Source organism: Gasterosteus aculeatus, chromosome 13, assembly GCF_964276395.1.
Source record: "Gasterosteus aculeatus chromosome 13, fGasAcu3.hap1.1, whole genome shotgun sequence".
Classification (NCBI taxonomy): domain Eukaryota; kingdom Metazoa; phylum Chordata; class Actinopteri; order Perciformes; family Gasterosteidae; genus Gasterosteus; species Gasterosteus aculeatus.
The window spans coordinates 22,775,330-22,844,852 of record NC_135701.1 but is presented as its reverse complement, the minus strand read 5'-3'; the positions used below and the strand labels follow the sequence as shown (position 1 = coordinate 22,844,852).

The 69,523-nt window shown below is 46.8% G+C and overlaps 5 protein-coding genes across 13 annotated transcripts in view; 4 read left to right on the top strand and 1 right to left on the bottom strand.

Moving 5' to 3' along the window:
* The window catches only part of ddr2l (discoidin domain receptor family, member 2, like), a 19,129-nt gene extending 13,068 nt beyond the window's left edge, over nt 1-6,061 (top strand). The window contains exons 14-20 of one of the 2 annotated variants that reach the window (XM_078086407.1): nt 1,628-1,699; nt 2,216-2,460; nt 2,559-2,686; nt 2,816-3,013; nt 3,141-3,375; nt 3,572-3,721; nt 4,078-6,061. In XM_078086407.1, coding sequence (XP_077942533.1) covers nt 1,628-1,699; nt 2,216-2,460; nt 2,559-2,686; nt 2,816-3,013; nt 3,141-3,375; nt 3,572-3,721; nt 4,078-4,212 — 1,163 coding nt within the window. In that variant the 3' untranslated portion in view covers nt 4,213-6,061. The remainder of the gene's footprint in view (nt 1-1,627; nt 1,700-2,215; nt 2,461-2,558; nt 2,687-2,815; nt 3,014-3,140; nt 3,376-3,571; nt 3,722-4,077) is intronic. The other variant, XM_078086408.1, reaches the window with a different exon arrangement.
* A 3,604-nt stretch (nt 6,062-9,665) lies between these two features.
* Nucleotides 9,666-16,175, top strand: lox (lysyl oxidase). Its single transcript, XM_078086420.1, has 7 exons — nt 9,666-10,278; nt 10,996-11,104; nt 11,997-12,128; nt 12,202-12,358; nt 14,183-14,278; nt 14,454-14,566; nt 15,980-16,175. Exons 1-7 carry the CDS (start codon nt 9,693-9,695, stop codon nt 15,984-15,986), a joined length of 1,200 nt encoding a protein of 399 aa, XP_077942546.1. The 5' UTR covers nt 9,666-9,692; the 3' UTR covers nt 15,987-16,175.
* A 1,040-nt stretch (nt 16,176-17,215) lies between these two features.
* Nucleotides 17,216-24,764, top strand: LOC120814812 (synphilin-1). 6 transcript variants are annotated; one of them, XM_078086414.1, is made up of 12 exons: nt 17,216-17,369; nt 19,368-19,456; nt 19,882-19,954; nt 20,706-21,238; nt 21,485-21,656; nt 21,731-22,002; nt 22,149-22,328; nt 22,508-22,621; nt 22,859-22,984; nt 23,065-23,234; nt 23,371-23,460; nt 23,552-24,764. In XM_078086414.1, the coding sequence occupies exons 2-12, from the start codon at nt 19,400-19,402 to the stop codon at nt 24,435-24,437; spliced, it is 2,673 nt and encodes an 890-aa protein (XP_077942540.1). In that variant the 5' UTR covers nt 17,216-17,369; nt 19,368-19,399; the 3' UTR covers nt 24,438-24,764. The 6 variants fall into 6 exon arrangements, with proteins under 6 accessions (XP_077942540.1, XP_077942537.1, XP_077942539.1 ...); XM_078086411.1 differs by having other exon boundaries at nt 23,525-24,582; XM_078086413.1 differs by having other exon boundaries at nt 17,258-17,369; nt 19,867-19,954.
* A 3,179-nt stretch (nt 24,765-27,943) lies between these two features.
* On the bottom strand, nt 27,944-33,203 carry rnf214 (ring finger protein 214). Its single transcript, XM_078086403.1, has 6 exons — nt 32,569-33,203; nt 31,291-31,520; nt 31,008-31,141; nt 30,013-30,241; nt 29,504-29,713; nt 27,944-28,836 (listed from the first exon to the last, which is right to left on the bottom strand). Exons 1-6 carry the CDS (start codon nt 32,675-32,677, stop codon nt 28,132-28,134), a joined length of 1,617 nt encoding a protein of 538 aa, XP_077942529.1. The 5' UTR covers nt 32,678-33,203; the 3' UTR covers nt 27,944-28,131.
* A 7-nt stretch (nt 33,204-33,210) lies between these two features.
* Nucleotides 33,211-46,835, top strand: snx2 (sorting nexin 2). 3 transcript variants are annotated; one of them, XM_078086404.1, is made up of 15 exons: nt 33,211-33,520; nt 35,656-35,755; nt 35,842-35,996; nt 37,928-37,994; nt 38,492-38,535; nt 38,674-38,815; nt 39,001-39,079; nt 39,614-39,689; nt 41,078-41,191; nt 41,715-41,808; nt 41,990-42,195; nt 42,289-42,432; nt 44,566-44,646; nt 44,727-44,798; nt 44,968-46,835. In XM_078086404.1, the coding sequence occupies exons 1-15, from the start codon at nt 33,422-33,424 to the stop codon at nt 45,016-45,018; spliced, it is 1,524 nt and encodes a 507-aa protein (XP_077942530.1). In that variant the 5' UTR covers nt 33,211-33,421; the 3' UTR covers nt 45,019-46,835. The 3 variants fall into 3 exon arrangements, with proteins under 3 accessions (XP_077942530.1, XP_077942532.1, XP_077942531.1); XM_078086406.1 differs by lacking the exon at nt 33,211-33,520 and adding an exon at nt 34,663-34,772; XM_078086405.1 differs by lacking the exon at nt 33,211-33,520 and adding an exon at nt 34,817-35,340.
* The last annotated feature ends 22,688 nt before the right edge of the window (nt 46,836-69,523 follow it).

Genomic DNA, 69,523 nt, shown 5'->3' with positions numbered 1-69,523 from the left:
GATATTATCGTATCGTGACTTAGGTACAGTGATATTATCGTATCGTGACTTAGGTACAGTGATATTATTGTATCGTGACTTAGGTATGGTGATATTATTATAGTGTGACTTAGGTACAGTGATATTATCGTATCGTGACTTAGGTACAGTGATATTATCGTATCGTGACTTAGGTACAGTGATATTATCGTATCGTGACTTAGGTACAGTGATATTATTATAGTGTGACTTAGGTACAGTGATATTATCGTATCGTGACTTAGGTACAGTGATATTATTGTATCGTGACTTAGGTATGGTGATATTATTATAGTGTGACTTAGGTACAGTGATATTATCGTATCGTGACTTAGGTACAGTGATATTATCGTATCGTGACTTAGGTACAGTGATATTATCGTATCGTGACTTAGGTACAGTGACATTATCGTATCGTGACTTAGGTACAGTGATATTATCGTATCGTGACTTAGGTACAGTGATATTATTGTATCGTGACTTAGGTATGGTGATATTATCGTATCATGACTTAGGTACAGTGATATTATCGTATCATGACTTAGGTACGGTGATATTATCGTATTGTGACTAAGGTATGGTGATATTATTATAGTGTGACTTAGGTACAGTGATATTATCGTATCGTGACTTAGGTACAGTGATATTATTGTATTGTGACTAAGGTATGGTGATATTATTATAGTGTGACTTAGGTACAGTGATATTATCGTATCGTGACTTAGGTACAGTGATATTATTGTATCGTGACTTAGGTATGGTGATATTATCGTATCATGACTTAGGTACGGTGATATTATCGTATTGTGACTAAGGTATGGTGATATTATTATAGTGTGACTTAGGTACAGTGATATTATCGTATCGTGACTTAGGTACAGTGATATTATTGTATCGTGACTTAGGTACAGTGATATTATTGTATCGTGACTTAGGTATGGTGATATTATTATAGTGTGACTTAGGTACAGTGATATTATCGTATCGTGACTTAGGTACAGTGATATTATCGTATCATGACTTAGGTACAGTGATATTATCGTATCGTGACTTAGGTACAGTGATATTATCGTATCGTGACTTAGGTACAGTGATATTATCGTATCGTGACTTAGGTACAGTGATATTATCGTATCATGACTTAGGTACAGTGATATTATCGTATCGTGACTTAGGTACAGTGATATTATCGTATCGTGACTTAGGTACAGTGATATTATCGTATCGTGACTTAGGTACAGTGATATTATCGTATCGTGACTTAGGTACAGTGATATTATTGTATCGTGACTTAGGTATGGTGATATTATCGTATCATGACTTAGGTACGGTAATATTATTGTATCATGACTTAGGTACAGTAATATTATCGTATCGTGACTTAGGTACGGTGATATTATCGTATCATGATAAGCCACCACGGTGCGTCAGTCTGCCCCCTGCTGGCCCTTCTTAGAACCCTCCGTCTCCTCACTTCTCGCCTCTCGCTCTTTGCTTCTCCTTTTTCTCCTCCGTGGACATCAGTACTTCCAAGATGAAGCATGCTCACTCACTCTGCAGCTCTCCTCTCTGTCCACCTTTCCTCCTTCTTCTCCTCCTCTTCCTCCAGCTCTCCTCCTCGGTAACCCTATCTACGACTACCTCCTACTGACGTGTCACATGACATCTGGCTGGCTGCGCGGTAAGAGCTGAAAGGTGTGGCTTTAGGGAAGAGGAAGTCGTCTATGGATGCATTTTTCATTCCAGTACATGAAGTATTTTATTCTCTATAAAACGACAAAGACACAACTGATGAAATTATGATTTGACCAATAGGTTTGCAGACAATTAGTTTTAAGGAAGGTATTATCTCAGGATAACAGAATTGGTTCATTTTTTGCCGTTTTTCCTGATATTACCAAATATGTTGATCGGAGCCACATTGATCACACATATTTATGATATATCTGTGCGTTGGTTAATAAGCAGGACATGTGTTTGAGAAAAAATTACAGACATTTGTCCACTCAATGCACATTTAACCATAGTTTTCATGGTAAATTGTATTCTCTGATCCAAAGTGAACTATTTTCTTTGTAATCACAAATGATCAATATTGGCATTGGCCTTAAATGAAGCAATGTCTAGTTCAGTATCACATCGGTCTAGAATGCATGATCTCCACCACCTGATGGAGCTGGTCTTCTCCCTCCACCAGCGTGTGGAGGAGGCTACGCCGAGCCCGACGTCACCCAGTGCACGCCCCACCAGTGTTTCCATAGCAACGCCCCGCACTATGCCGAGACCGACATCGTGCGCCTGCAGGGCGTGACCGGCAGCAACATGTACGCCGTGCCCGCTCTCACCGTCGACTCGCTCACTAGGAAGGACATCTCCGCCGCCGAGTTCCCGCGCCAGCAGCTGATCTTCCGGGAGAAGCTGGGGGAGGGTCAGTTCGGAGAGGTGAGGAGGAGGCGGGGCTAAGAAAACAACCTGGTGCATGTGATTTGTTCTCCCCGTAACAAAGCGCTGTGGCACTTACGCCTACCTGTCCCCTGCAGGTCCACCTGTGCGAGGCCGAGGGACTCCCAGAATTCCTCGGGGAGGGCTCTCCTCTCCCCGAGGGGGACGGGCACTCGGTGCTGGTGGCCGTCAAACAGCTGAGGGCCGATGCCACCAGCCAAGCCAGGTACGTAAATCCTGTAGATTTCCAGATAAGGGATATCTACTCCTGTAAATGAGGAGACGAGATGCATGAGGTAGTGCTTCCTCCACCTCTGGTGACCTCTAAAGCCTGTTTCCTCCCTGCGTCCTCCAGGAACGACTTCCTGAAGGAAATAAAGATCATGTCCCGTCTGAACGACCCCAACATCATCCGGCTGCTGTGCGTGTGCGTGTCGTCCGACCCGCTGTGCATGGTGACGGAGTACATGGAGAATGGAGACCTCAACATGTTCCTGTCGCAGCGCGAGATCGAGAGCACGTTGACGCACGCCAACAACATCCCCTCAGTCAGGTTGGAGTGGAAAACCCCATCCCGTTTATACACGCTAACATGCTAACATGCTAACGCCACCTGTTCAATTCATCCAAACAAGTGTGCTCACTACCTCCTCCACCCCCCCCCCCCCTTCCCCCGCCAGCCTGTCCGACCTCCTCCACATGTCGGTGCAGATATCATCAGGGATGAGGTACCTGGCGTCCCTCAACTTCGTGCACCGCGACCTGGCCACCAGGAACTGCCTCCTGGACCGCCGCCTCACCATCAAGATCGCCGACTTCGGGATGAGCCGGAACCTGTACAGCAGCGACTACTACCGCATCCAGGGCCGGGCGGTGCTCCCCATACGCTGGATGGCCTGGGAGAGCATCCTGCTGGTGAGGGTTGGCACAGGATAGGAATAAAGAAGATACCTCCACCTGCTCCTCACAGGGGATCTTTAATGCTGGAGTCTGCTCCATGACTTCATGCTTTACTCTTCACTCAGCTTTACTCTTCTACGTTACAAGTACAGCTGCTGATCGAGGCAGCGAGTTCCTTAAATCTCTATGTGGCCTCTCGCGTGCTCTGCAGGGTAAGTTCACCACGGCCAGCGACGTGTGGGCGTTCGGCGTCACGCTGTGGGAGATCTTCACTCTGTGCAAGGAGCAGCCCTACAGCCTGCTGTCTGACGAGCAGGTCATAGAGAACACTGGCGAGTTCTTCAGGAACCAGGGCCGACAGGTGAGGCGGACCAACGGCCCCTAAAAGCAGCTCCTGCTAATGCTTATGGCCTTTTGATTGATTACGCGTGTTTGTCATTCATGTGGACCGGATCTAGATCAGGACCCAGCCAGTAACTCACTGATGAGACTCTTAATGTGGAAATGTGTTTAGTGGTCCACATCTAGCAGGTTGGTGGTCAGGCATTCAAGGGCCGAACAGGGTGGGATACATTGGTGTGATCGTACTGTATTCAGGGTCTGTGAATGGTTGGAACTTACGTTGACACAGCATGTCCTCTGAGGACATCTGAGGAGTTCTTTGTTTGCAGTTCTTCACTAACAACCTCTTTTACCTCTCCTGTGGTCCTGGATCAGATCTTCCTCTACGGCCCTCCGCTCTGCCCGCCGTCCCTCTTCGAGCTGATGATGCGTTGTTGGAGTCGCGACATACCAGATCGACCCAGTTTCGAGGGACTCTACCAGGCCCTGAAGCCCCACGTCAACCAGTGAGCTCGGGCTGCTGGGATGAACTTGGACTTGTGTGGGACGAGAGACACGAGAGGACTGAGGCCTGGAATCACGTTAGGAAAAGATCGCGTTCAGAGGGAAAGAAGAAACTGGAAGAACTGTGGTCAGAAGGTGGGTTTGTTTGGTGGTAACAGCAGGAATCTGTCCTGAGGGACCACAAGGAGGAACTCCAAAGACCTCCGAGATTTCTATCGTTTCACAGTCTGCTCCGTGTCTTTAAATCCCCTTTGACCAAAACCTGTTGTCAGACATTTCTAAGATATGTTTTTATTATGTTGCCTTGGTGCTGAAGGTACCATAAGCTCTATATTCTTCTTCTCTTGGCTTTTAAAGATGCCAAAAACTGGACGGACTCTTCAGTCTTGTTAGCGTCCCCGTGTCCCTGTGGTGTTTTTGTTATTGTAAAGCACTGTCCTTGTATCTCAGTTATTCATGTTCATATATTAACCCACACTGGAGCTAGGGATAGGCCATAGTGTAGTTTTTGTGTCGCTTTGATTGGTTTTTATTTACATTGTTTTACAGTAATTTACTGTTGGTCTCTCTCTTGTGGATGTGAACGTTTTACCTGAATCTCAGTCAGAGGGAAATTAAGAGGAGCTGTCACTCAAACCAAATAACAAACAGTTGTGTTGTACCTATTTTGTTGGCAAAGAGAAATAAAGAGTGTTGAACGATGATATGATCATATAACATTAGTAAAACGCAATATAGCGTCAACGTTGGCCAGTTTGTGCCTTACATCTGTAGCTTGCCACATCTGTCCTGTACGCATCACGCCTCTTCTTTTTGCGTATTAGTGGCGTGTGTGGTGTAAATGGGGCGATTCCAGTGTCAAAGCAGTAAAATGTATGTAGTAGTGAGTACTGATGGCGCTCTCATTCCCTCCTTCCCTTTATTACATAATGATGCAGGTTGGACTCAAAGGAAACAAACATCTGTTGCTCCCAATACGACTGGCGGCATGAATCCTCGTGCCACTTTGAGAGAAAGTTGGGACCCTTTAGTGAACCTTCTTCTACCCGCCGAAGGTATAAAGTCAATGTTTAATTAACAGCATTAAATCATTAATATATTGATTCAAAAATGTTTTCCCTCGAACATAAACAAAATGAGATTGACTTTGAGAGCTTCTATTCAACAGGAACATGGCAAATATGTCAAATGATAATGCACATTACTTTATGTGCCATTCGTTTGATGTTTTAGTTGCGTATTAGTGGGTATTACGCGTGTGCCGTATTTGAAACAAATTGTTGTAAAATGGTGCAAATCAACGTGAGCTTCATGTGAAAGAGCAAATATGTTGAGTTAAGTGCATCCTCCAGTGTTTCCGTGGTGACCGTGTGCCTGTACGGTGTGAGTGTGTGTGTGTGTGTGTGTGTGTTTGAACACTGGGAGCGATGGGATCAAAGTGGTTAATTCTATTATTAAATGAGGAGGGACTTTGAAAGGGACTTTTTTTAAGCAATAAGACAGAAAGTAAGGAAACCACTAAACTCAATCACCCAGAGTCCTTTGCTACAGCGAGCCTACCTTTTTGTTCTGGTTCCATTAGAGAGAGAGACGTCTGTTAGTTCGATAGTGTAATGCATAAGTGATCAGAAAGCAGTGTGATGAGTATTGACAGTTGATCATCCATCATTTCTCGTTGTTTCTCTGATGACTTCTGGGACGATGGTCCAGGAGCCGTTCTAATGTGTCCTGCTTCAGACTGTACATGGGCTCGTAGCTGTGTATATTAATATATTGGGAGTTGGAACCTTGGTGTTTCTCACTCTGTAGCCTCTCATGTTGGTTTTCTCCTTAATAAACATTTTGTCAAACAGCAGAGCAGTTTGTCTTATTTTACACTTACACTCAAATAGTCGCTAAAGTTTACCAAATGCTGTCTTTCGTAAGGTTTAACCTGACTGAACTCCATGACGCTGTGATGAGCAGCCATATTTGAACCCTTCACAGTAGTAATAGTCTGGTGCATCTGGTAAACACCCAGTGTTTGAAGGGATTGATCAGATGTTAATCACTCCCCTACGGGAGGAATCGCCAACTTTACCTCTTTGATTTGACTGGTTTCCAAACAGCCAATAAAAAGTGGATTTTTCCGTGATTTCTTCCCTGTGAGTGAAACACGTGGCGAATAACCCGCCTTCTATTCCAGCTGTGTTTACTGCTGCCACTCCCTCGCTTTCAGTCGCCATCAAAGAACCGGTGTGCCGCACAACATGTGCATCTGGTGGGGGTCCGTGTGCTGGATATCAGCGGGGGGTTGGAGACAGAAACATTTTCCAGGACTGAACCCTGCAGAAAACTTCACAAAATATCACACCTTTAAGCAGCAGCACAACTGATGAAGTGGTCGATAGCAGATCCTGGAGCGGTTTACAGGAGATGTACTCAACGTACTCGTTGTCTTTACTGCAGCAACAACTTAGTTTTTGGGGGATTTAAGTGGTTCCAGTTAGTCAGCAGGTCTCTGCTTGTGAATGAAACTTCCAGGTGGATTTTCTTCCTGTTTTTCCAGGATAAACAATGGCGGCTGTGTTCCACTTTAACGACAGGCTCATGGTGGGCAGGAATGTTGCACATGACACCGGTAAAAAGTAACTTTACAGCTAATAAACAGGGACACAATTAATGGGCTACTTTCATTCAGCCATTCTTTAGCAGCCACCAGAGGGCAGACGAACTCAACACACTGACGAGTAGCAACCGGCTGCTACTCCCACAAACCACATGAAGATTCACCAGGAGCCTTTATGTTTGTCTCATGTTAGGAGATGGGGAAACGTCCCCGGCTCGTTTCTAACTGAGGGGGTTTTCTGCTGAGCAGGTGGTGTGAACTGGTCTCATCACACCCGGTTTTGATCAAGAAAACCAGAAGGGTAAAAACTGCAGTCCCTCAACTGGCCACTGGAGGGATGGCAAACAGTCCCTCGTGAAAATGACCAAATGTACAGCAAACTAAACTTGAAGCACTCCCAGGCTGGACTAGAGATAAAATCCCTCCAGCCTGTTCAGGGGCTCTGGCCCAAAACCCCCAAAGAGGCAACCAGGAAGATCAGATGTTGAACCGCCTCGGCTGGTCCCCTTCAACCTGAAGCATCCATGTGTCTCTACTCCTCTGGGGGTCTAAGCTCCTATTCCCTCGAAGGCCGAGTCCAGCTACTCTGCGAGTGAAGCTCTTGCAGTGACGACCCAAAGCTCGGCGCTGAGGGTCCGAACCTACAAGGATCCACTCAAACTCTGATCTGACTTTGATCCACCAACTTCCAGCAGAGAGTCACGGCCGCAGACTGACTGACTCTCGCCTCCTGGCGGCCTCACGCTCGGCTGCAAACCTCCCCGCTGTGAGGGCGATCTGAGGGACCGAAATGTCGCTGGCGGATCAGACCTTGAGGCGGGGCAGATAGTGGTTGAAGGTGACGTTCAATCTGCTGGTGCCGTCGGCGGCCGAAGCCCAATCTGCCGTTGGTTTGTGTGCAGGGACAAAGTCTTGTGGTGCGGTGTGGTCTATTGTTTCACGCGTGTTCACTGATACTCGTTGACTCCTCCACCTGTGTGTGACTCTTTGGCTGGAACCTTCTATTTGGATCAATTACTCCTGATATGAGAAATTGTATGAGCCCTCGCGTAAGCTGGTCTCCGTCACCACGGCAACATCTGGCCACAGCGACCAATGGGGTGAGTAAGTCTTGAACGTTAAAGGAGAAGTGAACTGGACGGCAAGCGCTGGTTGGACGAGACCACCACACGCTCCACAACGAGTGATTGACAGGCCATGTGACCCGCCTCCCTCTGATGTTGGAGGGGAGCCGTGTGAAGGTCAGAGGCTCGCTGACTGATGTGGATCCAGGTCCTGCTGGATGGTTTTAATGAGTCTGGCTTCTGTTACAGCTGCTAAGGATGAAGAGCCACGTAACTGATGCACGGGTCCGCCGACGTCCCAGAACCCCCCTTGAAAATAGCATGTTGTACATTTAATAGTGTGTTTTTCATGATTTATTTGAACCAGTGCAGCTTCATCACACAGCCTGTGATAGAGTATTCTGGTGCTGCAGGTGTTACTGGTATTACTGGTGCTGCTGGGGCTGCTGGTGCTGCTGGGCAGAGCTCAGCAGAGAGGCAGAGAGTTTCCGTAGCTCTTTATGTGTCCTGTGTGCAGGACCCCCCCCCCCCCCCCCCACTTGCAGACCACCAGGCCTCATTATGAAGCAGTTTAAAGGCTCGGGCGCACACCTGCTTCTCGTTGGAAACAGCAGCGACGGTCTTTTGTGTTCCTGAAGTGCAGAGAGACGCTTTGATCTCCACGCAAACGTCATAAAAAAGGCCGTTGTTTAGCTTGGAATCACTTTTTCCTCTCGGTTTAACTGCGCCCACGTGGCGCTGCTGCAGGCTAGCGTAGCGCGCTAAGCAGAACCACGGGCTAACGCGTGTCATCATGGACTATCATCTAACCTAATGGACTCAGTATCTACACGTATCCCCCTGGTTGCATGTTGCCCGTAGGTCTCACATAGATGAAGACATCCAGAACATTTTGTCAGCATCCCAAAAGCGAATGTCCCTTTCTCTGAATGTTCAAAGCTTAGAGAAAGAAATTAAAATGTCACAAATTTTGTTCTGCCCGAACCACGGAGCTGGAGTCAGCGGCGGTTACACGCGTGTCAACGGAACGCATCTCAAGGTTCTTCACATACCCGAGCAACGTGATCTCCAAAAGCTGTTCCTAAAAACGTATGCGAAATATTTGACATAGAAATTCGTAACAATACACAGGAACTGGCGGTGGTTAACCACGCCCCCCGAGTGGACGTCTCTCCGCCATGTTGGATTCTTGAGTGAACGTCTCTCCGCCATGTTGGATTCTTGAGTGAACGTCTCTCCGCCATGTTGGATTCTTGAGTAAACGTCTCTGCCATGTTGGATTCTTGAGTGAACGTCTCTCCGCCATGTTGGATTCTTGAGTGAACGTCTCTCCGCCATGTTGGATTCTTGAGTGAACGTCTCTCCGCCATGTTGGATTCTTGAGTAAACGTATCTGCCATGTTGGATTCTTGAGTGAACGTCTCTGCCATGTTGGATTCTTGAGTGAACGTCTCTCCGCCATGTTGGATTCTTGAGTGAAAGTCACTCCGCCATGTTGGATTCTTGAGTGAACGTCTCTCCGCCATGTTGGATTCTTGAGTGAACGTCTCTCCGCCATGTTGGATCGTTAAAAATACAATCATAACATGTTTATTTCACATGGTTAGACTTCAGGAAGTGTGTTTACGGGGCGCAGGTCCCCGTTCACATTGAATAGGGCGACGTCATCAGTTGCAGTCTGACCACTAAATATAGAACCACTTGTTTCATCTGTTTGTACAAATTCAAAGGTTCAAGGTCATCCACGAGAGGTCACATGAGAAAGACCCTCCCTCCCTCCCGCCCTCCCTGCCTCCCTCCCTCAGCAGTACTCCATGGCTGCTGAGCCTCCCCTCTTGAGAGGAGCTCCAGGCTGCGCGGAACAGGCTTCATTAGGAACTCGCGCGTGGATCCGGGACATGAAGGGCCTCTCTGCCGACTCCGTGCTGCCGTTTCTCTCACACGTGAGTTTGCTCCTCGGCTCTCTGGCGGGGGCCCTCGCTCAGGAGGCCGCGGGGGACGCCGGTGGCGGCGGAGATGCGCTCCGGCGGGGGTTGACATGGCAACACAACGGGCAGGTCTTCAGCATCCTCAGCCGCGGGTCCCAGTACCGGCCGTCCGGCAGCAGGCGGGCCGGGCTCCGCGGACTCAATAACCCGGTGGTGGTTCTCAGCAGCGCCAACGACACGGTCCCGGCGGCGTCCCGGGGATCCCCGCGCGTCCCCGCCGCCAGCGACGACGCGCAATTACGCGCGGCGACGCGCCAACCGCAGCCGGAGGACGCGATGGTCGGAGACGATCCGCACAACCCGTACAAGGCTTCCAACTACTACCCGTACTATAACTACTACCACTCGTACTACAGACCCAGACCCAGGGCCCAGGCGCGACGCGGGTACGGAACCAGATACCAGCAGCACGGTACGACCCGATCCCCAGAGGAGGAACCAAAACCAGCCTGGTTTCATGTTTGATGACCTGAATCTAAAGAATGTTTAATCATCACCTCTCATGCGTTACTTTGTGTCTCTTTATAATAGTTTTGTTCTTCTAGTTCTTTTTGAGGCTCTTGTTATTTTCCTTTTAGTTATATTTTAGATGGAAGGGGGGCTGAGGGGGGGGGGGGGGGGGCATTGGGCCTGTCCCCGTTACAAACCTATTACATTGTAGCTGCTCAGACCTTAGTTGATCTCCTCCATGCTGATGTTTGGCAGATGTTTTTTTGTCTGGTGCTAAAATGGTTGTTTCAGAAATCTTCTTTGGCATTTGTACCTAAATACTAATACAACTAAAAGTACTGCATTCAATTAAAGTAGTGAGAGTATATCTTTGAGATATTGTACTTTAATCTGCTGCCAAGCATCATATTAAAAAGTATTATACCTCTGAGCTGTAGTACTACATGTACCTCTGAGCTGTAGTACTAAATGTACCTCTGAGCTGAAGTACTATATGTTCCTCTGAGCTGTAGTAGATGTACGTCTGAGCTGGAGTACTACATGTACCTCTGAGCTGAAGTACTAAATGTTCCTCTGAGCTGTAGTACTACATATTCCTCTGAGCTGTAGAACTACATGTTCCTCTGAGCTGTAGTACTACATGCATCTGTGAGCTGTAGTACATGTGTTGCTGGTCTAGGTCTCCCTGATCTGGTTCCTGATCCGGACTACATCCAGACCGGCAGCTACGTGCAGAGGATGCCGATGTACAGCCTCCGCTGTGCTGCCGAGGAGAACTGCCTGGCCTCGTAAGACCACCTCATCAATATGATCAATATGATCAATATGATCAATATGGCCTCTCTGTATGTGACCCTATAGATCCATAACGTCCTGCTGATAATCAATCAGTAATCTACACTCTGATCTTTACATGAAGGCTGATGAAAACATTACAGAGTCAGTAAAAACCCTTTTTAATATACTTTGATACTTGAGTACTGTACTTTATTACTTGAGTACTGTACTTTAATACTTGGGTACTTTGATACTTGAGTACATTACTTTAATACTTGAGTACTGTACTTTAATACTTGGGTACTTTACTTTGATACTTGAGTACTGCACTTTAATACTTCAGTACTGTACTTTGATACTTGAGTACTTTACTTTAATACTTAAGTACTGTACTTTAATACTTGGGTACTTTACTTTGATACTCGAGTACTGTACTTTAATACTTGAGTACTGTACTTTAATACTTGGGTACTTTGATACTTGAGTACTTTACTTTAATACTTGAGTACTGTACTTTAATACTTGGGTACTTTACTTTGATACTCGAGTGCTGTACTTTAATACTTGAGTACTGTACTTTAATACTTGGGTACTTTGATACTTGAGTACATTACTTTAATACTTGAGTACTGTACTTTGATACTTGAGTACTGCACTTTAATACTTGAGTACTGTATTTTAATACTTGAGTACTGTACTTTAATACTTGGGTACTTTGATACTTGAGTACATTACTTTAATACATTTTATTGTGTCTCCTTTCCTGTCTCCTCCCTCCTGTATCTCCTCCTCCCTTTCTCCCCTCTCCTCCTGTCTCGTCCTGATCCCTCTGTCATATCTCCTCCTCCCCTCCTTCCTCCTCCTTGTCTCCTCCACTCCTTGCCTTCTCTCCTCCTCCTCCAGCTCCTCCTCCTCCTCTCATCACTATGACACCCGGGTGTTGCTGCGGTTCCCTCAGCGGGTGAAGAATCAGGGAACAGCTGACTTCCTGCCCAGTAGACCTCGATACGAGTGGGAGTGGCACAGCTGCCATAAGTAAGCTGCTCCTCCTCTTCCACGTCTTTGAGCGACCTGACTGGTGACCTCCTCCTTGTTGTTGTTGTCACAGCCACTTCCACAGCATGGACGACTTCAGCCTGTACGAGCTGCTGGAGGTCGGCTCCGAGAGACGAGTGGCCGAGGGACACAAGGCCAGCTTCTGTCTGGAGGACACGTCATGTGACCCGGGGTACTACCGCCGCTACGCCTGCACCTCCCACACACAGGTACACAGCTGTTACACACGCACACACAGGTACACACCTGTTACACACGCACCCTCAGGTACACACCTGTTACACACGCACACACACAGGTACACAGCTGTTACACACGCACCCTCAGGTACACACCTGTTACACACACACACTCAGGTACACACACAGGTACACACCTGTTACACACGCACACACAGGTACACAGCTGTTACACACACACACTCAGGTACACACACAGGTACACACCTGTTACACACGCACCCTCAGGTACAAACCTGTTACACACGCACCCTCAGGTACACACCTGTTACACACGCACCCTCAGGTACACACCTGTTACACACACACACTCAGGTACACACCTGTTACAAACTTACACACACAAGAACCGTTATAAGTCCAATGTAAGTGCTGCAGTTAGTTAGTGTGTTAGTGGAGGTAGAGTCTGAAGAGGTGTGTCTTTAGTCTGAAGATGTGAAGGCTCTCTGTGGTCCTGATGTCTTCAGAGACCTCCTTCCACCATTTAGGAGCAGGACAGCAAAGAGTGGAGATCTAGTTGAGTGTTTTGCTCTCAGTGAGGAGGAACAAGCAGTTTATCACATGCAGAGCGGAGAGTGCGGGTCGGGATGTCGGGTTGGACCAGGTCCTGGATGGAAGCTGGACCCGATCCATTCACAGCACGGTACGTGAGCACCATGTTTAGAACTGGATGAGCCACCGGTACCAGTGGAGAGAGCGGAGGAGTGGAGGAGTGAGGGAGAACTTAGGAAGGTTAAAGACCAGTGGAGCTGCTGCATTCTGGATGAGCTGCAGAGGCTGAATGGTGGTAGCAGGAGACCTGCAGGAGAGAGTTACAGTAGTCCAGGAGGGAGATGACATGAGCCTGAATCAGTACCTTCTGAGTGAGAAGAGGACGTGTTCTCCTGATGTTGTAGAGCGAGTATCTACAGGATGGTGGTGTCAGTGATGTTGGAGTCAGGGAGAGTCGGCTGTCGACGTCACGCCGAGGTTTCTGCAGTCAAAGTGGACGTTAACACGGAGTCTCAAAGTTAACAGTCAGGTCCTGTGAAGGAGAATCTTTCCCCAGAAAGAGAAGTAGTTCCGTCTGTCAGGGTTGATTTTCAGATGGTGGGCGGATCCACTGAGAGACGTCAGTCAGACAGGCAGAGATCAGAGGGAGGGAACGAGAGAATTAGTTGGGTGTCATCAGCATCGCTGTGGTAGGAGAAGCAATGCGAGCGAATGACAGCGCAGAGAGAGTTGGTGTAGAGCGAGAAGAGAAGGGGACCCAGCACGGAACCCTGAGGAACTCCAGTAGTAAGAGGACAAGGTTCCGACACAGATCCTCACCAGGTTACCCGGTAGGTGCGTCCGTCGAGGTAGGACGAGAGAAGGGAGAGAGCAGAGCCTGTGACACCAAGTTCCTAAAGGGAGGAGACGAGGATCTGCTGGTTGACTGTGTCAAATGCAGCAGAGAGGTCCAGAAGGACAAGGACAGAGGAGAGAAAGGACCTCTAGCAGTGTGGAGTTGCTCTGAGACAGCAAGGAGAGCAGTCTCTGTGGAACGGCATTGAAGCCTGACTGGTGGGGGTCAAGGAGGTTGTTACGGTGGAGATAAGAAGAGAGTTGGTTAAAGATCACACGTTCAAGGGTTTTGGACATAAAGGGAAGAAGAGAGACCGTCTGTAGTTGTTTTCTTCAGAAGGGTTGAGGGTGGGTTTCTTCAGGAGAGGGTTGACTCTTCTCCTTCAGAGAAAACAGCCAGATAACAGAGCGTTGTTGATGAGACATCCTCTCCTCCTTTTATAATGTTAAAGGTGTGTGTGTCTTCAGGGCCTGTCCCCCGGGTGCTATGACACCTACAACGCCGACATCGACTGTCAGTGGATCGACATCAGCGACGTCTCTCCGGGGAAATACGTCCTCAAGGTCCGTCTTCATTTTATTTTATTTCACAACCTCACTGAGCTTCCTGTGACACTGGACGTTTATTTTGAAAAAAATGTATTACATATATATATATATATATATATATATATATATATATGTATTACATATATATGTATATATATATATATGTATGTATGTACATGTATGTGTTCAGGTGACGGTGAACCCCAAGCAGAACGTCCCAGAGTCCGACTTCAACAACAACGTGGTCCGCTGTGACGTCCAGTACACCGGCACCGCCGCACACGTGACCGACTGCACCACCACGTGAGTTCATCCGTTTATAAGTTCACTCATTGATATGAACAACAATGAGTTCATCCGTTCATAAGTTCACTCATTGATATGAACAACAATGAGTTCATCCGTTCATAACTTCACTCATTGATATGAACAACAATGAGTTCATCCGTTCATAAGTTCACTAATTGATATGAACAACAATGAGTTCATCCATTCATAACTTCACTCATTGATATGAACAACAATGAGTTCATCCGTTCATAACTTCACTCATTGATATGAACAACAATGAGTTCATCCGTTCATAAGTTCACTCATTGATATGAACAACAATGAGTTCATCCGTTCATAACTTCACTCAATGATATGAACAACAATGAGTTCATCCATTCATAAGTTCACTCATTGATATGAACAACAATGAGTTCATCCGTTCATAAGTTCACTCATTGAAATGAACAACATTGAGTTCATCCATTCATAAGTTCACTCATTGATATGAACAACAATGAGTTCATCCGTTCATAAGTTCACTCATTGATATGAACAACAATGAGTTCATCCGTTCATAAGTTCACTCATTGATATGAACAACAATGAGTTCATCCGTTCATAACTTCACTCATTGATATGAAAAACAATGAGTTCATCCGTTCATAACTTCACTCATTGATATGAAAAACAATGAGTTCATCCGTTCATAAGTTCACTCATTGATATGAACAACAATGACTTCATCCGTTCATAAGTTCACTCATTCATATGAACAACAATGACTTCATCCGTTCATAAGTTCACTCATTGATATGAACAACAATGACTTCATCCATTCATAAGTTCACTCATTGATATGAACAACAATGAGTTCATCCATTCATAAGTTCACTCATTGATATGAACAACAATGAGTTCATCCGTTCATAACTTCACTCATTGATATGAACAACAATGAGTTCATCCGTTCATAACTTCACTCATTGATATGAAAAACAATGAGTTCATCCGTTCATAAGTTCACTCATTGATATGAACAACAATGACTTCATCCGTTCATAAGTTCACTCATTCATATGAACAACAATGACTTCATCCGTTCATAAGTTCACTCATTGATATGAACAACAATGACTTCATCCATTCATAAGTTCACTCATTCATATGAACAACAATGAGTTCATCCGTTCATAAGTTCACTCATTGATATGAACAACAATGACTTCATCCGTTCATAAGTTCACTCATTCATATGAACAACAATGACTTCATCCGTTCATAAGTTCACTCATTGATATGAACAACAATGACTTCATCCATTCATAAGTTCACTCATTCATATGAACAACAATGAGTTCATCCGTTCATAAGTTCACTCATTCATGTGAACAACAATGCGTGTTTCATGGAGCGGTCTCGCTCTCTGTTCTTTGTCTCCTGCAGCCGCTGAGACGCATTCTGAGGTTTGATCTGGAGATTTGATGGAAGAAATAAAGACTCAGCAAAGCCACAGGATGAAGATATATAAGGAGTCCATAAACACGCGTGTGTGTTCCATGTATAAACACGTGTGTGTGTGATCTGAAGCGGCCTTCTTGTGTGTTCTGTCTGACTAAAATATAAATAAGTGCAAAATAAATACGTAGTGACTAAAATCAATGAATAATCCAGACATAACTGGGATCTCAGTCTACGTTGTAGACACATGAATATAAAATGGATACAAAAGTAGGGTTTGCTTTAAAATATGCCCCCCCCCATAATAATAATAATAATAATAGCGGCAGGAACCTTGCTGATGTTTCACTTGAGGAAAATGTTGAATCAACACAAAGTGAAGATACTAAAGATGAGTGACATACAGACCAACAGAAGTCCGCGCTGCGTAATTACGGACGACACGGAGGACGTTTACAGACGGTGACGTCACAGACTGGGTGGCGCTGACGGTGTGACTGGAGGAGGAACGGAGACAGTTATGCTCAGATGTCAATAATAAAAGAAATGATGAAGCCCAGAGTTCGAGTCATACGATCAAATAGGCGTTATTTTAATTCAGAGTGACGTTTAAATACGTAAATCACCATCAACAGTCAACAGATGATAACAAACTAAAACCTGTCAGCAGTGCTTCTAACCTAAAGACGTCATTAATGACTTTATATTTGTATGGAACGAGACGGTATGGTGGCACGACTTGTTTTGTATCACGATACATGTTTTATTGTTGCCTAAATTCTCTCAAAAAGTTCACTTGTACTTTTATTTTAAGAATAACGCACCGATGTACCGCTGCAAAGATCGTCTATTAGAAGGATGCTCAGCTGGAACAAACATGATACAAACGTCAGACAAAGGGGGTCGCACGATCATAACACAACTTATTATTGAGAAAATAGAATGTAGTATAATTCACATTAAAATAAGTAACTACAATCTACAACTGGGAACGGTTTCAGTATATTTCCTTTATATGTCTAAACATGTATGACGAGTTGCTTGATCTGCTGCGTGATGAATTCCTTGTCACAAAATCTCCAGTCATTTTCTTCCACCTTTTTTCTTTGTATTCTCGTCATATATCTTGCTTATACATGTGTGGATAAAAAACACACACTCTTATCTTTATGTGTAAAACAAAATGTGTAATTTCCCTGCACAGAAATGTCTGTGGTTGAACGTTGGAGTGAGCCCTCGTGTCGCCACGCCGCCTCTCTGCCGCCCGTGTGAAAGTCTTTGTGCTTTTGCAGCCAGCGAGAGAAGAAGAAAACGCGCACAGCTGGATCCGTTAGCGGCTCCGCTAGCTGCGCATCCCCGAGCAGACTTCCGTGAGGTACCGTAAGCCCGGGGCCTCCCCGGTAACCGGGAGGACGCGCCTCCTCGCCGCGGGAACCGGGGGGAGCAGCTTTCACTCGTTTATTTCTATACAAGCGTCTTCGGTCGTGACCCAGTTCTCACAAGCGGGCTAGCGGGCTAGCTTCCACGCTAGCTTCTGTGGAGGCTGATTAGCGAGCTAACGACGCTAAGCTAATTAGCCTCCCGCTGCCTCACGCGCAGGTATCGTGGATGAGGTGGTCCGCGCGAGGACAACGCGCCATGTTTACGGCTGTTCAATCGCTTTTCTTTTATTTACCACAAGGAGTCAGTTTTCTCCTCGTAATGGTAAAGTTAACTTCAGTAAGCTTTAGTTACTAATATAACAAAGCGAAATCGCATCGTTTTCAATTATTTTACTAAATGTTATTGAAGAAGTTACAAGTAAAATAGCTTTGAATAATTTATTTATTATTAAATATACCTTGAGTTAATTCACGTGTGTATATAGATGTTTTATTGCTGTCACATAGAGGGTAAAATCCAAATATGTCATGGCTTCAGTGATTATTTAATCATCTGTTGACTGATTCTCTTTGAGGTCAGAAACTTTGTTTTGATTTTGGAAATCACTGAATAGGAAGTGACCATATTTGGACTGAGGAAGATGGAGAGACCCTCTCCGGTAGACCTGTCAATTAGCGTGTAGCCCCGCCCTAAGCATCCCCTGCTTTATGGTCTATAAGAGACCTGTCAGTCAGCGTGTAGCCCCGCCCTAAAGCATCTCCTGCTTTATGGTCTATTGAGACCTGTCAATCAGCGTGTAGCCCCGCCCTAAAGTGCCCCCTATTTTATGGTCTATGAGACCTGTCAATCAGCGTGTAGCCCCGCCCTAAAGCATCCCCTGCTTTATGGTCTATAAGAGACCTGTCAATCAGCGTGTAGCTCCGCCCTAAAGCGTCCCCTGCTTTATGGTCTATAAGAGACCTGTCAATCAGCGTGTAGCCCCGCCCTGAAGCGTCCCCTGCTCTATGGTCTATAAGAGACCTGTCAATCAACGTTTAGCCCCGCCCTAAAGCATCCCCTAATAAGTTATAGACAAGATGGCGCCGTTGATGGCCGCCTCGGTGCTTCGGTTACTAACCCATTGCATTAGCATTTCATTCCACTTTATTTTATTACCTGTGCACTGCTGTCTTGTCTGTCTACTGTCGCGCACTAACCGCCAAGACAAATTCCTTGTATGTTTAGCATATTTTGGCCAATAAATGTTTCCTGATTCCTGATTCCTGATCCCCTGCTTTATGGTCTATTAGAGACCTGTCAATCAGCATGTAGCCCCGCCCTAAAGCGTCCCCTGCTTTATGGTCTGTTTTACTCTAAATGGACGATAATTGACTAAATAAACCATCATTCTGTGTTGAAGGAACTAGAAACTAGAGACTGAGACCATAAACTCATGTTTATCAAGAGAGAAATAGTAATTTTCTCATAGACCCTTTTTTGCCTCACGGACCGTTTTTCGGTGTCAGACAATATTTGGCGGACCGGTCGTGAAGATCCAAAACATTTTTCATAAAAAAGGTAAACGAAAAAAACCTCATCTTTCTGTGGTGCAGCCCGTTACCAAAAGGCCCAAATGGTTGGGGACCCGTGTTGTAGAGCAGTGGTCCCCTTTTTTACCTCACGGACCGTTTTCATGTCAGACAGTATTTCGCAGGAGGTCCGACGGGAGGGGGGTGGGGGGGGTTAGTAGTAGCTCTCTGTGTTCGCTGGTGGGCGAAACTGCCGTGCGCGGTAAGAGGACAATTGTAAACGTGAAGAGAAACGCCTGGTGACGCGTGAGGAATCTGTCAGAGGGACGAGCGCACATTGCGGGCCGGTGGTTGGGGACCACTGGAGTCGGCCCCCCGGTGGTCACTGCAGAGAATGCAGCTGAAAAGAACCCTGCACGTACCAGTTATTTATAACTATTTACCGTCCTACATACGTGACACACGCGTGTTGCTGTCTGCAGCTGGTGGCGGGGCCGAGGATGTCGCTGTGAAGATGGAGGCTCCTGAGTACCTGGACCTGGACGAGATCGACTTCTCTGACGACTCAGCGGTCAGTCGACAATTTGACTGTTTAAACATTCCTGGAATACTTAAGGAATTCCATTAAAAAAGGAAGAACTGTTCTCTACGTGTCGGTGTATCTTTTAAGGTCCCGGTGCTGTCGTGGGAAATGCTTTTCGCATTAAAAAAAGAATATAGAAGACTATATTTAAGTGATTTGGATTCATTTCATACCACAACTCTTATTGCTCCATTTTAATTATGTATCAAGAGAATAGATTAATAAAATAATCCACATACTGGATTGCTATACCATTTTAAAGATGTATATAAATATGTTAAACCCTAACCAGCACGAGGAGGAAGTAGCGTTTTATTTTGGTGTGTAACTGATGGAACATATATATATATATAATATATATATATATATATATATGTGTGTTCCATTCCAAATACCAGCCTGTCGTCCTGCAGTACTCTGTGACGTCTCTGAAGAGCATCCCGGAGTTGTCCAGGAGGAGCGATGGCTCGGCCGAGGAAAGGCCAGGTAACAAGTCCTCCTATTTGACCTTTGACCTTGTATGTAAATAGAAGAGAAATGATGTGAACATGAGACTTTTCTTCATCATTCAGGACAGTGTGTTCCCTTGGTTTACAACTTCAGGGGGGTAGCAGTCGGGCAAACGGTTTGGCTGGCCGGGGGGGCGACGGGGGGGTAACAGTCGCTCTGGTGCCGGGGGGGCGACGGGGGGGTAACAGTCGCTCTGGTGCCGGGGGGGCGACGGGGGGGTAACAGTCGCTCTGGTGCGCTCTGCTTCGCTGCTGCGAGCGACATATTCATGTCATGCGTGGAGAAATAACACAAACATTCTTTATTATTATTATTTTTATTTTGTTTTAAATTGCACACTATTTCGGGGGGTTATAAAGGTGGAAACACTGCAGAAGACAGATGTGCATCTACAGGCTGAAGCCTGAAGACTACAGTGGGACGAGATAGAAGGAACTTAAACACATAAAACTAATTTGATTATGAAATCCGTTTCAGCTGCAAAAGCTGGACCCTGTTAAGTCAGTTCAGCTTGTAAAAGGTATTTTATTGATTTCAGTAAACATTAGTCCCCTCTGGTTAACAGGGAATCTGGTGCTTTTATTGTGAAAGGTAAGGACCGTCCTTGTCGAGGTCTGAAGGACTAATAAAGTTTTGGTTCAGAACGCGGAGCCTTTGTGTTGTTCATCTAATTGTTCTTTTCATTGTGTTCATTCAGTCATTTCTTTAATGGGTTCATTTCCTGCAGCTCCGGCCATCAACTGGAGTCGCAGCCCCCCCGCCCACGGGGGAGGAGGCGGCGGGGGGGGCATCAAACCCACGGGGCTGGCCGAGGCCCCCGGTAAGTTCCGTCCGGTGAAGCGCGTCTCCCCCCTCAAACACCAGCCGGAGACCGCCGACGCCGACGCCAAGGGCCAGGAGCCGGCAGGGGGGGAGGAGGCGAGGGAGGAGGTGGGGGGCAAAGACAAGCCCACCGCCGACAAACCCGCCCACGCCGCCGCCTCCTCCTCCTCCTCCTTGGGGCCGGGGGGGAAGTCCCGGGGCCCGGGCGGCGTCAACCCCCCGGCTCCGTTCGGGGAGCTGGAGCACTACGACCTGGACATGGACGAGATCCTGGACGTCCCGTACATCAAGTCCAGCCAGCAGATGTCCACGCTGCCCCGCGCCCCCTACGACAAGCGCACCGGGACGGGGAGCAACCTGGGGGGGGGGACCCTGGAGAGGAGAGGAGGAGGGGGGATGAAGATGCCCCACGGCGAGCCTCTGGGCAGCAGCGCTCAGGTTAATGTGGCCTTCAGAATAAAAGCATGACGGTTGTTTACTTTCATATTTCAGTAATTAACCACATTTATTCTTTAGTTTTTATGGTGAGAATAGTGAGAATAGTATTTGAGTAATTTGTCAATTCTGTCCATAGTGAAGTAATTAACATACTTTATTTAGATGGAAAATGAAAATAAAATGTGAAATACAGATAAAACGGAGGAATAGAACTTGGTTAAAATGTAAGATGTGTGTCTCCTGCAGTACTGCGTGCCGTCTCCGGTGAAGTGGTCCGACCTGAGGAAGTCCAAGTCCATGGACCCGGACCTCCACCTCCTCCACCGCTCCCCGGCTGGAGGAGGAGGCTTCCAGTCGGGGGTGCTCCCGTCGGGGCTCCTGGGCTGCTCCTCCTCCCTCTCCTCTTTCTCCGACGCAGGTAGGGACCCGTCCACCTTTCTCCTGCTGTGTCTCCTCCTCTGTCCATTGACTCCACTCACTCTGAACCTCCAGACAAGCTGCTCTCTGCTCGCGTCTACCTGGAGAGCCAGAGGCCGGGGGCGGAGCCTCAGAGGCCGGGGGCGGAGCCTCAGGGAGGCTCAGCGATGATGTTCCCCCAGCCGGGGAGCGGCGCGGGCAGGCAGGACGCCACCAAGCCCTGGTCTTCTGGACCGGGAGGGGGGCCGAGGGGGTCCGGAGGAGAAGCAGGAGGGGAGGTGGACGAGGAGACCAAGAAGAACCAGAACATCATCAACATCGTTCGAGAGGGACAGATCTCTCTGCTGGTGAGCAGCAGGTCCTCCTGCTCTTCCCCCAAGGGAGAGACTCTGAACTCCATCAGAAGTTTGTCCCACTTATTCTCCTCCCCCTCCTCCCCCTCCTCCTCCTCCTCCTCCTCCTCCTCCTCCTCCTCCTCCTCTTCCTCCTGCAGCCTCACCTGGCGGCCGACAACCTGGAGCTAATCCGAGATCAGGAGGGGAACAACCTGCTGCACCTCTCTGCCTGTCAGGGTCACGCCGAGTGTCTGCAGCACCTCACCTCCCTGATGGGGGAGGACGGCCTCAACGAGCGCAACAACCAGCAGCTCACCCCCGCCGGCCTGGGGGTCAAGGTCAGCCGGCCCTGCTGTCCTCCGTGTCCGTCCTCTCGCCCTCTCTGTGTCTCTACACTTTGTGTTTGATCCTTTGATCAACGGATCTCATCACGGAAAATTATACTTTAGTTTTACTAATACGACAAGTGTGTGTGTGTGTGTGTGTGTGTGTGTGTGTGTGTGTGTGCGTGTTGCAGAACGGTCACCTGGAGTGTGTGAGGTGGATGGTGAGTGAGACGGAGGCCATCGCTGAGCTGAGCTGCACCAGAGAGCATCCCAGTCTGATCCACTACGCCGGGCGCTATGGACAGGTAACGCACACACACACACACACATCGTGTGTTGGTTTCTGTGATACAACCACCTTTTGTTTCACTTTGTTTAAAGCTAAACATTAAAGCGAAGACAAGACGGTGAAACAAACTTTACTCTTATTTCCTCCATCGTCTTATTTAATTTAATCAATAAAGTATAAAAGGCGTCAACTAGAAGCCGTCAGCAGTCGGACAGACGGAAGCGCTGTGATTGGTTGACGTCTGTGCCTGCAGGAGAAGGTGCTGCTGTGGTTGCTTCAGTTCATGCAGGAACAGGCCATCTCTCTGGACGAGGTCGACCAGAACGGGAACACTGCCGTCCACGTGGCGGCGCAGTGTGGACACCTCACCTGCCTGCAGGTGTGTGACCCCCCCCCCCGACCCCCCCGTTAGTGTTTCATAAAGAAGCGCTTTTCTCAGCGCTTTCCTCTCGTGTCCAGACTCTGGTGGAGTACGGCTCCAACGTGACGGTGCAGAACCAGCAGGGGGAGCGTCCGTCCCAGAGTGCCGAGCGGCAGGGCCACTCCACGTGCGCCCGCTACCTGGTCGTCGTGGAGACCTGCATGTCGTTGGCCTCGCAGGTGGTCAAGCTCACCAAGCAGCTTAACGAGTGAGTGGAGGACAGTTACCGTTCTTCATATTTCCGTCGCCAAACGCTCTTTGAAAACTCCCCGACGACCCGGAGGAGGATCTCTGCACCGATTGGCTGTCGCACAGCGAGATAACGCTGTGGTTTTGTGGCGCAGACAGGCGGCAGACAGGATCGCTCTGCAGAAACAGCTGCAGAGACTGACGGACCCCAACAAGGGGGAGGGGACGCCTTCCAGATCGCCCAGGTAACGCACACACGCACAGACACACACACACGTGCTGCTGTTCCACGTGTAAAGTGAAGTGAAGGATCCCGTCTGTCTCTCTGGACTCCAGCTCCCATCAGCCCCCGCTGGAGGCGTGGCCTGAGATGACGCTGACGGCGGAGGGCACTCCGGGCGACGGCTGGTCGGTTCGTCAAGGCGGGGGGGGCCCAGACCCGGTGCCGCGGCAGCTGCTGGGGAAGGACGCGCCGGCGGGCGGCCCGGTGGCCCCGGGCGGGTCGGGGGGGCCGGGGGCCCGCCGGGCGGGGCTGGTGGAGCGGCGGGAGCTCAAGCTGGCGCGGCTCAAGCAGATCATGCAGCGCTCGCTGAGCGAGTCGGACTCGGACGGTTACCCGCCGGAGGAAGGCAAGGGCCAGGCAGCGCCCGGCGCGCCGCGGCCCGAAGGGCCGTCCCGCCTGCTGGTCGCCGAGGAGGAGCCGGCCCCCAGCCAGCCGACGAAGAAGAGCCTCCTCTTCTCCACGGCCGAGAGGAAGCAGGCGTTCTCGCTCAGCGGGTCCAAGTCGGCAGACAGCGTTGGCTACAACCCCTCCCCCACCTCCAGCGACCCGGAGGCGGCGGACGCCGCCTGCGACCACAACGGGCAGAAAGCCGCCACCAGCCCCAAGAGCGCCCTGAAATCGCCCACGTCCCGCAGGAAGACGTCCCAGAACCTCAAGCTGAGGGTCACCTTCGACGAGCAGGTGCACAAGAGCGCCAATCAGGAGGGGGAGCAGCCCAAAGTGCATCATGGGAAGGAGAGGACTCCGACAGGCACCGAGAGCAAGCGTCCGTTCGGGGCGTTCCGCTCCATCATGGAGTCGCTGAGCGGAAACACAAACCACAACAACAACAACAACAACAGTCAGCTGGGCCCCAGCTGGCAGAACTCACCTGGCAGGAAGTCAGAGTGTAGAGGAGGGGGAGGAGCCAAGGTGAAGAGCAAAACCAGTAACGTTTAACCAAACCAGTGCCGGCTGACCAGCAACATACAGTTTCTGACAAGTATTTGACAAAGTTCTTCAAGGTGGAATCAAAGTGAGAGCAGCTTAAAGCGAGCGGCGTGTTCACACGATGAACAACTTACACGCGTGTTTTTATTAGTTTATATTGTCTCTGCCACTCTGTAACCAAACTACACTACGGATGAAGTATTTATGTTTATGCAGTTTTATCATTTAAGGTGGTTAAAGTCATGCATGTGGTTAATATGCACCGGCACTACAAACCCTTTTTTTAAACCACTGTCTGTGTATATATATATATATATTACGTTTATATACATACGTGTGTGTGTATGTATATAATATATATACACACTAATATATATATATATATATTAGTGTGTATGTATATAATATATATACACACTAATATATATATATATATATATTAGTGTGTATACATATATATATATATATATATATATACGTGTATATATATATATACGTGTATATATATATATACGTATATATATATGTGTATATATATATATATATATATATATATACGTGTATATATATATACGTGTATATATATATATATATATATATATATACGTGTATATATATATATATATATATATATATATATATATATATATATACGTGTATATATATATATATATATATATATGTATATGTATATATATATATATATATACGTGTATATATATATATATATATATGTATATGTATATATATATACGTATATGTATATATATATATATATGTATATGTATATATATATACGTATATGTATATATATACATATATATACATATACGTATATATACGTATATGTATATATATATATATGTATATATGTGTATATATATTTGCATCATATCCTGCACATTTAGATTCTATTTCACAGCTGTTATAATTATCTATGCAGTATTTAGCGGACGTGAGACGGGGATGTTTGAAGAAGCTCCTCCCACTTTTATTCAGGCTGCCACATGTTTACAGGTGAATTCAGGGGGCGTCAGAAACGAGAGGCTCTGCCTCTACAGCTGAAAGCGTCCAGGGCCTCATTTAGTTCTTATGTTAAATGATGGTGACAGTCACATGATCCTGTAGTTGTGGAGACTCACCAGCGCCGCCATGAGGCGGCGGTGTGCGTCACACACACGTTTACCAGAGACACCGTGACCGGAAACATCAGGGGCATCAAGTCTGCAGCTCCTTATTCCCCGTTGTGTTCAGGTCTTTAAGCCACTAAAGACATGCAGGCTTCCACTTCCTGTCTCCACCTTCCTGTCTCCACCTCCCGTCTCCACCTCCCCGTCTCCACCTCCCTGTCTCCACCTCCCGTCTCCGTCGGCTTTGTACTTTGTAGCTTTTTGAGAACTCGTTTGTTTCGTCTGACAGCAGAAGTGTTTCTGAATGTTTCTACGTCTCCAGTCAGAGGAACGAGGACGAGGAGACGACGAGCGGCTTGTTGAATCTGACGGGACAAAAGAAGAAAGCTTCTGTTTGTGGAAGAAAAATAAACTGTTTGATAAGAACAATTTTCTCTCTTCATGTATTAGTTATCTAGGTCTTGTTTGTTCATTGATTTAATATTTGCAATTTGTTGTATTTATTCATTTAATAGTGGTTAATAATTCAATGTTTTTCAATTGTTTTGCTTTCATTGTGCCACCTCACACGCGTGATTACTGCAGTATTTGATGTACTTGTACTTCAGTCTCATTTAGAGCCACAACACTGAAACAGTTCGTTCGCTTTAGACGGCGTCATAAAGCACCAACCCTCCTCCAGGTGAGGAACAAACAAATGGCTTTTTCTCACCGTCCCCTCCCACAGTGCCCCCTCCCCCCCCCCCCCCCCCCCAGTGCCCCCCCCATGGAGGTGGATGGTGGGTGAAGCGCCTCCATCTAACGTGTACTTTGTGTCCACATCAGAAACAGTCACTTAACGGGCTGCGATTGATGGTGTTTGGGAAGCAAATTGGCCTTTTGATGGTTTGCCCCCCCCCGTGCCCCCCCACCCCCCCCCACAGGAGACTAATGGGGGCTTTGCTGTAATAGCCACCCTCGATCATTCAGGCTCACAATTAGCAGGAGAAGAAGAGAGGAGGTGAAACGTGGAGGAGCAGCTCCTCCTGGGGCCGACTACAACAAACAGCAGCTATTCCTTTTCTTCTCCTCCCCCCCTTTCTTTCAGGGGGGGGCGGGGGGGCGGGGGACAGGGGGGGGGGTGTTAAACTGATAAATTAGACCTCATTTATTGGACAACAGTTTGAGTCGATACCCGAGGGCCTCCGCTCGGTGGACGAGAGGCTCCGCCGCCGCTAATTGGTTCTCTGTGTGGTTCTGTGTGTGAGGGGGGGGGTAAACGGGGGGTAAACAGAGGGGGGGTAAAGGAGGCGGGTGGCACGTTTGACACACACACACACGGCGAACGGCACACGCCGCGAAAACAGACAAGACGAGCGCTGAATTTGACAGGCGGGGGGGGGGTGAAGTGGGGGGGGGGGGTGTCACGTATAGATTTTTGTGTCCGTTGTTTTGGCGTATTTGTGTGCTTTCTTTTACTCAGTCAATCAAATATAATTGACACCGCTGGGCTGAGGGCCGGGGGCCCCACGGCATGCTGGGATGACAGGCCTTTAATGCCAGGGGAGGGGGGGGGCGAGGGGGGGTCTTCTGCCCGTGAAGGATGAATTCCGCCGCCCCGTCAACGCCATTAATTGATGTAACAACAGCGATGATGGATACTAATAAATACAACCTTTTAAGAACGAGAAAACAGAGACGGCAATTAGCTGATGAACCGTTCGTCCTCCGGCTGACGCTCGACCACGTGCACGCCGTCCACGTGCACGCTGTCCACGTGCACGCCGTCCTCTAGCGGAGCTCAGCTGTGAGTCCGGGTGGAGATCGTAAAGAGTCTCTCTGGGTCTGTGGAGCAAACGAGGAGAGTTGAACCTCGTGTGAATAAAAGCGCCACCTAATTGTTTTGGCGCTTTGTTGTCGCGTTTTCTAACTGACAAGTTTAATATCAACTTTTTCCAAATGTTCGTTTCCCAAAAACATGTTTTGCGTTTACAGGCTTTCGGTAATGATGCTGGTGTGTAAGTCACTGGGGACATTAGAGCCCCCCGGAGACGTCTTCTACAGGAACCTCGAGGCGTAGAACAGCAGATTGTTTAGGGTTCAAATGTGGGAGGGGCTCTACATGTGGGCGGAGTCATTGAAGAGCGTCTACAATATGGCATCATTCCATCGTAGATCTTCTCCTGAGGATGAACCGTCCTCTGGTCCTCTGGTCTGTGATGAAGAGCTCGACTCACAACGCTTCTGCTGCATCAGAGGCCCCGTTTATGTCAATATAATAATAATAAGTTTATAAATGATGTAACAGACTGACAAGCAGGCGCTTTAGGGCGGGGCTACATGCTGATTGACAGGTAGAACAAGTGAAATAAAATAAAAATACCTCCAACTTGAACTCAAGCAGCATTTAAAGTTAACTTCATAGTTTTATTTATTCTTTCATCCAAATCACAACACAAAAATAGATTTCTGTTAAACAAACAACGTGAGAAAGAAGCACGAATCGATCCTCACGGCGGGTTGTGTGATCTATGAAGAGCCGTGGACGTTTACCTCTGGGTCACTCCCCCCAGGGTCCCCCCGCCCCCCCAGGGTCACTTCCCCGGGCAGAAGGGGCACGAGTTGTTCTTGCTGGACTGCAGCCAGACCCGGATGCAGTCCCTGTGGATGGCGTGGGAGCAGCTCAGCGGGTGCCGGCTCTCGGGATCCACGTGGTTCTGGCACATCAGGCAGAGTTTACGGGATCCGACCGCCGGACCTCCGCCGGCCGCCGCCGCCGGCCTCTGGATGGGGCCGGGGGGCACGGGCCGGCTGGCCGGCCCCGGCGCCGACCTCTCGCTATGCGCCAGCTTGAAGCCCACCTGCTCGATCAACTCCTCCGTGGACATGCCGGCCAGCGTGCCGCGGGAGCTCTTCACCTGCTGCAGCAGCGACATCAGCTGGGCCCTGTTGCATTGTGGGAAACGAGCCCCCAGCCGCTCCAGGAGGCTATCGAGTTTTCCGGCGGCGGCCAGAGGCGGCGGGGAAGGAGCCGCTGGGTGCACGGGCGGAACGGGAGGCGACGGCGAGAGACCGGGAGGGGGCGTCGCCCTCATGTGGAGCTGGAACTGAGAGGGAGGGGGGGGCAGGTGGGGGGGCGGGAAGTGGTGACGGGGGGGCAGGTGGTGCAGGTAGCGGTGGCGGTGCTGGGGATGGTACGGGGGATGGAACAGAGGCGGGTGTCTCTGGGGAGCGAAGGGGCGGGTCATCGGGGGGGGCGTCAACTGCGATCGGATCACCTGGTTGAACCTCAGGTCGGCCTGACGGGGGGAAAGAGTCCGTGTTAAATATGTTCAGCACACGTTTAAAGATCACGTGAGAGTTTACACGAGACTCCATTGACAAAATCAGTGGTTTTACTGCGAGCTAACCAGCTAGCGCTGACGAATCGATGAAGTCGATAATATTAGATTATTAAAAGCGTTGGAAACGTTCAATCTGTTGTCTTGTATTTCGTGCTTTGTTCCATATCGGTTATTGTTGACAAATATATTTGTATGTGTTTAATGCGGTCATGTACAGTAGTCTAGTGCGCACATACGGTGTGTTATACGGTAGGCTAGTGCGCATATACGATGTGTTATACGGTAGTCTAGTGCGCACATACTGTGTGTTATACGGTAGTCCAGTGCGCATATACGATGTGTTATACGGTAGTTGACGTTGTGGCTGTAAAGGGAGACACACGGTGACCCATTAAACCAGCGCGGCGAACTAAGAAGCCTCTAATTTATTTATTTGAAAATAATTTGAATTCATCTCACAGCACTTGGTTGTTTTTTAGCTGTGTACTTTGACTTGACTTGAACTACAATGATGGTGATAATTTAATGAATAAGCTTCAAGTGAACATGAGGGTGTAGAGAAGAAGTTCTGACGTTAAAACGCGTAAAGACGCAGGAACATGCGGCGGCCTTCGGTCCTCACCGTGGGGACTTGTGGCAGAGACGGCACGTTGATCCTGGGGAGGGACTCCAACCCCCGGCCCTCCTGGAGCTGCCGCAGGACCTCCTGGAAGCGGCTCTGGAGCTCGGCCTGGTTCCTCCGGACCAGACCTTCCTTCTTCTCCCACTGCTGCCGCTCGTGATGGAACTCCTGCGGCGACTCCACCCGGAGGGCGTTCAGGTACTGGCCCACCTGGGACAGGTGACGTGTCATGTGATGATGACATCATTGGTGCGTTTCTAGTCTGTGATCATGTGACATTGTCAGCTAACGGCTAACAGCTAACCGACAGAGGTTCACTTCCGTTACATTATGATGAGTTCAGGTGTAATCTGTAAACTGTACCGTGGGACAAACATATAAATACATGAATATAAAATAGATTAGAGACTTAAATGAGTACATTTGTGTATCCGAGTCAACCAGCTGCTACAAATCACATCTGTATCTGGTTTTCTTATTGATCAGTGTCACATCGAGCCGTTCTGTACCTCTCTGAACCAGGCCTCGATGCGAGTCATGGCGACGTCTCTCTGCTTCTCCACGGCGAGGATCTCGTCCTTTAAGGCTCGCAGCTCCACCTCCTGCGCCTCCTTCTTCACCCGCTCCATCTCCAGCCGCAGCTCCCCCAACTCCGCCTGCCACCTCCGCTGCTCGTCGCTCTGCTCCTCCGTGAGCGCCGCCAGCTTCCGGTCGCTCTCCTCCAGCTCCTTGGTGAGCCTGGAGAGGAGGAGGAAGGGGGGGGGGGGGGGGGAGAGGAGGAGGAGAAGGAGAGGGTGGGGAGAGGAGAGGAGCAGAAGAAGGATGGAGAGGAGGAGGAGGGGAAGGAGAGGGTGGGGGGGGGGAGGGAGGAGAGGAGCAGAAGAAAGATGGAGAGAAGGGGGGGAAGGAGAGGGTTAGGGTTGGGGAGAGAGGAGGAGGAAGGGGGGGGGGGAGGAGGAGGAGAGAGGAGAAGGAGAGGGGGGGGAGAGGAGAGGAGCAGAAGAAGGATGGAGAGGAGGAGGAGGGGAAGGAGAGGGTGGGGGGGGAGGGGAGGAGAGGAGCAGAAGAAAGATGGAGAGAAGGGGGGGGGAAGGAGAGGAGCAGAAGAAGGATGGAGAGGAGGAGGAGGAGGAGGAGGGGAAGGAGAGGGTGGGGGGGGAGGGAGGAGAGGAGCAGAAGAAAGATGGAGAGAAGGGGGGGAAGGAGAGGGTGGGGGGGAGGGAGGAGAGGAGCAGAAGAAGGATGGAGAGGAGGAGGAGGGGGTTGGGGGGCCAGAGAGTTACAATAGTCTGGTTTTTGGGAGAACCCTGAGCCCCCCTCCCTCCCGAGGTGGTTCCTGGTCTTCAGGGCTTCATACGCATTATGACCAATAAATTTCCACGAATGTTGTGAAATGTGTGTTTACGTAAAAAAGTGAGAAAATATCCTAAGCATTCCAAAGCGTTTTCACATTTTAAAAGTCGGTGACTTTTGCAGTTTCTTCATGACGTACGAGACGTGTCACCTGTTCGTCTCCTCCTCCGCTCGGTTCTTCTCTGAGGTCATTTCCTGTTTCTTAGCAAGGAAGTTCTTCCTGGTGGCTTTAGAGTTGTTCAGCTGCAGTTTGACTCGCAGAGACTCAACTTTGTCCAGAAGAGCCTGAAGACACACACACACACACACACACACACACACACACACACACACACACACACACACACACACACACACACACAGTAAAAGAAGTGTACTCTACTTACTGTCTGTCTGTCTGTCTGTCTGTGTGTGTGTGTGTGTGTGGACCTCACCTGGTGCTGCCGCATGGCCTCCTCCTTCTTCTTCTGCATCTGCTGCGTGTGCTCCTCCTGCTCCTGCTCCTCCTCGTCCTGCTTCCTCATCAAGGTGTCGTACTGCACGGCGAGGCCCACGCCGGACGCCAACATGGCCGCCACCCGGCCCTCCCAGCCCCCCTCCGTGTTGACCCCCGCCTCCGAGGTCGAGCCCTCCGTCTGCACCGACTGAACCTGCTGCAGCAGCTCTGAGAGGGGAGACGAGGCCAAGGAGGTCAACAAGGGGAGAGAAACCAAGGAGAGAAACCAGTAAACAAGAGGGAAACTAGTAAACAAGGAGAAAAACTAGTCAACAAGAGAGAAACGAGTAAACAAGGGGAGAGAAACTAGTCAACAGGGAGATAAACTAGTAAACAAGGGGATAACTAGTCAACAACAAGTCTCCTCGTTTACTATTTCTCTCCTCTTCTTTACTAGTTCCAGCCTCTGCTTTACTGGTTATCTCCTCTTCTTTACTAGTTTCATCCTCTGCTTTACTAGTTATCTCCTCTTGTTTACTAGTTCCCTCCTCTTGTTGACTAGTTCCCTCCTCTTGTTGACTAGTTTTCTCCTCTTGTTTACTACTTCCCTCCTCTTGTTTACTACTTCCCTCCTCTTGTTTACTAATTATCTCCTCTTGTTGACAAGTTCCCTCCTCTTGTTGACAAGTTCCCTCCTCTTGTTGACTAGTTCTCTCCTCTTGTTGACTAGTTCTCTCCTCTTGTTGACAAGTTCCCTCTTGTTTACTAGTTCCCTCTTGTTTACTAGTTCCCTCTTGTTGACTAGTTCTCTCCTCTTGTTTACTAATTATCTCCTCTTGTTGACAAGTTCCCTCTTGTTGACTAGTCCCCCCTCTTGTTGACTAGTTCCCTCCTCTTGTTGACTAGTTATCTCCTCTTGTTGACTAGTTATCTCCTATTCTTTACTACTTCCCTCTTCTTGTTGACTAGTTCCCTCCTCTTGTTGACTAGTTCCCTCTTGTTTACTAGTTCCCTCTTGTTTACTAGTTCCCTCTTGTTTACTAGTTCCCTCCTCTTGTTGATTGGTTCTCTCCTCTTGTTTACTAATTATCTCCTCTTGTTGACTAGCCCCCCCTTGTTGACTAGTCCCCCCTCTTGTTGACTAGTTCCCTCCTCTTGTTGACTAGTTCCCCCTCTTGTTGACTAGTTCCCTCCTCTTGTTGACTAGTTCCCTCCTCTTGTTGACTAGTTCCCGCCTCTTGTTTAGTGTAGTGAGTAGCCGCTGGCCTGCGTTTACCTTCCACCGTCATGTCAGCTAACGCTAGCTCCAGCGGCTCCTCGTCTTCCTGCTTCAAATGTCGGACATCTTCCGAGAGCATGCTAGCCGTTTCCTCGCTAGCATGCATGCTAACATCGGTACAGAAATGAATCTGAAATTCAATTCACTTTCCTGAGGCGGTCAGAGCCGATGTAATCACCGATTATAGCTAAATAAAATCTAGCCGGCGACGACGGCGGTGACTCCGGGCGCCTTGTACGTATTTCAGACACAACTATTGACTCGATAAGCTCTCGGTTGACTCAGTTTACAGTTGCCGCCAGTGATTCGCTAACAACACGGAAGTAGGGCCGGATGTGACGCGGCAGCGACGTCTCTGATTGGTTGTCTTTGCTCAAAACAAAACTTCATTGAATGCGAGGAACGGACAGGATAGAGAGGAAGGAGGAAATATGATTTACTTCAGCAAAAGTAGTAATACCACACTGATAAGTAGTACAAGTACAAGTAGTAAAATTACTATTGCAAGTAAAACTAATGCATGGAAAATGTATTCAATGTATTAAAAGAAAAAAAAATACAATTTAATAAAACTATCTTCACGTTTGAAAGTACTGAGTTCTCCTGAAAACCACACAGAGTGAGACCTCCTCTTTTTGTCCTCCTCTCTGTCTCCCAACAGGACTCCTGGTCGTCACATGACAGAGCTGGAAAAACCTCCTGACACCCCCCCCCCCCCGATCTGTCAGCCAGTCGGGCTATCCGTCGGTGTGTGCGTGAGTGCGTGCGTGTGTCGTGCTGCGCGTGTGCTCGTCCGTTAGCCCACAGCTAGTTAGCCGCTCACGCTCACACCGCAGGACCGAGCGCGACCATGGCGGAAGCAGCCAGGGACCCCCCGCCGCAGCACACCGACTTCCAGGAGCTGGAGGACGGGGAGGACCTGTTCCCGGAGCACAGCGCCACCCTGGAGGTGAGAGGAGGCCGGACCGAGCCCCAGCAGCCGAGGCGTGATGCCTCCAGGCGACGTTGGACGTAAACTTGGAGGAGGGGGCGCAGGCGGGGAGGGGGGGGCACTTTAATCGGTTAATTTTTCAATGGGGTTTGGTGTGGTGGTTCGTGGGGGTGTGTTTGTTTCATTCACCGCCGCGTTCACATATCTCTGAAAACTGAAATTGTAGCGTGCAACAGCACGGACGGTGGCCTTCAGAGCCGCGGCGACGGCGGCTGACGAGGGTCACGTGAGCGCGGTCAGAAACGTAGCATAGGTGCGCTTGCGGTCAGGTGACACTCACGCAGGTGTCGGTGATGCGTTCAGGATAGGCTGGGAAAGAAACGTGGAGAAAAATGCACATATGTGGAGTTAATGATTCTTTTTTGTGTATGTAGTTTAAAAAACATTTAGATTAATAGTTATTCTTAAATACTACTCAAAACAAAAAGTGGCCAAATATCACAACTGAATGCTTTTCAGTAAAAATGGAATTCTTAATTATCTGTTAAAAGAGAAGATTCCTCTCTGACTGTGTGTGTGTGTGTGTGTGTGTGTGTGTGTGTGTGTGTGTCATCCTCGTCCTGTGTGCGTTTTATAACAGACACACTGCTTCACCAGGGCCGATAAACACTGAAGGATGTTGAACAGACACACACATTGTGAGTTGTTTAGGTGGACCGGGGTTAAGTTGAGTGTTTAATGACCTTTGCCCCCCCCCCCCCCTTTCTGACATGAACTATGCCTGCATTAACTAAAATAACCTATTTGTAATCTATTTGTTACAACAAATGTCCTTATTACCATTGTTGTTATATATAATAATGTGGTAGGATCACATTGTCATTTGTCTTCTAATATCTATTTTATATTCATGTGATCTGGATTTATTCAAGTTTGTCACTAAAACCACAGATTACGAGTGAACGCTCCGTGATAACGTTAGCTTCTCATTTTCACTGAGCAGAGCCTGAACGCATCATAATGTAACTGAAATGAACCTCCGGAATTAAAGACAACCTTTTTTTTGTTTTTTTATTGTGTATTTTTGTGTGTGTGTGTGTGTGTGTGTGTGTGTGTGTGTGTGTGTGTGTGTGTGTGTGTGTTTGCTGAGTCAGCAGTCAGGAAGCTCCTCTGTGTCGTCGCTGGTTTCCTCTCCTCCCTCTTTTCTCTCCACTCAGCTAAATCCTCTTCCTCTTCTCCGGCGTCAGGGTGGGGGAGTTTGTTCGTCCAGGTGTGTGTTGCAATATTTGCCGGATCTTTCCTGCTTGTTGCCGTAATGGTGACCGGGGCCTCTTGGTGTGAGGAGCGGGGGGTGGGGGGGGGACCTCACCAGACTCCATTGACAGAACCAGTGATTTTACAGGAGTCGCTGGTCTACTGCTGCTCCGGCTCTTCGTCCGTTTGTGTGACTTTGGTGTTTTCCACCAGAAGGAGGCCGAAGCAGAGCAGCTGCTCCTTTGTTCTGTCCGGTTAAGTCAGCGTTTTTATCAACAGAGTCTGGTGACTAGAATCTTTGAGGAGTCGAACAAACAGCAGAGTGTTGTTTTACTTTGAAATATTGAAACATTTAACATTAAGTACAGAAGACAGCGAACAAACGACCTGTGAATACAGGATTCGTCTCGACGATTTGTCTGTGTGCTGATCCGCACTCGTTTGTGCGATGCCGCTGTGGTCTGGGGTTCGCTGCCTTGCCGGAGGGCATTTCGCTGCTGCGATAGAGTTTCAGTAAGAGTTGAACTCTGACCTGGTCGAGCAAACACTCCTTTTATGTCAGCGAGTCCGGATCGTACTGGAGAGTGAGGCCGTTCTTTATTTCTTTTTTCATTAAATTTGTATTGTGCTTCATTTAAATAAATCATTTATTTTAGTTAATGTATATTTTTTTTCGCCTAACTACATTGTTTTTTCAATTTCCATTTTTCTTCAAACCTTTTCTATTACTTTTAACTTTAAAACTGTAATTTTCAATTGCTTTTTAAATATATAATTATTTATTTAATCATTTTTAATTTATTTGAAATCTATTTTACTTTGTGTGTGTGTGTGTGTGTGTGTGTGTGTGTGTGTGTGTGTGTGTGTGTGTGTGTGTGTGTGTGTGTGTGTGTGTGTAGTCAGAACCAGCCAGTCTCGCTGCTGAAGACATCAGCAGCAACTCAAATGGACCCAAACCAGATTTGCTGTGCGATGACGACCCGGAAGATCTGTTTGCAGGTACACACACACACACACACACACACGCACGCACGCACACGTGTACACACACGTGTGCAAACGCCATCCCCCCTCTCTGTGTCCAGAGGCCACGGAGGAGGTGTCCTTGGACAGCCCGGAGAGAGACGTCCTGCTTTCAGACGGCCCGTCGCCCGCCATCACCCCCGTGACCCCCCCCTGCTCCGCCATCACGCCGCGCCTCGGCCACGACGACATGTTCACACACTCCTCCTTCGACGAGGTGACGCCACACACACACACACACACACACACACACTTTATCCCCCGATCGCCATGGCAACCCTTTTATTTCATTCTTATTACTAGAAGATGAATCCAGTTATTTTACATTCTGCTTTTCTCAGTTTCTGTTTCATGTGCTTTTATTTTGGAAGCTTTTACTGCAGGTAAAGTACTAATACCACAATGTTTCAAAGTACTGTGTTCCAAATAAAAGTAACAGCTTATTGTACAAAATGTCGCTCATCTGAATAATACTTATAATACTACTAATTCTAACCTGGTAAATGTCTGTCATGTAGACACACTGTAAACGTGTCAATAGATCTAAAACTAGAAAATGCATTTCCTGCTGAAAATGCGTTGGAATGCAAAAAGCTGAAAGCTGAAATGAACTTCAGAAAATTGCTGAAAATACAGAAAGTTGAAGGAAATTTTAATACATTTGCTTAAATTACAGATATTAGAAAAGCTGAAATTTATTTGAAATAGCTAAAAATACAGAAATGGGAGAAGCTGAAAGGAATTTCAATAGATTTGCTGAAAACAGCTGAAAGAAATTTGAAAAATTGCAAAAAAATACAGAAATGAATATTAAAACATTGCTGTTATTACAGGCATAATAAAAGCTGAAATTATTTGAAACTGCTGAAAATACAGAAATGTGAGAAGCTAAATTTCAATAGAATTTCTAAAAAATGAAAAAAAGTTGCAGGAGCCTAAATTAATAAAAAAAATACAGAAATAACAAAAGCTGAGATGAATAAAAAGAGGTTTTAAATTGTTTAGTAATGTTAGTAGTAGTATTAGTTACAGTTTTAATTGTGGTATTCGTAGTACTAGCAGTAGAAGAAGTAATAGTAGGTTTAGTATCAATAGCAGTAGAACTAGCTGTAATACTATTAGCCATAGTAGTATTTTTAATAACATTAGTAGTATTATTATTGTAGTGTTACTAGTAGTATGGTAGTAGAAGTATCAGTTGTAGTAGCACTACTAGAAGTACTAGTAATATTCGTAGTGGTTGTAGTAGTATTTGAAATAGCAATACGTATTTCAACAAAACCGCTTCATTCTGAGGTTCATCATATTGGTCTGTTGACAGAAAGCATAGCTGCGTCATGTGACTCCACTAATCAGGTCATAGGAGCAGCTGTGAGTCACAGACAGAGATACTGCAGCGTGTGTGTGTGGGTAACCACGGCAACGGCGCACCTGGGCTCATTAACGAGCTGCTGAACAGGGCAGACACGGGACAGCGAGTTACACAGGATAGCATAGCGCCATGTTAGCGCCATGTGAAGGAGTTGAAAGGTGCGACGGAAGAAATAGAAGAAGATGGCGTAATAAAGAATAGAAGAACAATACTTGGAATGCTTAATGCATTCCAACTATTAGCTGATTAATCGCATATTTTGAAAGTCATTAATGGTAATTAATGAATGTTGTTGTTACAATGTTGTTTTTAATAAATGTTTGTTTTTCTTCTAAAGACTTAAAACTTAAAACTTTGGAAAGAAACTTTAGAAAGTGTGTATTTTAGACACTGTTTTTTTAATTATTACTGTTATTTCAAACACAAAACTACACATGTGATCATCTTGGAGGCAGAACTCCACCTGGTGGAATGTGTTGAATTAGCGACTCTTCCTGTCGTCCTCGTGCTCTTTGCTCTCAACTCCATCATTTAACGTGCTTGAAGTCCAACAATGTCCCACATTCAGCAGGACGTTTTCAAACCAGGTCCTTTAGGGACACGGTGGTCCTCTGCAGACTGTGTGCCGCGGAACGTTAGATGTAGAGATGGAAGTAGCATAGCAGCTAGCGTAGCCCAGCAAGTTTTACTTGCGGTCCTGGAAGTAAACAAACGTACGTTAACTACATTAAAGTATTTGGTTTCATTAATCTCGGCCACATTGTTCCTGCTTGCAGGTGGAAGAAGAGGAAGGAGGCGATTCCTTCGACATGCAGATATCAGTGTCCGACCCCGAGAAAGTGGGTGAGTACACACGGCCTCCACCTGTACCACCTCGCTGTAACACTGCAGTACTCTGGACACAAACTACATTACCCATCAGCCCCCTCTCCTCCTGGACCACTAACGCCGTGTTTGTGTTTATCTGAGCAGGAATGTATAAGTACTGAAAACACACTTTCCTGTTTCTTGTTCTTCTGAGTTTGTGTCCTTATGGTAGAATGAACTTATTGTAAGTTGCTTTGGATAAAAGCGTCAGATAAATGACATGTGATGTAATGTGATGTCATGTGATGTGATACTAGCGCTGTCAGCATTAACGCATTAGTCTATGTGATTGATGTGGGTTACCCTGCGCGTCTGCAGAGGACAACCACTGTGTCCCTAAAGGACTGAGAACGTTTTGTGGTGTTTCTGGTCTTTTTTTTGCCAATCGGCTGAAAACTGAAAAAACAACAACAACTAACCGTCGCACAAAATCTAACTGTTATTGTGCACAATCGTGTGTGTGTGTGTTCCAGGTGACGGGATGAACGCCTACATGGCCTACAAAGTGTCCATCAAGGTGAGAGCAGCTGAAACAGAAGGTTTGTCCCCATGGGGACATGTCCTCTCCATCCTTTTTACTAGTTGTGTGAGCTATGACTCGTCTCTATGTGATGTCTTCTAACCTCCTACTGTCCCCTTATGTCCTTTCTTACAGACTTCAATGTCTCTGTTTAAGAGTCATGAGTTCTCCGTAAAAAGACGTTTCAGTGACTTTCTGGGTCTGCACAGCAAACTGGCCTCCAAGTACCTGCACGTGGGCTACGTCGTCCCCCCCGCGCCGGAGAAAAGCATTGTGGGTAAGCGAAGCCAGCTGAGGCGGTTGTCCCACACGCGGGTCCATTTGTCCGAGGATCTTTGTCTCCTTAAGGAATGAAGTTAAGTTCAGAACGTCATCAGCAAAGACTACAAAAGAAAAGACGCTGTGTGTCCCCCGTGTCCCCTCTGTGGACGTGTCCCCTCTGTGGACGTGTCCCCTCTGCAGGGATGACCAAGGTGAAGGTGGGGAAGGAGGACCAGTCGTCCAATGACTTCGTGGAGAAGAGGCGGTCGTCTCTGGAGAGGTACGAGTACGCAAACAAACGACCAGGCCGTCCCCCGCGATGCATTCAGGGACAGTTGGGAACTTGTTTTCTTATCAAAATATGTAAAATCAACAAATAAAAAGGTGATTTCATATTTTTTCTGGCACATTTGCAGCGTGTGTGTGTGTGTGTGTGTGTGTGTGTGTGTGTGTGGTAAAGATCAACCTGGTCAGGACTTTACAGGCCGAAAGGTTGAACCACAAATATTAGATACGTCATTATTACAACACGTGTGTTTAAAAGCGAGGAGGTGGGCGGGGCTGGCATTCTGCTGGCCTTTTCCTGATGGCGTTTGATTGACAGGAAGGTCAGCCAGTGACAGCTGATGGAGCTCAGAGCCGTAGAACTCCACACTGATGGACACACACACACACACAACATCCACTATTTCTGATTGTTCAGCTTTTCTAAACACTCTCAGCTGTCACATTTGCTGTTATGCAAAGTATTATGAACAAAGTATTTGAGTACTACTGCGGTATAAGGAGGTGCGCTGCGTACTTCTCTCTGCAGGTACCTGATGAGGACGGTGAAGCACCCCGTCCTGCTGAAGGATCCCGACGTGCTGCAGTTCCTGGAGAGTTCGGAGGTAAAGAGACTGTTTTTTACCAGAAGAGCCTGAACGCGTCTGATCAGGTGACCCTGGTTCCTTCCTCCCGCTGGCCGTCTGTCACAAAGTGACTCGTTGTTCTCCGGAGGGTCAGCAGGTCACGGGCCGTTCACCCTCTGGGGACCGCGGATGTCCTCCGTGACGTCTTTTCGGGGGGGCGGATGTCTCACTCTGATCCAAAAACAGAAACCCAACAAAGAGAAAACAAACACGGCGGAAAACTGCCTCTGGGGTTAAGAGCTTCCTCGTTCCCCTCTAACATCTCGTCCTAAGCCCCCCAACACACACACACACACACACACACACACACACACTGGTGGGATTGTGCTCTTTGGCTCCACAACAAATGGCCCGATGTCACAGATTTAACAGACGAATCACTCGGACGCCTGACCGAGCGTGTCGGTCCGCTTAATGAAACACAACCCCCCCCCCCGGGGACCGGGCCGCCCGCTAAATGAGATTGGTAGAGGGGGGTGGGGGGGCCGGGGGGCCGGGGGGGGGGCATGTCCAGGGGAAAAGTAAACTTTTCCAAAATGAAGAAAAATGAGCCTATTTTCAGCTGTTTGTTTTTTCATGGCGTTTAAAGCCGTCGACCCGTAAACGTTAAATCTAAAACGGGGGAGACATCAGAATCGGGGGCCGGGGGGGCCGGGGGGGCCGGGGGGGCACAGCTGCGATAGAGTTAATGGGACGGAGGAAAGCGAAGGAAGCGAATCGTTTATAAGACGAGCCAGAAAAACCCAGTGAAGGAGGCGAAGAGGTGGAACGAGATTTAAAGTGTGAGACTCGACGTTAAAGGAGCCGAACGGCTTTATTTCCTCAAATGGAAACAACAAAGCAACCATGTCAAATTCACTACAACGAACATCCTGTTTCTTTTAATGTGCAACATCTGCACAGGAAGTCTTTATTTTTATTGATTTCTAAAAGCCAAATAATGAAGTAACGCTTCTATAGTTTCGTTTTAACGTTTCACAAAGTGCCCTAAAAACAATCTGATATATTAAAGTGTTTAAACTACGACTTGATGTAAACATACGGAACCCGTTCCGCCGTGAGGGCGCCGGAGCATCCGTCCCGTTGCCGTGGAAACGGGACGCTGCTTCCGAACGACACCGACTTCATTCTGAAAGTTTAACCCGAGTCGCTAAACGCACGTTAGCGGCGGCTAACGGAGCGCCGCTAACGTCCGACGTCGTCGTTTCACGGTAAAAGTCCCGCCGACGCCGTATCCGGCACCCCAATTCTGTCCTTTCACAATAAGACACCCGCTTCTGCGCCTCCAAATAGAAAAATAAAAGCTGCGTTGAATTGTGGCTCTGAGGTTGTTTGTTTGTTTGTTTGTTTGTTTGTTTGCTGTGTAGCTGCCGCGGGCCGTCAGCACTCAGGCTCTGAGCAGCGCCGGACTCCTCCGAATGGTCAACAAGGCCGCCGAGGCCGTCAACAAGATGACCATCAAGATGAACGAGTCGGACGCCGTGAGTGGAGGAGGAGGAGGAGGAGGAGGGAGGAGGAGGAGGAGGAGGGAGGAGGAGGAGGAGGGAGGAGGAGGGGGAGGAGGGAGGATGAGGGAGGGATGAGGGAGGAGGAGGGAGGGAGGAAGATGACAAGAGAATAAACAAGGAAAGTGCTGTTGTAGGAAACGGTGAACATTGAAAGAGGAGAAAATAATATAAGGACGAAGAGAAGATGGGAAGGAAAGGACAAAGGAAACGTGAATGAAGGAAGCAGGAAAGAAGGCAATAAGGATAACATTAAAGGAAGGAAGCAAGAAGGGAATTCTGACATGAGGAAGCAGGATGAAGTGATGAAGGTGGAAGGAGAGGAGAGGAGGAGAGAAGGATGTCACATTAAGGCAGAAGGGAATAAAGGAAGCAGGGAGGAAGGAAGGAAAGAAGGAAGAAGATAGTGAGGAGGAAACAAGGAAGCCGGAGGGGAGGAATCCAGAAAGGAAATGAGGAAGCAGGAAGTTAAAGCGGGATGTGTCCTGTCTCCTTCCAGTGGTTCGAGGAGAAGCAGCAGCACTTTGACAACCTGGACGTCCAGCTGAGGAAACTTCACGCCAGCGTGGAGTCTCTGGTGTGTCACAGGAAGGGTGAGACGCACACGTATGACGTCGCTGCACATACATACAGCTGCTTAGATCTAGATCTATCTATATCTACATCTATATCCATGTGTATCTATAATGTCACGGTGTGTAAATGTAACTCAGCAGCAGTAGAAGCACACAACAACATGAAGCATCCAATGACCCACAATGCATTGCATTTCAGAGCTCTCGGGGAACACGGCGCTCTTCGCCAAGTCGGCGGCCATGTTGGGGAACAGCGAGGACCACACGGCTCTGTCCCGGGCGCTGTCCCAGCTGGCCGAGGTGGAGGAGAAGATGGAGCAGCTGCACCAGGACCAAGCCACCGCCGACTTCTACTTCTTCTCCGAGCTGCTGGGCGACTACGTCCGCCTCATCGGCGCCGTCAAGGTCAGGGGGGGGGGGGTCCAAGGTGATGCTCCACTGGCTCCTGTGCCCTATGTGTGAGGAGCGAACTCAGAGCGTGTGCGTGTGCGTGTGCAGGGCGTGTTTGACCACCGGGTGAGGACTTGGCAGAAGCTGCAGGACTCTCAGATTCTCCTTCAGAAGAAACGAGAAGCTGAAACCAAACTTCAGTTCAACAACAAACCGGAGAAAGTGCAGCAGGCAAAGGACGAGATGAGAGAGGTGAGACGGGGGGGCAGGGGGGACACGGGGGGACAGAGGGGACAGAGGGGACGGGGGACAGAGCTCCAGCATCCCTGTCGTCGCTGTCGGATCCATCAAATTGAATCCAAAGTGTTTGACGGTGAATTTAAAAGTATCGTCGTAGTTCGTGTTCACAGAACGGCTCGTTATGCTCGCAGGAAGCAGCCCCCCCTCTTCCCTCCCCTCCCTCACCCCCCCCGTAGGCCGCTGGTGTGTCCAGTCGAGGGAAACAAGCGCACCAGCTCAGTCATGTGAAAACTTTTTTTTCGGATTGTATATAAATCTTTTTTCTTTCAACACAAACTCAGTCGGACGAACGAGAGAAGAAAAGTAGTTTATTAGAGCTTCAGTCAAAGCTGACAGACACACACACACACACACACACACACACAGAGTCACACACACACACACACGCACACACACACACAGAGACACACACAGAGTGGTGGGGGGTCTTTTAGCGGAGCAGCTGTCAGCCGTGTGGGTTTTGGTGGGAGCTGTGAGGGGGGTGGGGGAGGAGGTGATGGGGGAGGTAAGGGGGGGTGATGGGGGAGGTGATGGAGAGGGGGGGCGAGGGGGTGATGGGGGGGTGATGGGGGAGGTAAGGGGGGGTGATGGGGGAGGTGATGGAGAGGGGGGGCGAGGGGGGGGTGGGGGGGTGAGAGGGGATCTGGGCTGTCAGAGGCCTCAGATGAGGACGGATCGCAGTAGAGTTACAACCAGCGTTTATTTGGAGTCTGTCAGCAGTCGTTTGTCTCCTTTTACTGAACACAACAACAACAACAACAACAACAACAGCAGCAGCGCCCCCCGTACACACGTATGTGACGTGTAGCTGCAGCACCGTCTGAGGCTCCTTTAAGTCGTATTCATCATTAAATCAAATGATTCAATAAATATAAACAGGAGCTTCACGGACTCACAGCTGTATTTTGTTGTTGTTGTTGTTGTTGTTCTATTTTGCTTCACACAAGCAGCTTTAATGAAGCGACAATTCCACAGTTCAATCCATTAATTGAAAACTACAGTCAATTCTAATCATAACGTTTAAATTCTAATCATTAATCGCAGCGTATAAATGTTTACTAAATTATGCAAATGATGTCAGAGACGAGGCACAAATCAACATTCACATTAAACATCAATCCTTCATGTTTTATTCAGTCAGCTCAGCGGTGCGTTCAGGGTCTGTGGGAATATGGAGGCACGCCGCCCCCTGTGGGCCACAAACAGGAAGTGCAGACGCAGCAGATTGAATTCTGGGATCAGACATTTATCCTGCAACGTTTTAAGATAAATACAAACAATAATGTTTCCTTTAATTTGACAACTTGTAGAACCGATTAATGGAATAATCGTTATTACCCAGAATTCATCTCTGGTGGAAGAAAGATTATGAAGAGGAATTAAGTGGCAAAAATAGATATAAATAACACAAACTGTAGAGATGTTATACGAATAATAAATGTAACTATTAGAGGTTTAAATGACCAAAGAGACTCGTCTGAAACCGCTGAGAAAGAACTGGAAACAAAACAATAAATGTAGATCTTTAAACAGACGGTGACACATGTATCTCTACACGCATGTACATATTGTACATGTATGATGTAGAGATATGTGATACCACATGCTTTGTTTCCTCTTCTCTGAATCTTTCATTTTGCTGCCTCCTTTAAATTCTGTTGCATTTTTCCCACAATGCCTTCCTGCAGCAGGAGATCGAGGAGGTGAGACCTGCTCCGCCTGTCTGTCCGTCCGTCTCTCTGCTTTGTTGTACTTTCATATCTGTTGCTTCTGTTTATTTGATTTTTTACTTCTTTTCAGTCTCATGAATCATTTTGTTGCAGATTTTTTTAGATGACGCGACGGCGTTTCCGTGACAACCAGGGACTCCAACCTTAAACTCGTTGTGTCCGCCCAGCGAATGTCTTTAGTAACTTTATCATGATGAACTTCATCCTTTAATGGTCCACAAATGTTCAAACTAAATCTGCTCAATCAACCCTTTAATAATAACTCCATACTGACTCCTCTGGGATTTAGGACGTGAAGCGTCGTGACGATTCTAACATGAAGCTCTGTGTCTGTTCTTCTCCGTCTGTCCTCCAGCTGGAGACGAAGGTCCAGCTGGGCGAGAGAGACTTTGATCAAATCTCCAAGACAATCCGCAAAGAAGTCGGCCGGTTCGAGGTGAGGAGGACGCATCGCCATCGTCTTCATCGTCTTCATCGTCCTCATAGAATGTGTCTCATGCTTTGGTCTCTCAACAGAAAGAGCGAGTAAAGGACTTTAAAAGCATCGTCATCAAGTACCTGGAGTCACTGGTTCAGACACAACAGCAGGTAAAACATTCAGAACTATTAACACATAATAAAGTCAATGTTTTTTCTTCTAAAAGTTTGCCGTAATTCTGCATCTTTATTGACAAAAAGTGTGTTTTAAATGTAATCTTGTCGCAATATTAATAAGAGCTGTTTACCTGTGAGAATCATTTCCCTTCTTGCCCCCCAGCTGATAAAATACTGGGACGCCTTCTTACCCGAAGCCAAGGCCATCTCATAGAGTCCCCTGGGACGGTCCTCCTACTACACTACCCACAATGCACTGCTCCGCCTCCCCTTCAACGTCCAGAGTGAAGGCAGCGAATCAGCTCTTCGAGAGAGGGGAACTCTGGAATTTATAGTTTGTCGTCTTTTATTTGCTGCTTCTTCTCTCCGGCGGAACTTGGTGTTGTGTTCAAGTCCCGTCAGTGATCTTAGCTTCCGCGATAATGCTGTACAACGCCTATACTCCTCGTACTATTTCCTGCTTTTTAAAATCCAAATTCTACTAAATGGAAAACTGATGACGTCCCTGCGATTTTTTTTGTTTAACACAAAATCTTTTTACAAACCAAAAGCTCATATTCCCGTATAAATTGAACGCAGCACCAGGGCTGAAAGGTGAGGAATAATAAAAGACAAATACGGATGTTTATCAGATGAATTAATAGCCCAATCAAAATTGGGGTTTAAATTCTGACAAATAGAAAATTCAGAAAATTGAAAAACGCTGAAAGCGGTGATTCATCATTTTTATTTTAGGGTTAAAAGTAGTTATTTTAGGCCACAGGAATCAGAATGTATCATTTAAACCGCCAAAGAAAGAATGAATAAATACACCGGTGATATTTAACAATCTGGTCAAAAGCTAAAAGTAGTTATCAAAGACAAGCGTTTGTTAATTATAACGCCCATAACTACAGGCTGCTGTTCAAACACATTAATTATAAGCTCATATTCGCTCACAAAACACATACAATGTTCCTATAACTGCACATATTTTACACACCTTATAAATGCTTATCAGGAGAACTTATTCGTCGATCCCGACGTCTCAGTCTACCGGTCATGAACGGTCTTCTAGTACTACGACTCCCATGAGCCTTAGCGGTTGAACTCCAGAGTTGCAGAATATCCCCAACAAACCCAAAGTGAAAAGTCGACTTCTTTTTTTTCATCTGAAAAAACTGAGCCACAAGAAGTCTGAAGCCACCTGATTGGATGTTGTGTTGCTGCATTGAACTCTGGGTATTTTAAGATAAAGATTTAAAAAAACTAGGTGATAAAAATACCTGCTCATCCATGAAGAATATCTTGGATTCGTCACGTTATGCTAACGGCGCTACATCCGCTCATGCTAACGTGTCAGAGGAGAACTTTAGTGAGTCTTGATCGTACGTGACGGCGACGTTTCCTTTTTGAGTCGAGGAGGAAGATTCTCGGTTTGTTCGACACTCACTGACCCGCTTTACCTTTGATGAGTCTACACGTGTAAACGTCCTGCGTGATTTTACACTGTGAGCCGCGACGAGCAGAAGAGACGTGATTCAGAGGTTCTGAGCCTCGTTTCCAGGACGTTTCAGTGATTCTCGTTAAAAACATCCTGTGAATGTAATGAACAAAAGCCGCCGCGTGAACGGACCCTCGGGAAGTGTCTTCCTCCACTTCGTGTCCGACAAAGAGAGACTTTGTTCACTTTACAACGAAGAAATCAAGCTCGTTGGCGCCTTTTAGCTTCGACGCTAACGGGCGCGTTTCCAGTGCGGAGTGACGTGATCGTCCGTCCGTCCGTCCGTCCGTCGGATGAGTTCCTCGTGTTACGTCCTCAACATTCAAATAGTTTTTCGTCTCTTATTAAATTGCGCTGCATTGATCACAACCTTTCTTTTTGTATTTTTTGTCATTCCACATTTTGGTGCCGCGCAATGAAGAGCGGTGGCACTTTCGGTTGATTTTTAAACATTTTTTAAACTTTCCCTTGATGATGAAATTCTTTCACCTTGTTTTGACATTCCTGCAGAGCAGAACTTTATTTACAATAAAGGAATGTGTGATTCATCTGTGATTTACTGTGTTTGAATTATTACACTATTATTACTGTACCTGTTATTGTTCATTATTATCTTGGCTCACTAACATTTAGAAATATATTAAAATAATAAAGAAATATAATACATTTTTTTCATTTACACTTATTACATTTTTCTGTGTGTGTGTGAGAAAGTGTCTCTTATGCTTCTTCCTTTTTTAATTCAAACATACTGTCAAACCTCAAAATGATAATCAGTGTGGACGATTCCGACTGTCAGGAGGCTTCACATCAGATACGCACACACAACACACGCAATGACACGCGCACACGCAATGACACGCGCACACGCAATGACACGCAGTGACACACAGGCCGTGTGTTACTTTGCATTGTGTCAAATCGACTATCTGTCACATTCACGCTGCAGCTTTCTGTGTGTGTGTGTGTGTGTGTGTGTGTGTGTGTGTGTGTCCGTGCTCTATTCTTTCTTACAGTGAGTGAAGTGATGACTAACCGATTGGTTGCCGTGGTGACGTCGCTGCTACTACCCCCCCCCCCCCCCCCCACACCCAGCCATTAACACTCCTCCGTCAGGTGGAGAATAATGTGGGTAAACCTGCATCCTCCACCACCTAAACCACAAAGTAATGCTTCACCTCCACCCCGGACCTCCCCACTTTGACTCTGCAATGATGCATCTGCATCTGCCCCCCCCACACTCCCCCCTCACACCCCCCCCCCGCTCCTGACCTCTCGCCCTCCACAATAATGGAGACGTATTTATTGTCTGCCCCCGTCGCCATGCTCACTCTCACTGGGTGCATCTGTTATCTGCACTACAATAATCTCGCTGATTCTTTTTCTACATGGGGGGGGGGGGGGGGTGAATAAAAAACAAGCGCCCTCAAAATGATGCAGACGCAGTTTATTGTATCAGCTCAACGTTTACACTTTGCATTTTCTCCCCGTCGGCTCCTCGTCCTCCTCGTCCTCTCTGGAGACACAGACGTGGTGGGGCTGCAGGGGAACAAACAGCAGCAGATAACAGTGTTGTTGCCCCCCCTCGGTTTATTTATCATATCTGCTGTGTGGCTGCTGTGCCGTGGTCAGGGTACAGTGACCTTAGTTGATCAACTACCCCCTCCAGGAGGCCCGATAAGAGAGCTAATATAACAGCAGCTTGTACTGTAATTATTCCTGCGCTGTCAGAACCCCCCCGTGCCCCCCCCCCCCCCCCCGCCCCTCCCAACACAGATTCAAATCTGAGGGGTAACTAAAAAGAGGATGAGGCAGCAACGCCGGCAGTGAGACAAATATCAGCCACCCGACACGCCGGGAATTGGACCAGTTTGTCATGCACAGGGCTGCCGCACACGCACAGACACGCACACACACACACACACACACACACACACACACATCCTTGCTTTGCTTTGGGTTGTCCATTGAAGCCGATGATGACGTCCACCTCTTCCTTCCAGCGGTGAGTTCTCTGGTTCTCGTCCTCTCCTGGGTGGAGCTCCACTGACAGACTAGGGCCGCAGACACATTTGACTGCATTGTAAAAGTGATGCTTATCATTTCTATCAGCGAAAGGCTGGATTTCCTGGGACTTCTCTGTCCACCGTTTATTTCGCATGGTCCACAGGGTCTTTTGCACTTCACGTCTTGCTCTCTGCCGTTGCTGTCTGGCAGTGCTTGATGAGGGTCTTTTCAGGGTTGCCCGGTGTGCTTTGTGCGTGGCGTCCAGCTTACGGAAGGCGTCTGAGTGGTTGTCAAACCAGTCCTGGTGGTTCTTGAGTGGGCTGCTGCTTCATGAAGGGCTGAGCTGATAGTGGTCCACTGCTGGTCTGTGGACTGGTTCTCTCCACTCAAGGTGAGTTCCATCTTGACAGATACTATCTTAAGTTTCTCACTTTCTTGTGCGGGTATCTTTCAGACAGGTACAGTTCAAGCGTCTTCCATGGACCCACGTCTCCGCGTGGGGGGGGGTGTATGCTCATGTGGACTTTGGCCATGATCATCTGGTGGTCTGTCCAGCATTCTGCACCTCTCATGGCCCAGCACCTGAGAACATCTCTGATGTCACAACGTCTCACGATGACATAGTCAATCGGGTGCCAATGTTTTGAGTGTGGGTGCATCCAGATGTTTTGTATTTGGTCTTTTGCTGGAAGATGGTGTTGGTTATAGGTTGTGGTCATAGCAGAGATGCCATTTGAGTTGGGCTGACCAACACCATCCTGTCACTCTGCCCCACACGAGCATTGAAGTCCACAAGAAGGAGGACCTTGACGGTCTTGAGGATCTGGTGGAGAACCTCATCCAGTGACAGAAGTGTAGCAAAGCGGTTCTTTGCCAAGGGGATACGGAGGGTCGTCAGTCTTTCACTGTTTCAGTGAGTCTTGGTAGTAGTGTGTTCTTGATGGGCAGTCCCACACCATGCAGATGTTGTCCACCTGGGGGTAGCCTTTCCAGAAGAAAGTGTACCTGGACTCTTCCTTTATTAGCGACCCTTCATCAAGAAGCCTGGTGTGCGGCGATGCCGATGTTGTGCGGCGATGCCGATGTTGTAACGCCTCAGCTCAGCCGCAATCAGTGCTGTTCTTCTGTGAGGTCTTTCGTCCCTGCCATCGGAGTCCAGGAGAGTTCTTAGGTTCCATGTTGCCAGTTTTGGCCTTTGGGATTTATTTCTTCTTTTGGACTGACCCGACGGGCTGCTCGGTCACAGAGGGTGCTGCCAAGATCTGCTGCCACTCAGTCCCAGCTGATAGTGACCAATAACCTGTGCCGCTGACGTGCAGGGCTCTGACTAGAAGCTCCCCAAACCTGGTCCCACCGCCAGTCGTCAAACCGTATGTGATCCAGAGAGTATACACCGTGGTCAGAGGTAGATACCTGCGCAAAGACATTATTTAGAGTGCCGTTGGAGGCGCGCTATCCCCAGTAGCACTATCTTCGCCATGGTGAGGTAAATCTGGTGGCATTGGTGAGCCCAGGACGAGGTACGGCCAGGTACCCAATTACCATGTGTGGCCACAAGGAGGCACTGCAGGAGTCTTGGTGGTGGAGAGGCTGTGTACTGACAGAGGAGATTTACGCTCTCGGATCCTCTTTTTACCCCTTATGAGGGGGCTAGCCAGCGGCGTAAGGGGAGCAGCAGAGAGTTGCACGCAAAGGGCAGCATGCAAGATGCCCTACAAGCATTACAAGCACTTCTACGCTACCGCACTAGACGCTTCACACACACCCTGTGTAAACACACACACACACACACGGACAAAACTTAGTTCTTACTTTAGCAGCTAAAAACCATGAAGTGTGTAAGGGAAATCCCTGAGTCTGAACGAAAGCTTCTGACTAGTGAGAAGAAATGTCAACATGTCAGATCAAAAAATATATTTCATTATTTTTTCTGTCCAACTTTGGTTTGAAAAAAGATGTTAACTAGTTAGCTAAAAAAAATCTAAACGAAATTAAAATATGTTAGGTCAAAATATGTTTGGAAAAAAATGTTAGCTCGGAAAACAATTTAAAAAGTAAATGAATATGTTTTGAAAAGAAATAAGAAAAACTAGCGAAAAATATTGGTTCAAAAGATTCTGGGGAAAAAAAGTCCAAATATGTTACATCTGAAAAAAGTGTTTAAAAAAAGAATAGTATGTAATGTCAAAAAATGTTATGGAAAAAATTATTGAAAGTCAAAATATATGATGGACAAAAATCTTAGTTTGTTGAAAACATTTTAGACAAAAAAGTAAAAATATATTCGGTTGAAAAATGTTTGTTTGAAAGTTATTCTTTCAATTAGCATCCTCCTGTGGTTCTTCGTCTCCATGCTCTCATCCTTTCACTCCTTCATTCAACTCATCAGAAGTAAAATTCAAACTTTCCATCCAACAGAAGTGATCCATTAGCAGCTTTGGTACTTTTAGAAACTCTTCAGTTGGTTTGACCTTGAAAAACAAACAAAACAACAAACCCGAAGCTGTTTTCTAGCTGCAGCAGCATATAATTGTTAAGAACCACCCCCCAACAAAAGTGTCAATTGTGGCTTTTATTGTGAAGCCTGCAGGATGTATGGGCCGGTGTCGCCCGGTGATAGATGACACGATACCCGGCTTTCCTGATTTCGCAAATTTCTATGAAATGTGTCCCGAGTTCACGCATGGCGAAGAGATAAGAGGCTGGAAGAGGCTCGCCGGCCAATGGGATTCATCCATTTCTGCCTCTTATCTGCTGATAGAGGAGGACCCTCTCCTCTCCTTTGCTTCTTCATCCCCATCCTTTACCCCTTGTCTTCCTCCTCCTCCGCTCTTCCTCTTTTCGTCTCTCTTGTCACAGATCTGTTGTTTTTCTCCTCCTCCTCTTTCCACCTCTCGTTTTTCTCCACCTCTCCTTTCTCATTACCTTCTTCTTCTTCTTCTCTTTTTCCTCCTCGCCAATCTTCTTCTTTCTTAATCCACCGGATTACTTTCCTTTCCCTCTTGTTTCCTTTTAAATTCTTGCTGCTCATCTAGTCCTTTTAATGTTCTTTAAAAAAAACATATACAGTGTTTCTAGAGGACACAAAAGTAACAGCTTTAAGCTTTTAGAAACAACAACAACTAACAACATCAGGATGTGTTCAATATGCCTGCTAGCCACAAGGACTCGTGCATTTCAGTAACAGAAGAGCACAAATTAGTCATTTACTCACTAACTACTCTATAATATTTACTTTACTAAAACATTTCTAAAAGGCCTCGTGTAAGACTGAACACAAACAAGATAAAGACTCGTCTCTCGGTCCGGTTACAAGAACCGTCAGTGGTGGAAAGTACCAAAAATACACAGATGGTACAGAGATTCTAAATGTGGACGGCCGAAAACAAGATGGACGAAGACCAAAATCACAATTCCAAACTAGAGCTTAAAATATCCATAAACTTGTGTTTACGACCCCTTTCTTATAAACATTCTACTGTGGTTACCCAGATGTTACCCAGATGTTACAGACGTTACTCATAAGTTAGATGTTACCCAGATGTTACAGACGTTACTCATAAGTTACAGACGTTACCCAGATGTTACAGACGTTACTCAGATGTTACAGACGTTACCCAGATGTTACAGACGTTACTCATAAGTTACAGACGTTACCCAGATGTTACAGACGTTACTCAGATGTTACAGACGTTACCCAGATGTTACAGACGTTACTCATAAGTTACAGACGTTACCCAGATGTTACAGACGTTACCCAGATGTTACAGACGTTACCCAGATGTTACAGACGTTACTCATAAGTTACAGACGTTACCCAGATGTTACAGACGTTACTCAGATGTTACAGACGTTACCCAGATGTTACAGACGTTACTCATAAGTTACAGACGTTACCCAGATGTTACAGACGTTACTCAGATGTTACAGACGTTACCCAGATGTTACAGACGTTACTCATAAGTTACAGACGTTACCCAGATGTTACAGACGTTACTCAGATGTTACAGACGTTACCCAGATGTTACAGACGTTACTCATAAGTTACAGACGTTACCCAGATGTTACAGACGTTACCCAGATGTTACAGACGTTACCCAGATGTTACAGACGTTACTCATAAGTTACAGACGTTACCCAGATGTTACAGACGTTACTCAGATGTTACAGACGTTACCCAGATGTTACAGACGTTACTCATAAGTTACAGACGTTACCCAGATGTTACAGACGTTACTCAGATGTTACAGACGTTACCCAGATGTTACAGACGTTACTCATAAGTTACAGACGTTACCCAGATGTTACAGACGTTACCCAGATGTTACAGACGTTACCCAGATGTTACAGACGTTACTCATAAGTTAGACGTTACCCAGATGGTTAATTAGACGTTACCCAGATGTTACAGACGTTACTCATAAGTTAGACGTTACCCAGATGTTAGACGTTACTCATAAGTTACAGACGTTACCCAGATGTTACAGACGTTACTCATAAGTTACAGACGTTACCCAGATGTTACAGACGTTACTCATAAGTTACAGACGTTACCCAGATGTTACAGACGTTACTCATAAGTTACAGACGTTACCCAGATGTTACAGACGTTACTCATAAGTTAGACGTTACCCAGATGTTAGACGTTACTCATAAGTTACAGACGTTACCCAGATGTTACAGACGTTACTCATAAGTTAGACGTTACCCAGATGTTACAGACGTTACTCATAAGTTAGACGTTACCCAGATGTTAGACGTTACTCATAAGTTACAGACGTTACCCAGATGTTACAGACGTTACTCATAAGTTAGACGTTACCCAGATGGTTAATTAGATGTTACCCAGATGTTGCGGTTTGGATGATGTTTGCTGATGTACATCTGGAATGGCGTTATGGTTTAAGCTTGTTAACGGCGTCCCCGTTGAAACCGCCGGCGCTGCATTCCCTCCCCACTTGATCTTCTTCAAGACACTTCAACCCCCCTTTTTATTTTCTCCTGTCTTTTGTTTTTTTTAAAGATCCCTTAAAACAACATTGATCGTTTCCTAGAACGACTTCCTGTCGCCGTGGCAATGATTATGCAGATGGGGCACAACCTTTCCGTTTGACGGGCGGTTCCCACGGGGGGAGGCGGTGACACGCTGGCTGTCGCCACGGCGACAAGCAACCGACATGCCACCCCCCCTGTCTCCTTGTGCTTAGTCGGGCCTTTTCATCAGTGGTGGAGGAGGTGATGGAGGAGGTCGGGTTAAATTAGAGCGTGAGAGATTGTATTAACACATCAACATCATCAGCTTCATCTTCATCATCATCACACCAACGAAACGTCATCAGTTCCTTTTGATGTCCAAAACGGTTTCATTTATTTCGGTCCCACAAATAAAAATAATAATAGTACGTTTTTTATTTAGTATTGTTCGCTGCATACAATAGTTGTATCTACACCACTAATGCAGTCACAATATTTGCATATAACATAAAGGACGTGTGATACGCACTAAAATAGAAAAACAGACAAACAAAACTATGACTAAAATAGTTGATATTTCATTTAAACAATACTCAATTTGAATATTTATTTTAAAATGTTTCTTTTACTAATAAATAAAATAATGATATGATAGTTTGCGGTAAACATTGAGTGACAGCGCTGCACTCCTTTATTCTCCCTCCTGATTGGCCGTCTGACAGCCAGCCTTCTTCATCGCATTCACACTTTTTCCTCCTCTTCTTCTCCTTCGAATCATTTTTCCTTTCATACTAAGTTTTTTTCCTTTTTTACAGCCCCCCCCCCCCCCCTCCCCCCCCCCGCCGGGTCTCTTTATTTGACAGGAAATATTCCAGGCGACGTGGCGCGCTCGTGGATCTGCGGCGTGGCAGCCGCCATCGATCGGGCTCATTTGCATACATAAATCTATCGGCTATGTGACACGTGCCGATACGCGGGCGGCGCCGCTGAGTCGCGCGGGTCACGTTATCATCGCTGATGGCGCTTTGATGAAGTGTGACAGCGGCGCGCGTCTGCCGAACGCGGGGCTCGAGCTCCTCTGTGAGGAAGCGTCCGTCAGGACCTTCTCGTACCTCTGTGTGACGAAGATGATGAGGAGGAGGAAGATGATGATTAATGAGAAAGTTGACGGCAGAATGCAGCCTCAAGGCCAAGTAAATAAATGCTGTAAATGAACATTAACATAAGTCAGCTTTCTTTTGTACACGCTGGTTTTATAAATAAACCATTTAATGACTCAGGCGCAACATCAGATATCAGAATATCAGATCAATTTTAATTAGAGGAGAAGCCCAATGAAATACATCGTCTCAATTTAAGCATTGAGGTTTCCAGACATTTGAATATAAAATAACGATAGTTATTACATATTTTTTAGTTTTAAATTAAACTTCTATATTCAAATATAGTAATTACGAGAGTAATAAGCAAGAATCAAAGCCCTCTGACACATTGAAGGTCTTATATATATATATATATATATATATATATATATATATATATATATATATTTATATAATATATATATTATATATAAGCAATAAGGAAATAAGCAAATGGTCAAGGACGAAATATCTCACGGTATTCATGGTCCTCAGAGGAGACTAGACAACGATTGGAAGGATATCTAGTTAATTAGGATTCATTTATATTTTCTGTTTGATGGATATTTGAATATTTGTATTGCTGAGAAAATTAAAACAATTGTATTTGCTCAAATCTTGAGATAAGATAACATTTTGAAAACTATCCAAGCAGATATGAAAATGTAATAATTTACCTTTGACAAATACTACTTCCTATGTGAAGAGAGCTTGAACACAACAACATGTGGCGTAATACCACCACGCCAGTATTTAGCTGAGCAGGACGCTGCCGCCGCCCAGCTGATGACTAACTAACAGCTAATGCTTCATCTTTTGTTCGTTTTTATTGCCTTCATGTCACGTCAGCACAGACGGCGAAGCATCAACATCTGTTGTGAGCATGTTGGTTGGAGACCAGCGTGCACATTGCTGTCCCTAATATCGCCTCAGCCTCCTGACATCAGCGCACGCTCCCTCGGCACTGTGGGGCTGTGCAGAGGCCGCGTGAGGTGTGGTGCCCTCTAAAGACCAGCAAATGGGTCCCTAAGTGGACGTCTAACGTAGCCTGAAAAGGACTCCTAGAGAATGAGATACGTACGTCCGACCCGACCACAGCAAACGATTGCTTTTCAGTCTGACTTTTAAGTGAATCAGAGACAATAAAAGTGAGGATTACATCTATATTTTAAATGCAATAACTGTGGCGGTGGATCGTCATGACTTGGTCGGTTGAAAAGTCGCTTGGGAGACATAAAGGTCGAAAAGGCCCCGGCAGAAGATGAGCAGGTACCTGCTGATGAGCCTGGAACCAACTTCAACCCGACTTCACCTCATAGAATGTGAGCCTCTGTCTCTCCTTTGATCTGGAGGGAGGTTTGATTACAGATACGAACATCTGCAATGTTCACCGCCGCTGTACTGTGTCTGTACTGTGTCTGTACTGTGTCTGTACTGTGTCTGTACTGTGTCTGTACTGTGTCTGTACTTTAGTCTGTACATTGGTCTGTACTGTGTCTGTACTTTAGCCTGTACTGTGTCTGTACTGTGTCTGTACTGTGTCTGTACTGTGTCTGTACTTTAGTCTGTACATTAGTCTGTACTGTGTCTGTACTGTGTCTGTACTTTAGTCTGTACATTAGTCTGTACTGTGTCTATACTTTAGTCTGTACATTGGTCTGTACTGTGTCTGTACTTTAGCCTGTACTGTGTATGTACTTTGGTCTGTACATTAGTCTGTACTGTTTCTGTACTTTAGTCTGTACATTAGTCTGTACTTTAGTCTGTACTGTGTCTGTACTTTAGTCTGTACTTTAGTCTGTACTGTGTATGTACTTTAGTCTGTACATTAGTCTGTACTGTGTCTGTACTTTAGTATGTACTGTGTATGTACTTTGGTCTGTACATTAGTCTGTACTGTTTCTGTACTTTAGTCTGTACATTAGTCTGTACTGTGTCTGTACTTTAGTCTGTACATTAGTCTGTACTGTGTCTGTACTTTAGTCTGTACATTAGTCTGTACTTTAGTCTGTACTGTGTCTGTACTTTAGTCTGTACTTTAGTCTGTACTGTGTATGTACTTTAGTCTGTACATTAGTCTGTACTGTGTCTGTACTTTAGTATGTACTGTGTATGTACTTTGGTCTGTACATTAGTCTGTACTGTTTCTGTACTTTAGTCTGTACATTAGTCTGTACTGTGTCTGTACTTTAGTATGTACTGTGTATGTACTTTGGTCTGTACATTAGTCTGTACTGTTTCTGTACTTTAGTCTGTACATTAGTCTGTACTGTGTCTGTACTTTAGTATGTACTGTGTATGTACTTTAGTCTGTACATTAGTCTGTACTGTGTCTGTACTTTAGTATGTACTGTGTATGTACTTTGGTCTGTACATTAGTCTGTACTGTTTCTGTACTTCAGTCTGTACATTAGTCTGTACTGTGTCTGTACTTTAGTCTGTACATTAGTCTGTACTGTGTCTGTACTTTAGTCTGTACATTAGTCTGTACTGTGTCTGTACTTTAGTCTGTACATTAGTCTGTACTGTGTCTGTACTTTAGTCTGTACTGTGTCTGTACATTAGTCTGTACATTCGTCTGTACTTTAGTCTGTACTGTGTCTGTACTTTAGTCTGTACATTAGTCTGTACTGTGTCTGTACTTTGGTCTGTACATTAGTCTGTACTTTAGTCTGTACTGTGTCTGTACTGTGTCTGTACTTTAGTCTGTACTTTAGTCTGTACTTTGTGTATGTGTATCTGTGTCTGTGATTGTGTGTGTGTGTGTGTCTGTGATTGTGTGTGTATGATTGTGTGTGAGATTGTGTGTGCGTGTGTAAGTGTGTGTGTGATTGTGTGTCTGTGTGATTGTGTGTCTGTGTGTTTGTGTGTGATTGTGTGTCTGTGTGATTGTGTGTGTGTGTGTGTTGTGTGTGATTGTGTGTGTGATTGTGTGTGTGTGTGTGTGTGTGTGTGAGTGTCTGTGTGTGTATGTGTGTGTGTGTGTGTCTGTGTGTGATTGTGTGTCTGTGTGATTGTGTGTGTGTGTGATTGTGTGTGTGTGTGTGTGATTGTGTGTGTGTGTGTGTGTGAGTGTCTGTGTGTGATTGTGTGTGTGTGTGTGTGTGATTGTGTGTCTGTGTGATTGTGTGTGTGTGTGTGTGTTTGTGTGTGATTGTGTGTGTGTGTGTGTGATTGCGTGTGTGTGTGTGATTGCGTGTGTGTGTGTGATTGTGTGTGTGTGATTGCGTGTGTGTGTGTGATTGTGTGTGTGTGTGTGTGTGTGATTGCGTGTGTGTGTGTGATTGTGTGTGTGTGTGTGTGTGTGTGTGATTGCGTGTGTGTGTGTGATTGTGTGTGTGTGTGTGTGATTGTGTGTGTGTGATTGCGTGTGTGTGTGTGTTTGTGTGTGATTGCGTGTGTGTATGTGATTGTGTGTGTGTGATTGCGTGTGTGTGTGTGATTGTGTGTGTGTGTGTGTGTGTGTGTGATTGTGTGTCTGTGTGATTGTGTGTGTTTGTGTGTGATTGTGTGTGTGTGTGTGTGATTGTGTGTGTGTGTGTGATTGCGTGTGTGTGTGTGATTGTGTGTGTGTGTGTGATTGTGTGTTTGTGTGTGATTGTGTGTGTGTGTGTGTGATTGTGTGTGTGTGTGTGATTGTGTGTGTGTGTGTGATTGTGTGTGTGTGTGTGTGATTGCGTGTGTGTGTGTGATTGTGTGTGTGTGTGTGTGTGATTGCGTGTGTGTGTGTGATTGTGTGTGTGTGTGTGATTGCGTGTGTGTGTGTGTGTGTGATTGCGTGTGTGTGTGTGATTGTGTGTGTGTGTGATTGTGTGTGTGATTGTGTGTGTGTGATTGCGTGTGTGTGTGTGATTGTGTGTGTGTGTGTGTGTGTGATTGTGTGTGTGATTGTGTGTGTGTGATTGCGTGTGTGTGTGTGATTGTGTGTGTGTGTGTGTGTGTGTGTGATTGTGTGTGTGTGATTGCGTGTGTGTGTGTGATTGCGTGTGTGTATGTGATTGTGTGTGTGTGATTGCGTGTGTGTGTGTGATTGTGTGTGTGTGTGTGTGTGATTGCGTGTGTGTGTGTGATTGCGTGTGTGTGTGTGTGTGATTGTGTGTGTGTGCAGCCTCCAGTTTCTTTGTTTCTCTGGAGGAAAAGGTCAAGGCAGCAGAGAGAATTAATTGAAGAGTGAGAGAGCACAGCTGGTCTATCAGACCAACAAGCCTCTAAGTGTGTGTGTGATTGTGTGTGTGTGTGTGATTGTGTGTGTGTGTGTGTGTGTGTGTGTGTGTGGATCAGGACTACATGAGACTGGTTCACATAGATGACCAGGAATGTCAAAGTATAACTGAACCAGTTCTAACGTTTACATTTTTCCCAAACAATTAAACTGCTCTGCTGCTCTTTACAGTATTTCGGTGTGTGCGTCCACGTGTGTGTGTGCGTCCACGTGTGTGTGTGCGTCCACGTGTGTGTGTGTGTATGTGTGTGTGTGTCTCCGCCCCCCCTCATTACTTGGCAGTGTTCCTGGTGTTGTGTCGCCGTGGGAACGTGCCGTGACAACCTGCTGCTTTCGTATGCGGCAGCGTGGTGGAGTTAATAGCTCTTCTGTGGCAAAGCTTGATCCTTCAGCCCCCCTCAGCCCCCACCCCCCCCCCCACACACACACACACACACACATAGTCACACACACACACACACACCTCGCCGTGATGCAAACACCAAGTGGCACAATTTAATGAAGTTCTGTTCTTTAAAGCAAGTGGCGAGTCGTGGGTACCGGGTGGTGGGGGGGGGGGGGGGGGGGGGGCGGCGACGGGGGGGTCGGGGGGGTCGACAATCCACCTTCAGCTCATCTGTTTCTTTGAATAGTTTCCACGAGCCGATCGATCGGCCGCTTCTCTTCTGGCCTTTCGTCTCTGTCAGCCGTCATTGAGGGATGCAAATTCACGTCAGAAACTGCCCCCCCCCCCCAGGGGGGAGGAGGGGGGGCGCCGCCGCTCAGCAATAAACGGGGTGAAGGCCTCGTTTCTCCGACCGGCCCGACGGAGACCTTTTCCATCAAAGTTTTCTCCCTCCGTCGTGACAGGAGGAGGTGAGGAGGAGGAGGGGAGGAGGAGGAGGGGAGGAGGACGGCCAGCAAAGTTCAGCTCTGATCTCTGCTGGGGGGCAGGAGGAGGAGGAGGGGAACCAGAGTTCACTAACAAGCGAGAAACAGGATGAGGAGGTGAGGAGGCCAAGGACATGGGGAGGGGGAGTTGAGGAGCAGGAGGACATGGGAGGAGGAGGAGATGGACATGGGAAGGAGGTGAGGAGGAGGAGGACATGGGGAGGTGACGAGGAGGAGGAGGTGAGAAGGGGAAGGACATGGGGAGGAGGAGGTGAGGAGGAGAAGGACATGGGGAGGAGGAGGTGAGGAGGAGAAGGACATGGGGAGGAGGAGGTCAGGAGGAGAAGGACATGGGGAGGAGGAGGTCAGGAGGTACACTACTGACATTGTCCACACTCAACGTTGCGTCTCGCTGCTCCTCCCCCCCTGTCCTCCCCCTGCTTGCCTCTACTTGTCCTCCTTACTTTCACCCTTTGGTTCCCACCTGTCCTCCCCCAGTCCTCCCCCTGCTTCCCCCTGCCCGTCCTCCTCGTCTCTCCTCTTCGGTCTCATCCAGGTCCACTGCAGCGCGACGTTGAGCTCCCTGCTCCTTGTTCATGAGGAGCCGACCACGGCAGGAGACCTGCACCCAGGAGACACTTCTCACAGTCATTCACGACTACACGTCTTCGTCTCAACGTTTCCAAGCTTCTCTTCTCGCAGGTGAAGATGAAATATGGTTAAATACCGAGTAGCTCCTCCCCCTCACCGGCCGCGTCTCCTTCAGCACCCTGACGCGGAAGCATCCCTGTGACCTACTTGAAAATCTCATCTTCCCCTTCCCTCTCTCACCTCCTCTGTCCTTCCCCTTCTCCTCTCCTTCTCTTCCTCATCAGCCTCTGTCCTTCTCCCACCAAACATCTCTCTTCTCCTTTAGTCTCACCTTCCCTCGTCTCCTCCCTCGTCTCCTCCCTCTCTTCACTTCATTTGTAAGTTCCTTGCTTCCTCTCTTTCCTTCCTACAACATAATTTTGTTTTTCACGTCACCTTGCCTCCTCCTCCTCCTCCCTCTCCTCCTCCTCCTCCTCCTCCCTCTCCTCCTCCTCCTCCTCCTCCTCCTCCTCCTCCTCCTCCCTCTCCTCCTCCTCCTCCTCCCTCTCCTCCTCCTCCTCCTCCTCCTCCCTCTCTTCCTTGGACTTATACAGATTTCAAAGATAGAAATGGAGATGGCTGATTGCTTTCAGGGAATCTGCCTTTAATAATTACAGGAGGAGAAGCTCGGGGTGACGATGGAGGAGCACAGAGACTAATGGGAAACTAGATTTTTTCACTGAATTAGGGGGAGGGGTCGGGGGGGGATCAATATATTGACGAGCCATCAGCGGGGCCCTGGATCAGGAGAAGTGGTTCAGACTCACCGGCAAACTGGCTCTGATGCTGCGTGGCACCTCCTCACAGGGAGGAGGAGCACAAGCCGCCTCATCTCCTCCTCCTCCTCTGAGGAGGAGAAGCAGTGTTCTGGGACGCTGCTGACGACATTTGTGATTCACACTAGTGAGTATTCAAGTATTCAAGTATCGAAAACACTTCAACAGAATACTTTGAAACTCTTCCGCTAATTTGATTATAATCATCTTCAAGCTGAAGCCGTGACCTCTGACCTCTGTGGGGGGCGGGGTCAATAATTACATTACAGCTTCAGTCACATTTGAAGCTTCATGTTTCAAATCTGAACACATCTGCGTGTGTGTGTGTGTGTGTGTGTGCGTGTGTGCGTGTGTGTGCGTTCGTATGTGTGTGTGCGTGTGTGTGCATACGTATGTGTGTGTGCGTGTGTGTGCGTTCGTATGTGTGTGTGCGTGTGTGTGTGTTGCATGAAGCATTAAACTCGTAAAAGATTCCGTTGTTTTTAAACTGATCCCATAAATCTGTGAATTGAACGTGTTTATTTATCAGAAGACAACTTTTAGTTAAATGAGACTCACATTATTATTTTATAAAATCATATTTCTAAAGTTCTACTTAGTTCTTTTTCTCTTGCAGGGAAACATTGTGGTTTGGGGCTGTTGCCACGACGACACCTGTTTACAACCCTCCACCATCGCAAAATTTATTTTTACTTTAGGATGAGAGCTGTTGGTAGCGTTAGCCTGAAGCTAGCTAGCTAGCTCTGCATTCATTAAAGACCTGTTAGGAAGCAGGAAGCAGGAAGCAGGAAGTAGGAAGCAGGAAGTAGGAGTTGATGCACAAAGACCTGATGTTTAAAACAGTGGATCAAAGTTTAGTTCACCAGAAGCTTCATCTTAAACCTTCATTTATTCATAAATGTGGACTTCTTTATCCACCCCCCCTCTCTATCTGCCCCCTCCTCTCCCTGCCCCTCCCCCCCCCCTGACCTGCTTCCCGCGTACATCTGCGCGCTCAAAGCTACAAATGACCATTATGATGTATCATGTAACAGAGAAAGTCTCTTTGTTTCTGCCGTAAAAGGAGGAAATCGATAGCGTGGGCGGCGCCGCCCCCCCTCCCCCCTCCTCCCCCCCGAGGGTCCGCAGGGTCTCCTCCGGACCGTCCAGGTAAGGGTCTGGCCCGGCGGGGGGGCTCAGGAATGCTGATTCCACATTTAGCCAGACGTTGATGCATGCCTCGGCCCGCCGGTAGCTGGGGGCCAGCCGGGAGATCAGCTGCTTCCAGGAGGAGGAGGAGGAGGAGGAGGAGGAGGAGCAGGGGATTATTTTTAGAGCCGGCAGGGGGCCGGGTGGGGGGGCAGAGGAGACAAGGAGGGAGTTGAAGAGAGTAGAGTGAAGTGGAGATTAAATTCAATTCATTTTATTTTGTAGAGCTCAAAATCGTGAATTACAAATGTGCCTCAGAGGTCTTTACAGTCTGTAGACGTCCTGGAACCTTCACATCAGCACAGTAACACTCCTCAAACAATGAAACCCTTCATGGGGACAAAGGGAGGACGTGAGAACGTCAGAGGATCCGTCTCCTGATGGACAGAATACAATGATGTCATGAGGACAGAATGAACAACGTAGAAGATGAACGATACATTCAGTTCATATGACAGAGATGATTCAAGTAATGTGAGTAGTAAGATACTGCAGTCCATCACATAGAACCAGCATCACATAGAACCAGCATCACATAGAACCAGCATCACATAGAACCAGCATCACATAGAACCAGCATCACATAGAACCACCATCACATAGAACCAGCATCACATAGAACCACCATCACATAGAACCAGCATCACATAGAACCACCATCACATAGAACCACCATCACATAGAACCACCATCACATAGAACCAGCATCACATAGAACCACCATCACATAGAACCACCATCACATACAACCACCACCAGATAGAACCAGCATCACATAGAACCAGCATCACATAGAACCAGCATCACATAGAACCAGCATCACATAGAACCAGCATCACATAGAACCAGCATCACATAGAACCAGCATCACATAGAACCACCATCACATAGAACCACCATCACATACAACCACCACCAGATAGAACCAGCATCACATAGAACCACCACCAGATAGAACCACCACCAGATAGAACCAGCATCACATAGAACCAGCATCAGATAGAACCAGCATCACATAGAACCAGCATCAGATAGAAGCCTGTGGGGGGGGGGGGAGACTTTAGCAGAGGGTTATGTTATTTCATGATGACAGTAATATGATTAATATTTAAAATAATAATGTTGATGATTGTAGCAGCAGGTGTCAGGACCACGGTCCTGACGGAACTACCATCTACTATCACACACACATTCGCACACACACACACACCCGCATGCACACGCCCATCATTGTTGTGCTGTTTTGTGGTTGTGTGGTTGTGCTGTCGTGTGGTTGTGTTGTGGTTTGGTTGTGTGGTTGTGTTGTGGTTTGGTTGTGTGGTTGTGTTGTGGTTTGGTTGTGCGGTGGTGTTGTGTTTTGGTTGTGTGGTTGTGTTGTGGTTTGGTTGTGCGGTGGTGTTGTGTTTTGGTTGTGTGGTTGTGTTGTGGTTTGGTTGTGTGGTTGTGTTGTGGTTTGGTTGTGTGGTTGTGTTGTGGTTTGGTTGTGTGGTTGTGTTGTGGTTTGGTTGTGTGGTTGTGTTGTGGTTTGGTTGTGCGGTGGTGTTGTGTTTTGGTTGTGTTGTGGTTTGGTCGTGTGGTTTGGTTGTGTGGTTGTGTTGTGGTTTGGTCGTGTGGTTTGGTTGTGTGGTTGTGTTGTGGTTTGGTTGTGTGGTTTTGTTGTGGTTTGGTTGTGTGGTTGTGTTGTGGTTTGGGTGTGTTGTGGTTTGGTTGTGTGGTTGTGTTGTGGTTTGGTCGTGTGGTTGTGTTGTGGTTTGGTTGTGTGGTTGTGTTGTTGTTTGGTCGTGTGGTTGTGTTGTGGTTTGGTTGTGTGGTTGTGTTGTGTTGTGTTTTGGTTGTGTGGTTGTGTTGTGGTTTGGTTGTGTTGTGGTTTGGTTGGGTTGTGGTTTGGTTGTGTGGTTGTGTTGTGGTTTGGTTGTGTGGTTGTGTTGTGGTTTGGTTGTGTTGTGGTTTGGTTGTGTGGTTGTGTTGTGGTTTGATCGTGTGGTTGTGTTGTGGTTTGGTTGTGTTGTGGTTTGGTCGTGTGGTTGTGTTGTGGTTTGGTTGTGTGGTTGTGTTGTGGTTTGGTCGTTTGGTTGTGTTGTGGTTTGGTTGTGTTGTGGTTTGGTCGTGTGGTTGTGTTGTGGTTTGGTTGTGCGGTTGTGTTGTGGTTTGGTCGTGTGGTTGTGTTGTGGTTTGGTTGTGTGGTTGTGTTGTGGTTTGGTTGTGTTGTGGTTTGGTCGTGTGGTTGTGTTGTGGTTTGGTTGTGCGGTGGTTTGGTTGTGTTGTGGTTTGGTCGTGTGGTTGTGTTGTGGTTTGGTTGTGTTGTGGTTTGGTCGTGTGGTTGTGTTGTGGTTTGGTTGTGCGGTGGTTTGGTTGTGTTGTGGTTTGGTCGTGTGGTTGTGTTGTGGTTTGGTTGTGCGGTGGTGCTCAGGGGGGCGGTGGGGGGGCAGCAGGAAGCGGGTGGTCCAGTTTTTCTTCTTCATTACTGTTTGTGCTGCAGGTGTTAAATAATATTAATGACCTCCAGCGTCGCTACTTACCTCCTCGCTCGGCTTCGCCTCAAGTGATTCTATCGACCCCCCCTCAGCGTGTTTGTGTGTCTGTGTGTGTGTGAGATTATTCCGCTGCGATATTATCACCAAACTTTAATAAGTTGATTAGCGGCGGGGCGCTATCTGCTAACTGGATCTAGATGATGATGTTGATTGGACGAAGCGCCGCACCATCCATCTCTCTGATTGGCTAATAACTGAAATCCATCACAGTTTCACCCAGTGTGTGTGTCTGTGTGTGTGTGTGTGTGTGTGTGTGTGTGTGAGTGAGTGTGTGTGAGTGTGTGTGTGTGTGTCTGTGTGTGTGTGTGTGTGTGTGTGTGTGAGTGAGTGTGTGTGTGAGTGTCTGTGTGTGTGTGTGTGTGTGTGTGTGTGTGTGTGTGTGTGAGTGTCTGTGTGTGTGTGTCTGTGTGTGTGAGTGTGTGTGTGTGTGTCTGTGTGTGTGTGTGTGTGTGTGAGTGTGTGTGTGTGTGTGTGTCTGTGTGTGTGTGTCTGTGTGTGTGTGTCTGTGTGTGTGAGTGTGTGTGTGTGTGTCTGTGTGTGTGTGTGTGTGTGTGTGAGTGTGTGTGTGTGTGTGTCTGTGTGTGTGAGTGTGTGTGTGTGTGTCTGTGTGTGTGTGTGTGAGTGTGTGTGTGTGTGTGAGTGTGTGTGTCTGTGTGTGTGTGTCTGTGTGTGTGTGTCTGTGTGTGTGAGTGTGTGTGTGTGTGTGTCTGTGTGTGTGTGTGTGTGTGTGTGTGTGTCTGTGTGTCTGTGTCTGTGTGTGTCTGTGTGTGTCTGTGTGTGTCTGTGTGTGTGTGTCTGTGTGTGTGTGTGTGTGTGTGCGTGTGTGTCTGTGTGTGTCCCTCTTCTTAACCTGCTCTGGTTGATTTTCTTCTTTTTCACCTCTAGGTTTCTTTTTTCTCACACTTTTTCTTCTTGTTTCTTCTTTCTAAGTTCTTTAAGATTATGAAACTTTAAAAGTTGTGTATTCATTTCTTTGTACAACAGTTCCAGTGCAGTAGCTACTGTTCCACTACTGTACTACCACTGTACTACTATTGTACTACTACTGTACTACCACTGCACTACTACTGTACTACTACTGTACTACAACTGTACTACTGTACTACCACTGTACTACAACTGTACTACTGTACTACTACTGTACTACCACTGTACTACTACTGTAATACTATTGTACTACTGTACTACCACTGTACTACTGTACTACTACTGTACTACTACTGTACTACTACTTTAATACTATTGTACTACTGTACTACCACTGTACTACCACTGTACTACTGTACTACTACTGTAATACTATTGTACTACTGTACTACTACTGTTCTACTACACTCACACACACACACACACTCTTGTAACTATTAATTCCAGCCCACCTTTCTATGCTGTGTTTCCACGTCTCACTGTCTGACACACCTGTTGACTGAGGTGTGTGTTTGTGTGTCTGTGTGTGTTTGTGTGTGTGTGTGTGTGTAGTTATGTCAACGAGTAATTAGTCTTTGGGTCGAGCATAGAGCCAATAAAACGTTTCTACATCAGCCGAAACTCCTGAGAGTCACTGTGACACACACGTACACACACAAACACACACATACACATGCAAACACATAAACGCACACACACACAGGCGCAGCAGTAGCAGGTTAGATTAATGTGTGTTGTGTTTGTCGTCCCGGAGGAGAGCGACTCACTTAATAAAGAAAAATAATTCCTTTCCTCTGGATTCCCCTCACCTCCTGTGTGTGTGTGTGTGTGTGTGTGTGTGTGTGTGTGTGTGTGTGTGTGTGTGTGTTTACACGTTTTATAAATGCTTCGTTGTTAATATTTTGGATCAAGACATTTCATAGTATTTGTGTTTTACTCAGCCTGCTATATTTTACTTTACTGCTGTTTAATTTCCTGTAGACGACTTAAACTCTTTTACTGGAAGCAATAATAAATACTACAATAACAATAATAATACAAGCAGATGTGAAATGTCATGTGTATTAATGGACACACCTCCTTATAGTCCAAAGAAAACCTGAACCTGAACAATCTCCAGAGTATCGTAAAGTACTGTCCAGATAAAGTACATTATGAAGTACTAAGAAGTATTATTATATATTCGAATGGACCAGAAAGAAACAAAACATGTGTTTACTTCAGACTGAAACAACAAGGACTAAAGGTGGAACATGAAGGCACTTAGTTACACATCTGCATCGATCGAGAAACAGTTCTTCATTCTGCTTATTGGAAGTGTGAAGAAATCATTTGACCTCTCGTCATATAGACGCCCGACCTGCATGGGGGTGGCTGTTGTTGTGGTGGTTATGGTTGTTGTTGTTGTGGTGGTGGTTATGGTTGTTGTTGTGGTGGTGGGTTAGGGTTGTCGTTGTGGTTGTGGTGGTTATGGTTGTTGTAGTTGTGGTGGCGGTTATGGTCGTTGTTGTGGTTGTTGTTGTGGTGGCGGTTATGGTGGTGGTTATGGTTGTTTTTGTTGTGGTGGCGGTTATGATTGTTGTTGTGGGTATAGTTGTTGTAGTTGTGGTGGTGATTATGGTCGTTGTTGTGGTGGCGGTTATGGTTGTTGTAGTTGTGGTGGTGGTTATGGATGTTGTTGTGTTGGTGGTTATGGTTGTTGTTGTGGTGGTTATGGTTGTTGTGGTGGGTATGGTTGTTGTAGTTGTGGTGGTGGTTATGGTCGTTGTTGTGGTTGTTGTTGTAGTGGCGGTTATGGTTGTTGTTGTGGTGGTGGGTATGGTTGTTTTAGTTGTGGTGGTGATTATGGTCGTTGTTGTGGTTGTGGTGGCGGTTATGGTTGTTGTAGTTGTGGTGGTGGTTATGGATGTTGTTGTGTTGGTGGTTATGGTTGTTGTTGTGGTGGTTATGGTTGTTGTGGTGGGTATGGTTGTTGTAGTTGTGGTGGTGGTTATGGTCGTTGTTGTGGTTGTTGTTGTAGTGGCGGTTATGGTTGTTGTTGTGGTGGTGGGTATGGTTGTTTTAGTTGTGGTGGTGGTTATGGTTGTTGTGGTGGGTATGGTTGTTGTAGTTGTGGTGGTGGTTATGGTCGTTGTTGTGGTTGTTGTTGTAGTGGCGGTTATGGTTGTTGTTGTGGTGGTGGGTATGGTTGTTTTAGTTGTGGTGGTGGTTATGGTTGTTGTGGTGGGTATGGTTGTTGTAGTTGTGGTGGTGGTTATGGTTGTTGTTGTGGTGGTGGGTATGGTTGTTTTAGTTGTGGTGGTGGTTATGGTTGTTGTGGTGGGTATGGTTGTTGTAGTTGTGGTGGTGGTTATGGTTGTTGTTGTGGTGGTGGGTATGGTTGTTTTAGTTGTGGTGGTGGTTATGGTTGTTGTGGTGGGTATGGTTGTTGTAGTTGTGGTGGTGGTTATGGTTGTTGTTGTGGTGGTGGGTATGGTTGTTGTAGTTGTGGTGGTGGTTATAGTCGTTGTTGTGGTTCTTGTGGTGGTTATGGTTGTTGGTGTTGTTGTGGTTGTTGTTGTGGTTTTGTTTATAGTTCTTTTGGTGGTTATGGTTGTAGTTGTGGTGGTGGTTATGGTTGTAGTTGTGGTGGTGGTTATGGTTGTTGGTGTTGTTGTGGTTGTTGTTGTGGTGGTGGGAGAAGGGGCGTTTCTAGGATTCAAGAAAGGAGGGGCTTAGCCCCAAGGGCAGTGGCATGTTTGCATAATTATATATACACACAAACCAGAACAAACACACATATGAAGCATGTTACTATTCTAAATAACTTATCGATGTCACATTTAATTGAATGAAATCATGAATATAAAAATATATATATTTGTGGGGCTGAAGAACAGTTTTAGGGGGGCTTCTTGTTCTGGTGGCGGTTGCAGTTGTTATTTTGGTTGCGGTTATTGTTGTGGTGGTTGTTGTTGTTGTTGTTGATAAACAACTTCTTAAAATCGTCCTTTAGCTCAATCCTCATTTTGTTGAGCGCGATCTGAACTACCGGAAGAATCTTCCTGCGTTAGCTTCAGAGACCCAAAACCTTAACACGCACACACACACACACACACACACACACACACACACACACACACACACACACACACACACACAGTCCAGTTGAAGGAGAGTTGTATCATCATTTGGCCTCGTTTTATTTCCTCGTTAGAAGCAGCAGCTTAAAGCTCTACAGTCATTGGTCTTCATTTGGACCGACACACACACGCGCACGCACACACACACCGCTAATGGATGTGTGTGTCCCAACATGCATGTTTTGTAGCTGGCATGGACAATTTGTTACTACACGTTCAACCGTGTATGTCAGTGTGTGTCAGTGTGTGTAATTAGCCGGGTCAGGCTAATTGCCCCACCCCGCCCGCGTCGTGTTAGCCGTAAATTGCTAACGTTAGCGCGCTAGTGATGGATGCGTCTGTGAGAGCTTGTTACAGGAAATTAAACAGCAAAAATCCGTAAAACCGCGTCTTTTATTCATCGTGATTGTCGGTCAGAACGCGACGGGAAAACTCACATGTTTCAGCAAACCGCTGAAGTGATCAAATTAAGGCTGATAATTACAAATGTTTATCATTCTATTTTTGTAGCTGCAGAACTGTGGAATGTTGCAGATTCAAACATTTTTCTGAAATTCAAATAATGAATTCAATTTGTTGATAGAAAAAATAAAAACGAAATATTTGATAATAAAATACTTAAATATATGGTTTTAAATAATTAAAACCATATTTTACTTTTATCAAGTAACCATTACAATTGTGTTGCTAAAACATTTGTGGTTTTGATCCTTGTGTATCTGGAAAAAAAATGTAATATATTAAATAGAAAACCTAAGCATCTGTTGAAAAAGGTTCTTCTTCTGGGACCACGAGACGAGTCAGAACCTTTTCAAGCTTTAAATGTATGTTTTAAAGTTTACCT

Bases quoted from the DNA above. Each gene is read 5' to 3' on its own strand.
- lox (XM_078086420.1), top strand. From the start codon at position 9,693: ATGGCTGCTGAGCCTCCCCTCTTGAGAGGAGCTCCAGGCTGCGCGGAA. The intron at 10,279-10,995 runs GTACGACCCGAT...TTGCTGGTCTAG, and splicing joins AACCAGATACCAGCAGCACG to GTCTCCCTGATCTGGTTCCT. The intron at 14,279-14,453 runs GTCCGTCTTCAT...GTATGTGTTCAG, and splicing joins CGGGGAAATACGTCCTCAAG to GTGACGGTGAACCCCAAGCA.
- LOC120814812 (XM_078086409.1), top strand. From the start codon at position 19,400: ATGGAGGCTCCTGAGTACCTGGACCTGGACGAGATCGACTTCTCTGAC. The intron at 19,955-20,705 runs GTAACAAGTCCT...CATTTCCTGCAG, and splicing joins CTCGGCCGAGGAAAGGCCAG to CTCCGGCCATCAACTGGAGT. The intron at 22,003-22,148 runs GTGAGCAGCAGG...TTCCTCCTGCAG, and splicing joins AGGGACAGATCTCTCTGCTG to CCTCACCTGGCGGCCGACAA.
- rnf214 (XM_078086403.1), bottom strand. From the start codon at position 32,677: ATGCATGCTAGCGAGGAAACGGCTAGCATGCTCTCGGAAGATGTCCGA. The intron at 30,242-31,007 runs GTGACACGTCTC...CCTCCTCTCCAG, and splicing joins GCGGAGGAGGAGACGAACAG to GCTCACCAAGGAGCTGGAGG. The intron at 29,714-30,012 runs GTACAGAACGGC...CACCTGTCCCAG, and splicing joins TCGAGGCCTGGTTCAGAGAG to GTGGGCCAGTACCTGAACGC.
- snx2 (XM_078086404.1), top strand. From the start codon at position 33,422: ATGGCGGAAGCAGCCAGGGACCCCCCGCCGCAGCACACCGACTTCCAG. The intron at 35,756-35,841 runs GTACACACACAC...CTCTGTGTCCAG, and splicing joins CCCGGAAGATCTGTTTGCAG to AGGCCACGGAGGAGGTGTCC. The intron at 39,690-41,077 runs GTAAAGAGACTG...TTTGCTGTGTAG, and splicing joins AGTTCCTGGAGAGTTCGGAG to CTGCCGCGGGCCGTCAGCAC.